Source organism: Nesoenas mayeri (genome assembly GCF_963082525.1).
Source record: "Nesoenas mayeri genome assembly, chromosome: 2".
Taxonomy (NCBI): Eukaryota; Metazoa; Chordata; class Aves; order Columbiformes; family Columbidae; genus Nesoenas; species Nesoenas mayeri.
The window spans coordinates 109,217,368-109,289,456 of NC_137543.1; the positions used below are offsets into that span (position 1 = coordinate 109,217,368).

The 72,089-nt window shown below is 43.3% G+C and overlaps 1 protein-coding gene across 1 annotated transcript; it reads right to left on the bottom strand.

Moving 5' to 3' along the window:
• Nucleotides 1-17,141: 17,141 nt before the first annotated feature.
• Nucleotides 17,142-24,928, bottom strand: TARP (TCR gamma alternate reading frame protein; the record flags this gene model as incomplete). Its single annotated transcript, XM_080364176.1, has 4 exons — nucleotides 17,142-18,308; nucleotides 19,043-19,111; nucleotides 20,808-21,098; nucleotides 24,871-24,928. 4 exons carry the CDS (start codon nucleotides 24,926-24,928, stop codon nucleotides 18,175-18,177), a joined length of 552 nt encoding a protein of 183 aa, XP_080220302.1. The 3' UTR covers nucleotides 17,142-18,174.
• Between the last annotated feature and the right edge of the window lie 47,161 nt (nucleotides 24,929-72,089).

Here is a 72,089-nt window from a genome sequence, read left to right on the forward strand (position 1 = left end):
CTGTGCCGGACTTAACTTGAGGCCAGCAGGAGCCCAACATTTGGCCTGAGAGGAATCATCCCTTTGGACCTGTAGCAGATGCTTTCCTGTTGCGATTGTTCCTGTGTGTACTTTTTCAGAAGATACTATCAGGGTCTTTATTTGTTATTTTTAATGGTCTGTATTCTGAAGATAAAGGGATATTTTGGGGGTTTTGAGTGTTCACACATACAAAACTCTGCTAAAACCTTATTTGGCCTATGGTGGGGAGCACATCATCTTCTAATTAATTTCCTCTAAACCACCCCATTGAACCTGGACATTTTATGGCACAGAGAAAACTGTAATTATGATATTAAACTGTGACAGTCAGATAAGGAGTTACTAACTCAAGTACCAGCCTACTGCAAAATTTCTTCTAGAGCACAGGTACATCCTTTCTAAAGATTAAGATTTTTTTAGTAGTTTTTTCAAAAGTTGTTTGTTGCAGATTTCTGATAGTGTAGCCACTTCAGTTGTAGAGCTTCTCCATTTCTTGCTATGAGAAAATCAAAACAAATTCAACAAAATACCCAGAACATAAGATACCCAACATTTAGACTGTATGATACTGGATTATGGGATCCGTTGTGACTCTTTAAGGCATTTAAAAGAACTAAGGGGGAACAGTCCTAGGAAGGATTAATTTCAAGTCTTTCACTTTCTTCTAAAACAACTCTTACCAGAAGTAAGAATAATGTTTTACCTGATTGTTGTAAACTGCTTTCATATAGGTTGGTCAGAAACAAAAATAAAAAGCAAAATCAGTAAATAAAAGCATCAGTATTATCAAGCCTGTCCTATTTTTAAGTTTTCCTTATAAAACTATTTCAGAATTGTGCAACTCAACAGAATTTTTCTAATGGCTATATTGTATCTGACATTTGTTTGAAAATTACAGTGTGACTGTTTTTCCAGCTGTGATTTTTATGGTGCTGTTAGCCGCGATGCAAGTTAATGTTGCAAACTACTTAGAATGTGTAAAAAGTCAGTCTACTAACAAGGTACACTGAAGTTTTAAAAATGATCCTTCAGTACAACTCATGCTGCTTAGTAGCTGCTTGTTCAAAATTTGGCCCTTGACATTTAACAAACTTTTCTGAAAGCTCACCTAGCAGCACAGCGGGCTTATTGGCCACCTTTTAAACTTTTTATTTATTTTTTCCCTCACCTTAGCAGTCTAAGCAATCATATTTTGTTGGTGGAATAAAAAAAGTCTTGAAGCAAAATGCTTGTTTACTTGCATGTGCCTGATGACTAATTTCCTCCTGGACTAATTTCTTCCACTTGACTGGTCAAGTCAATAATTATTCTCCTAGGGGTGCAGGCAGCAGTCAGCTTCCTTTCTCATGTCATCATTCTCCATTTCACTGTCAATGTGTTCTGTGGTGTCTTTTTGCAGTATGAAAACGAAAACCAAGTACGTTTTGTTGTATCACTTAGGCAAAATACGCACAGCAGATGGGATGGCCCAATTCACATGTTCTGCTTTAACACTGGAAATGCAGAGTGTTTTCCAAAGCTTTCCATTAAGACTGGTTTGGTTTTTTCATTATCATTTTTCTGTAATACTGGGGAAGATGGAGGAAAGTGTTTCAAAAGTCTTTCATCTCTAACAACTCTGTAGAGCTATAAAACATTACATTGTGTTTACCTTTACTAGGGTGATGTCTAGAGTTCATCTTTCTATTCTCCACAAAAGGAGAACCTCCAAATAGATATTTAGACCAGCATGATATCAGAAAAGTCCCCAGTTTCATGGACGTGCCATGAAATAAATAAATAGCATTGCATGACCTCAGGAAAAATGAGACTTGCTGATGAGGCACTGTCTCAGGACACAAGTGTCTAATGCAGCTGCCCTGCAGGCATCGCTGCGTCCTCCTGAACATCAGCCACTTCAACCAGACCACTGTCTTCTTCCATTTCAGCATCATGTGGCCTGACTACACGCTCCAGAGATCCCACATTAACCTTTGTCATCCCTTCAGTGAGACCTGGACTTAGGGCTTGTTCAGTGGCTCAAGAAAAGCACCCAATTTCTGCTCTCACAAGTATGTGTGGACCAGAATTAGACATTTACAGACAAAGAGTTATCTAGATAAATATCTCAAAGTGTTTCCGAGATCACTGGGATGACCTGGGAGGTATCATGAAAAGCTGTAATAAGGAAAGGGGGGGGGGGGAAGGAGAAAATATGTTATTTTGACGCAAGTATTGAAAAAAAGTGTAAGTAACTGGGACTGATAGACTGATAGCAATGGAGAAAGCTCTTCTTTCAAATCAAAGCCCAGTTCATTTATTTGGAACCAGTGTGACAGGCAAGACCTTTCCACCATTGCTGGAGATCACAAATTGCTCGTTGGCCAAATGGAAAAACAAGCATTAGCCATAATTACAGAAAGCTTATAGGGAAGGCTGTTTTCAGTCAGACTAACTAAGGTTTGGTTGAGAAAAAAAAAATAAGTTATATTTAATTATATTAATCGGATAATTATAGAGAAACTTGCAAGGGGACAGAGGTGGCTTTTAGGGCCTCTTGAATGCTGCCCACAAAAAGGTGCAAAGTTTTAGTAGTAAGTGGGCATAAGGATAACTGTGACAGGGCATAATGCCAGTGTTTTTGGTGAGGGTGTGGTTTTTCACACCCAGCACAGTTCATTCTTCCCTCAAACTTGGGGGGGATGTTTATTCCATGGGGGGTTATTGGGGCCTAGTGGAGAGGTTTGGTGTGAGTTTGTTAGGGGACAGAGAGCAGCACCAAAAAGGTAAAGAGAAACTACATCTTCCTGATTTGTCTTTTGTGGGGTGTTGCATATCAAAAAGCAGCCTCTGGGGTGCCTGATGCACTCAACGGCTTTTCACACCAAACTCCACTGAGACCATGAATCTCCACGGCCTCATCTTGTGCGCCAGATCTTCACCCCACGCTTCCTGCTGACAACCAGGAGTCTGTTAACTGTTGATTGACCCCTCTGCCCCCAAAAGCTACACAGGTGAGGCCAGTCTGGTTGAGAAACACCAACGATACACCTATTCCCCCCAACAGTCTCACAGGTGAGGGGGTGACACAAGCCATGGTGGTTGCTGGCTGTTGGAGGGGCGAGGCGGGTTGTGGGCTCTGTGCAGGTAGGAGATGGCCGAGTCCTTGTGAAAGTCATCTAGAAGGAGTCAGGCCAACCTGAAAGAATGGATAAAGGAGAGGAGCAAGAAATGGACAGGGCTGTGGAAAGTTTGAGCCCTCGTCTAAGAGTGCCAATGGGTCAAGTAAGATGCTTTGGTTGCCCGTGTCACAGCTTATCCTGCGCTTGTTCTTCTTAATTTCCCATGTGTGAGGAGAGATGGTTCTCCTGCAGCCAGCAGGCCTGTGTGACTGAAGAGCATCCAAGCCAACAACAGAGCTCTAGCCCTGGTTTTGCAGGAGGAGAAGCTCAAAGTGAGAGAAGCCTGAGCTGCTTTTCTGTGTTTTAATATTTCAAGTTTCAGATCTTTTCTTTACAAACACTGCTTCAACCACAGCAAGTGCTGGCACCTCCTGAGTTATTTTGAACCCTGTCTTTGTCTTCCAGTAATGGAAGCTGTCAGAATTGGCTCCAGATAATCCTGAGGTCTTTCTCTGAACCTCAGTGATGCCTGACAAGTCAATTAGGTACACAGCACAAGTCTTGTTGAGTTTCCCATGGTTCTAGTAATTAATACATTTGTTTGTTTGTTTGTTTTTTAAAGTGCTCTCCTTTTAATGGACAGTCTGTGGGACCTGATTTACATAGAGTTCAGTTTTCTCATAATTGTGAGACATGTAAATGTGTAGCTGAATATAGCTGCAACAGCATGGTTTTCACTGTCCCTCCATTAGACAAGTGTGTCAGCCTTGTACGGGCTCCTATCTTCAGAAGCTGCTTGGAAATTACTGTAGTTAGATGTTGGGTCAGAAAGGTCGAGGGGTTTGTCATGTGGTGGGATCCCACCTTCCCATCTTTGACCTGGACCTTTACTTCTGTCTGCCAGGGAGGCTTCTGGTTTCTGAGGTTTCGCCTCCAAGTACCTCAATTGCTTTCTTCCTGCAGACATCTACACAATTTGCCTGTGGAGGTGAAGAAGAGGGCTGGCTCTAAGCATGGCAGAATTTGGGTTTCTCTACTGTACTGCTAGTCATCTGAAGCCTTGGTCTCCTGGGGACTGTGAGTCTTTTTTCGGCTGCTTAATCACAGTGAAACACTTCTTGTTGGCAGAAATGTGGGAATGTTTCCTTCGGTGTTGTCACTGGACAAGAGTATTGCATGTAAGTAGCTCTGATTAATTTTTCTTGTCACTTTGCACTTCTCTTACAGTACTCTTACAGTGAAGGGGTGGGGGCGCTGAGGAAATGTAATGCAACGGAAATCAGTGCTTGTCCTAGAACTGACGTATTTTTTCCCTCCCTAGGGGAGTTCCACAGCATATTGTGGAACTTGAAGAAATCCCCATGAGTGAAATGAAGGCCACAACAGATGACAGCAAGCCAGCTGGCTTCGTTTCAGAGGACTGCTGTGAATCTGCCAGCACTGATGCTATAGAGGAAGTTGAACCAGAGTGTAGTAAGGAAATCCTTTGGACATTTTTCCCTCCTGAAGCAAGGAGGACTGTGCGCCTATATCTACATCATGAATGCTCCTTTGTAGCAAAGGTGAGATAATACATGAGAATGGAGAAATTCTGTACAGTGGTAGCTGTGGCTGTACAAGCATGGTGAGGAGTAGAATATCAGCAAAGGCTAAAGGTTTCAAGTGAAGATGCCTGGCAGAATGGGGAACAAATTTGAAAGATCTGCTTCTTATGTTACTGCCTCCTAGTGACCTTATCTATATTCAATAGCTGACTAGAGAAGCCTCCTTTTCTGTGACCTCTTAGTGTTTATGATGAGACACTTTTTCAAAACCCAATATTTGAAAAATTTAACTAGAAAGATAGGTATGAGCTGCATCTCAGATTTCCTGGAGTCCTGCTGCCAGGACTCATATTTTTGTTTAAGAAAAATACCTAAATTGTAACCTATTTCAGGATAGGGTGTAATCCCCAGATGTTACCTTGGTGATCACACACTGAGTCTTGCAAATCATTTTAGAAAACCCTGCAGTTGGTCTGGCTGATGGATTTAGAAGATAAGCAAATCTTTTCTGGGTTGCTCATCTGTAGATCAGTAGGACTTCTTGTTCTGAGTTGGAGCTGAAAATTTTTATTCCTTCCCCTCTCCTTGTTAACATAGTGCCAGATCTGGAGACTATTAGTTCAAGAGAAGAGTGTGGGCTGTAGAAGTGTGTCCATCAGGCAGTGCTATTCAGAAATGGGGGTTCATGCATTGTGTGCACTGAGTTTTGCCCTTCCAGAGATACCTCATTCAACACAAGCCTTTTCCAAACAGGAGTAAGTTAGACATAGAGGAAGTCCAGAAGAACATAATGTTGGAAACACAAATCCCAGTATTTTTCAACAAAATGAGAGCATGAGGAAATGAGAGCATGACCTGAGGAAAGTTGTGCATAAAAAGCTGTTGAGTAAGGAGGGAGCAGTATCAGAAGGGAAGGCTGGAAGGTGCTGGAGAAGCTTTCAGAACAGGGCTAGCACAAGTGAAGACTTTGCAAGGAAAGCCAGAGGTCAGTAGTTCCAGTGGGGAGTGGGACTTGATGTTGCTATCCCCTTCTGTAGCATCAGAAGGATGTAAGCAGGGTGAGCTCTTCCCTCCGGCTGCTTTTTGTCACCTTAGCACCCCTGCAGCCTGCAGTGACTGTGTTCTGTACCTAGAAAGCTAGCTTTGTATGAAGCCTGCCTGAAACATAGGAAGGCTTCTGAACCTGAGTGTGCTGCTGCCTCTCACTTCTGTATTGGTGTGCCCAGAGCTGCCAAGAAAGCAAGGCTGGGTTTTCTCTAGAAACTGCCTGATGACCTCTAGCAAATTTCAGTATATTTATCATACATTTCTCTGCCTTAGGTGATGGAGCCCCAGACTAAGTCTTACTCAATAAAAATCAGTTCATCCTTCCATGTTTTTTGGAGTGCCTCTGGGAAAATTTAGCCTTACCCTTCAGAGGGATTTCTTCCAGTGTGCCGAAAGTAACTTTCACAGAATCACAGAATGTTTGGGATTGGAAGGGACCTCGAAAGATCATCCAGCCCAATCCCCCTGCCGGAGCAGGAACACCCAGATGAGGCTACACAGGAAGGTGTCCAGGCAGCTTTTGAATGTCTCCAGAGAAGGAGACTCCACAACCTCCCTGGGCAGCCTGTTCCAGTGCTCTGGCACCCTCGCTGTGAAGAAGTTTCTTCTCATATTTAAGTAGAACCTCCTGTATTTCAGTTTGTATCTATTGCCCCTTGTCCTATCATTGGTTGTCACTGAGAAGAACCTGGCTCCATCCTCGTGACACTCACTCTTTACATATTTATAAACATTAATGAGGTCACCCCTCAGTCTCCTCTTCTCCACGTTAAAGAGCCCCAGCTCCCTCAGCCTTTCCTCATAAGGGAGATGCTCCACTCCCTTAATCATCTTTGTGGCTCTTTGCTGGACTCTCTCCAGCAGTTCCCTGTCCTTCTTGAACTGAGGGGCCCAGAACTGGACACAGTATTATTTCATCCAAGTAGATGATGGTAGGTAAGTTCAAACTCCAAAGGGAGAGGGCATTGCTTTTTTTTTTGTGTGTGTTGTGTACTGTTATGAAGGGGTGTTTTAGCGGGCAAAATGTGACCTAACAAAGAACATTTGGTTTTGGAGGAGAACTCAAGACCTTTGAGCAGACAAATCCAAGTTGTTGGAGGTGTTACAGTTTCTGGAGGTTAGTACAATTTGTGATAAGGTACGAATGTTGTGTGCGGCCTTCCCTGCTCTTCCAGTTTAATTGTTGGTTGAGCCCTTCCTGGGCTCAGTGGACCTATTTATCCCAGGGAGTTTGTAGGCTTTCTGGATAGTTCTTGGGGTCACTGGAAGGGGAAGTAACTGCCTTCTTGCAGATTCTGTGCTCAGTTGTGAAGTCACAGCACAACTATATTCTGAAGGCAGATCTAGGGAACTAGAAGTCCAAAGCAGTTCAGGTTTCGTTATACTAAGTTAAACCTCTTCTGTATCAGTATGATATATTGATTTGATCACTGTGGAATTTGTCAGCTGTTGAAGCATTTGCTAAAGCACATATGTTACTGTGACTTCATTTTATGGTACCTCTAAAACTATTGGTTTTAAAGTTAGGGAAACACTGCATGGCTTCAAAACTGAAAAGGGGGACACTCAGTATGCTTTCTTAAAATAAGCAACTATCACAGGGTCTGAAGCTAAACAGATACATCCAGCCAGTTGCAAGTTGACTGTGGTATGTGAACTGGCTATAAGACAGTTCTGTTTGTAGTTTGGTAATGCATCCAGGAGTCGGTCAGTCTTGTTACAAATTTTGCTCTGACCTAATTCCAATATGGGCATTTTGAATTCCATTTGTGTCACTGAGGCTCCTTCCAGCTAGTCTCTTCCAGCTGGTCCTCCTACAAAACCATGTTCTTTGTCACACCTTGAGCTGTGGAGCATCTGCAAGCATCAGAAACAAAGAATAAAATTATGTTTTAGTGTTCATTAGAGCAGTTTATGAATTTAAACTAGAAAATGCCAAGTGATGAGGGTTTTTGGCCCACATTTGTCTCTGTAGAGTTGCAGCTACCTCTGGGATGTAGTGGAAGCAGGAATATATATGTATGTATATTCAATTTCATGCTGCATGATGTTTTATACAGTACTTGTCTGTCTCCTGGGAGAGTTAAAGCGTGTAGCAGTGAAGAGTAGGATATGAGGCGTATCCAGAAGTACATCAAAACCTCATCCTGTGGAAGCCACTTAAATACAAGTCTTATATACCAAAGCTATTAGGAAAGATATTTTGAGTTCTTATATCCTGCATAAACCAGATCAATGTAGCTTGAAGTATCTAGCTAGACACTTTTCTTCATATACTGGTTTTGAGACTGCAATTATCATATGGAATGTTTTACTTACATTACTTACATTGGGTTAGGACTTGATAGAAGATCCACAACATTGTTTATTTGAAGTTGTTCCTTTTCTCTCACTCGAGTATTTATTCAGAAACTCTGTATTTAAAAATATGAAACCTCAAAGTTTAAACTCATTTCACTATATCATTTTCTAGTGAAATAGAATTGTGAAAGGAAGGAATATTTTTCAGCCTGATACTTCATTAGCTAAACTTCCTGAATATTGTTCATACTTCCAAATGTACAGTTTACCCTGTTCTGAGGGATTTTGCACTGTAGCTAATAAAACTTTAAATGCACACTGTAACCGGTCATGAAAAAAAGCTTCAGACATCAAGTGCAGCATAAGGCATCACTTCAATAAAATAAAATTTCTGTGTCTTCAGTATAATACGCTTGCAAAGCTGATGGAGCTTTTAGAAGTGCCTGTGACTGAAGTTTCCTGGAACACTGACTTGTGAAAAAGAGAACTGCATCCCTAGCTGTAAAACAGGCACCCCAGTTGCAAGAAAGGCAGCCTCACTTGTCAATCACACTTGTTTAGATTATGCATTGAGAAAAATTCTCCACTCCACTGGCGCATTTGCAGTGTAGTTTGTGAAAAGTCATTGAAAGTATGCTATGAATTATTTGAAGCACATAATAGCTACAGTTGCTTAAAAATGACCTAATGCTGCATTGAGGCTGTGTTTCAGGATGTGGTGAGGATAAGGGAAAGGCAGGGGAAATAATGTGAGAGAAGTAGAATAAATAGCAGTTCCGTGTGCCAGGGAATGGTTGCTTTGTTGATGTTTTGTTTTAATTGCTAATTAAACTGTGAGGAGAATCAAATTAAATACTTACATTTTCTTGAATTAAAGAGATACAGCAGGGAGTGAGTTCATGTCCAGCCCAGCTATAGACATTGTCTTTCAAAGAGCCCTGCTTACTTGAATTATCCTCACTGACTAATGAGGTAGTGAGCACTAAAGCTCTCTGAACAAGGGGAGCTTTTGAGCCATCTGGTGGCTGGCTGTGAGATGTTTCCATTAGGGCTTACTCGAGGTCCGGAGTAAACTTCTGAGACATCAAGGAGCAACAGCTCCAAAAGGTGGGCAGAGCTCTCTTCTTTCTTTGAGCTCTAAAGAGCTATGTATTGAAAGGTAGATGTCTTTGTTTCATCTAATGGAGAACCAGGAGTGTTCTTTCAGTGTCTGGTGTGTGAACTGGGGGAATACCTAAATACAGAAAACAAGCTCTCTCTTTTCCAAGAATTTCTGATATTAGTACGGAAGAGTCTAGGGAGCAATCAGTTTCTGTCTCCTGTTACTGTCTACTTCAGTCTCTTACCTGTTGGCAAAGATCTTTCACATTTCCTCTGTTTATACCAGGGGTGTCAAACTCGTTTTCACTGGGGGCCACATCAGCTTCACGGTTGCCTTCAAAGGCCCGAATGTAAGTTTAGGACTGTATAAATGTAACTACTCCTACATTTATACAGTCCTAAAATTGCTTTGTGTTTCTGTTTTCTCTAGGGCTTTTGTCAAGGTTTGGGAAGAGAAGGAAGACCTGGACCTCCAAGGGCTGCTCTGCCTGGAGGTGCAGAGGGAAAATCTGAATGAGGGTGTTGTTTCATAGTGTCTTCCACAAGTGTTTTATTGTCCAGCTTGGGGAAATGTTCTTGACTGTCCTGGGTGTGAGGTACAGGGGATGTCCTGCTAGCTGAGCTTGCTGGCCTCCCAAGGGAAAGCACTAAAATTCACATAAAGCACGGAATTTCCTGAAACATGCCTAGGGGATTTGGGGAAAAGCTTCTCTTAACTCAGGTGTCTGAAGTTAACAGTAGTTAGAGCTGCTTGGTCCTTTCAGGATAGCTCTTGAGAGTTTAGTGAATTTCTTGCACCATGAACTGTTTACAAGATTTTGAAAACAATTTTACTGCTGAGCAGTTCCTTTTAATGGTTGTGATGTTTCTTCAACATCAGGGTTTATATTTAATCAGTGAGGTTGTCTCATCATTTGTGTCGTGGTTGTGGGGGCTTTTGTTTTTTGGTTTTTTTTGGTTTGTTGGGTTTTTTTGTTGTTTGTTTTTGGTTTTTTTGTGAGAATAGTCTGAGGTCTTTAGGGCAGGAGAGTTGTGGATAATGAATATCTTTTTGTTTCCTTGTATGTCAACAAAGGCAGTCACTTGTAGCACATGAGTGACAGGTGCTGCTATAATGAATATGGCCTGACCAACCTTAACTCCACTGCCCTGTGTATGTACACCTTATGAAGGGCTTGCTAATGCCATAGCTGCAGGCTTTTTGCTATGTTAGGAGGATCACTGGTGGTTTGGGAGTGTGTATTGTGAGCCTTGCAGAAGGTGCTATATTTGAGGAGCTAGGGATCCTGAACAGATCATTGTCTGCTCTGTTACGCCTCGTACTTAAGGCTTGAGAAGCCTGTGTGTTCTTAATACAGTCTCTCATATGTCTGAGAAAGTTAAAACGCGTCTGGACCAAGGCGTGGAATGTCATGATCCTGACCAAACACTGCTGTAGGTTGTGGAGTCAGTGTGACCTGTGCAGGTCTGTGCTGTGCTGCACGTACAAAGTGGCCCCAGGCTCTGTGTGCTGCAGAGCTTCCCTGGCTGCAGGATCCGCTCAGCCAGCTCTCTGTTAACAGAAAAGCCTGCAGGCAGCTCCTGCTTGGTAGCTGTGGTTATGCCACCAGTGTGGCTTTGCCTTTATCTAAAAGTACAGCAAGAAGTTCTCCTGTAAATATCCTTTATGAACAGAGTTGTTTTCCTGTAAGAAACTTATAACATATAACATATAAACTCTCCTATTGACAGGGTCTGTCCAGCATTTTGTGTGTGGATCAGAGGCCTGTTCAAATCTACAGCACCCATGGTTACCACCTTCTCAAGGGATGTAAGATTATCCATAATACTATCTCCTTATAGTGTTAGGTCTAATAAACAACATGTTAAATGATACCTTACAGAGCCTGAGTGCCTCTCTTAATGGATTGTAATGGACTAGCACCTCCTGGTGCAAAACAGAGGTTATTTACCCCCTTGATGAATGAACCATATCTAGAGTCTGTTTTCAATGTGGAATTACGAGTCTACAGTTAGACTTCTATGGTTTCAACTTGTGATCATACATGAAGTCTGTTTTCAGTACCGTTCACAATGTATCGAAATAGAGCAGGTTCATGCTGTTTTCATACTAAGAGATTTTATTCTGTGGAATCCAGGGTGTCTCAGTTTCCTTCTGAAACTCGGCAGCCCCTCACTTTCTGACCTGGTATTTCACTATGATGAGCGAGGCTGCAAGACCAATTGCTGAAGAAGGGTTTTTTGTTCCTGACAGACTTTTGTTTCAGAAAGCATCTTCAGAGTGGAAGTGTTGTCTGGCTGGTACTCTGCACTTGAGCTTGTCCAAAAAAGCATGTCAGATCTCAGCCACTGGCCTTTCCCAAAGCTTTCCGAAGGAAAAGGATTCTTTGCACAAGAATTGGAGGGCAGCAGAAGCAGGATAGCCAGACTTGGGGTGGAAGTATTCCTAACTTTTCCTACCTTTTGTAGACCCACATGCACATTCTGTGTGGTTTTGCTTGCATAAAGGAATTTGCAGGCATTTATTTTGCAAGCTTACATGAAGGTGAGCGGGGGTGCTCTGTACCTACTAGGAATTGGAGTATATTCAAAACAGATGTTAAAAGTTCTCTCAAGAAGAGTTAGAACACGATGATACAATTAGAAACCTTGCAGTGTCTTGGCATAAGTGACTTACAGCTCCGTCTAGGGGCGATGAATCATCAGGACAACAAAGAGTAAACACTGTGCTGTACCAGTGCACTGCAAATTAAGGTCTGTACTTAGGAGTGGGAAAATTTGGGTTACAGAAATACAGGTAATGAATGAAATACACTGTTTACCAAGCAGGCTGCTACAGCTCCCAACACAGTCTCTCCTGTCTGGAGATTCTTGAAACTTTATGCAGTGACACGATCCCTGACAGTACTCCGGACTAAAAGTACACTAGCAATGCAAAAGGAAAATGTATTTTAGTTAAACATAACAGAGGCTCAGTGATCTGGGTTTGGTTGCTGGTGGATTGAGGAATGCTAATGCCCTGGTGAGACTGCATCTGGAATATTGTGTCCAGTTCTGGGCCCCTCAGTTCAAGAGGGACAGGGAACTGCTGGAGAGAGTCCAGCGCAGGGCAACAAAGATGATGAAGGGAGTGGAGCATCTCCCTTATGAGGAAAGGCTGAGGGAGCTGGGTCTCTTTAGTTTGGAGAAGAGGAGACTGAGGGGTGACCTCATTAATGTTTATAAATATATAAAGAGTGAGTGTCACAAGGTTGGAGTCAGGCTCTTCTTGGTGACAACCAATGATAGGACAAGGGGCAATGGGTATAAACTGGGACAGAGGAGGTTCCATTTAAATTTGAGAAGAAAGTTGTTCATGGTGAGGGTAACAGCACTGAAATGGGCTGCCCGGAGAGGTTGTGGAGTCTCCTTCTCTGGAGACATTCAAAACCAGCCTGGACACCTTCCTGTGCAACCTCATCTGGGCGTTCCTGCTCCAGCAGGGGGATTGGACTGGATGATCTTCTGAGGTCCCTTCCAATCCCTGGCATTCTGTGATTCTGTGAACAGGATGCTTTCACCAAAAAAGCAGATTGAAACTGCAAAACATAGTCTGTTAATATTTTTAAGAGGAGGTCCAGGCTTTTGCTGTGGGTATAACAAACCTGAAGATTCAGAAAGTTTTGAAAGACTGTATGCTCTCTCTGGAAATGTTCTTCTTTTGTTCCTATATTTACGATCATACTTGAAGACAGAAATGGCTGATGTTTCTGACTCCCCTCCTTCTATTTCTTCTCTTCCTTCCTGCCCACGTGCATGAGCTTAATGAGCTAATGCTTGTCCATCACAGTTTAACCAGCTTAATGCTGCATGTGCATTCAGCTACCATGCCTCATATGGCACATGGTGGTAAGGAGCCTGTGACTGGCATTGCTTTGAGCTCAGTGAGCTGCCACCTGAGCCTCAGCAGCAACTTGTGCACTTTTTCTGCTAGTGTGCCCCAGCTATCAAGCCAGTAGTGTTGGTTTAAGCACCATTTATGGTTATGAGAAATGAGATTACATTAAATCACATGAAAATGCTTAGAGGCTTCGTATTAAAGGTGAAGGGACTAGATATAAAGTCTTGGTTGCTGAATTATCATTCAACTAGTAGCATGTTGGGCTGGGCCCAGAGAGTGCTGGTGAATGGGGCTGCATCCAGCTGACGGCCAGTCACTAGTGGTGTCCCCAGGGGTCAGTGTTGGGTCCAGTCCTGTTTAACATCTTTATTGACGATTTAAATGAGGGGATTGAGACTGTCATCAGCAAATTTGCTGATGACACCAAGTTGGGAGGGAGTGTGGAGCTGCTGGAAGGCAGGAGGGCTCTGCAAAGGGATTTGGATAGACTGGAAAAATGGGCTGATTCCAGTGGGATGAAGTTCAATAAGGCCAAGTGCCGGGTGCTGCACTTTGGCCACAACAACCCCCTGCAGCGCTCCAGGCTGGGCGCAGAGTGGCTGGAGAGCAGTCAGGCAGAAAGGGACCTGGGGGGACTAATGGACAGGAAGCTCAACATGAGCCAACAGTGTGCCCAGGTGGCCAAGAAGGCCAATGGAATCCTGTCCTGTATCAAAAATAGTGTGGTCAGCAGGACAAGGGCAGTGATCCTTCCCCTGTACTCTGCATTGGTGAGGCCACACCTGGAGTATTGTGTTCAGTTCTGGGCCCCTCAGTTCAGGAAAGACATTGAAGTGCTGGAACGGGTCCAGAGAAGAGCAACAAGACTGGTGAAGGGACTTGAACATAATACCTATGGGGAGAGGCTGAGGGAGCTGGGCTTGTTTAGTCTGGAGAAGAGGAGGCTCAGAGGTGACCTCATCACTCTCTATAACTATCTGAAGTGAAGTTATAGCCAGGTGGGGATTGGTCTCTTCTCCCAGGCAGTCAGCAATAGGACAAGGGGGCATGGGCTTCAACTCTGCCAGGGGAAATTTAGACTGGATATTAGAAAGAAATTCTTTACAGAGAGAGTGGTCAGGCATTGGAATGGCTGCCCAGGGAGGTGCTGGACTCGCCGTCCCTGGAGGTTTTTAAAGTGAGGTTGGACATGGCACTTAGTGCCATGATCTAATAAACGGACTAGAGTTGGACCAAGGGTTGGACTCGATGATCTCTGGGGTCTTTTCCAGCCCAGTCGATTCTGTGATTATGTACAAAATCAGCCTGGAGACAGTTTATTCCTACTGTTATTTTACAATTTGAGTCTCAAAATGATTGTCAGTTATGCTATTCCAGGAAAGGAAAGGTACAGTCTCCCTGAAGTGACTGATCCATAAAGCCACCTTCCTGCAAAGCAGTGCCTCCTGTAAGAGCTGTCTCTGGGCATGTAGCCCTGTCACCACCTAAACTTTATTTGAGGAGACTTTGAGCACTTTGTCACAGCAGAGCTCTGTATAATTTTGTAGTGCACTTTCATTGAATGTAAGAACTCTATTTCCTCATTTTGGGAATTACTTCTTTTATTTTCAGGATCACCTTGCCCCATGCATTCACTTTGCCACAAGTGGCAAAGCTCCAGGTAGGGGAAGAATGAAATCTTCTTGAGACGCTGAAGCTTCTGATTTGAAGTCTTCAAGTGCTCTTTGGGAGTGGTGAGTTACCTTTCCTTGTGAGCCTCCCCATTTTTAACATCTGTTGTCTTGGCTCTCATCTTCTTTCATCCTGACTTCTGTAAAACAAAATCTCTATATATTAGGTTGCCTCCTGGGTGGTATGAAAATATTTGTCCAAGATGTATCTAGCAGTTCCTGAGGTTAATCTTCAAAGAACTAAGTAATTACTGGAAGGTATTGTCTTGTGTACCTTATCGAGAGATTAATTAAATATAGCTCCATCATAGGTAAGTGTTACTTCATTGTATTATTATTGTTTGGACTCACTGGGTAGAACTTGTCAATTACTTGTTATTAATTGTTGTTCAGTCTATTTCCCTGTAAATTTTTACAGGTGCAGCGAAATGAATTCTCAAACTATTCCCCTGAGATTTTTTTATTTCCTCACCACTTTCCAAGTATGTGCTGGTGCCCCAGCAGTTTCAAAATCTCAAACTAAATAGCCCACTATTTGAATGTCTCTTAAAATCTACTAGAATTGGTACCTAGTATCAACAGAAGTTAGCTCTTGACAGACTGCTATAATCCTTACGCATGTCTTTTTCATTTACGACTACATGTGAGTGGAATCCATGGGTACGTTTCAGTATCACCTGTTGTAGGTTGTTTTGATAGATGAGAAGTCAATATTCTCAAACATGTAAGTTTTTGTACAATATAGGACACAAAATTATTCTAGCAAGATACAGAATACATTGCAAATCCGTTTCTACAAATAAATCAATATGTGCTGATTACTCCTCTGTGCTTTCATGGCAAAAGTTTATCCTACTCGGTCTTCTTTTCATTAGAAGCACCAGATTGCCTCTAACCATTTTTGTAGTATTTGCATTAATTCTGCAACTCTGTAACAGGAGTAGAGCGGTTGTAATGCTTGTACTTGTAGAAGCCTGAAATCACTGAAAATCAGTTGTAGTAAGACATGAGATCTGTTTTTCAAGTGTTTACAAAGTCCTGACAGCATAATTTTATGCTTAATAGATAACATCTACCTCTGGCGTGCACTCATGATAAAAAAAGACTGCAAGTCCTGCAGCACCCATGTTTTTGTGGTAGCAATAGCCCCTACACGTACATATCACAAGCATGCAGTTAGACCAACATGTACAGCGAACAGCCAGTTTCACTCTGTTATTTACATGTAACTTAGGCATGTGGTTTTTATCACTTTGTATTTCCATTAGAAGGAAATGGTTCAGAAGTATGCTGTGGTAAAAGACAGGACGGCTGTGGTCTAACTGTCCTCAGCTTATCACCCATTCTCATCACAGCCCACCTCCTCCGAACCAGTTGTGACTGGTTCAGTTTAGAGGGTTTTTCCACTAAATTAACCAGACCTTCCTGTAAACAAATGTCCCAGCACCCAGGAGCCTTAAAAATCCACTTGGCCTCTTATTCAGGCTAAATAAATAAAAATTAAAGATTTAGTATGAACAGTATATGTCTATATAACAAACTTCAGGGACGTAGGAGCTGTTGCAGATGAAAAACCTGCAGCCTTGTGCTTGAGAAACCCCAGAAAGTATGGGGTGATGGCTATGCTCAGCATGGTTTAAGGTTGCATGTAGGCAGGGGTTTCTGTGCAAAAAGCCTAAACCACTGTGTTTTTTCTCTGTTTTCCTGCGCCACATGGACAACATCTTCCATTTTTTTTTTTTTGTATGAGGCTTGACAAGTGAATTTGAGGATTATTTTAGTGAAAGAGATTTTGTTTCATTAATGCAATCAAGCATTTCTTTATCAGGGATAAAGGTAGGGAAGACTGGGACAGTAATATCAATGATGCTACTGAAATCCACAGTAACTGTATTCCAAGAAAACCTCTGTTGCTATTTAATTTCACTTTGATTGGAACTGAGCCTGAACAAGTAATACTCGAAGAGAGTTTGAGTAAAGACTAGACATCACATCTTTCTTTGCATTGAGGAGGGACATGACATTGAAGGCAGCAATTAGTTGCATTGGCTTCAATATGCATATTGTGAAGTTGCTTCACAGATGTGCTGTTAGTAAAAGAGCTGTGACTGTTAGAACTGAGTGTGACTTATGTTCTCCTTCACTTGCAAGGGTGTGAGCCCTACAAGGCAATCCTGTTGTGACAGCATGGCATTTCCCCCAGCTTGGCTTAGCTCTTCAACAGAAAAGATCTAATGAGCTAACCTTAATTGTTCTGTGTAAAAGTGTTCCCATTTAATACACTAAAAAGGAGAAAACAGGTGGTTCTAGGGATCTTTGATTTCCAGAGGAATTTATGAGAACAGAGAAAAGAATTGGGTTTTATGGCCATGTTGGTTTATGCCGTGGAAATGCAGGAAAACAAACACGGGCCTCAAAAACACACCTGAAGGAAAGCTTTTATTGCCCTCTACATCATTACAGATACAGTGAGTGTAAATGCTGCAGGCGCTTATCTGCAAACTTGTTGCTGTGCTTTGTCCCAAAGTGAGCACACACTTTACCCTGATATATCTACTTCTGATTTCCCACAGAAACGAAGATGTAGAGTTCAAAGTCCAACACCTGAGAATTTTTCCTCTGTTGTGAAAACACTTCATCTATCAAAGCTTCATATTTAAGCTTTTGCTCAACTTAAAAGCTATCTCTAAACAAGATGATGTTTGTGATCATTACAATAGTTTTCTTCCTTTAAAAATACAACATGCAGGTTTTCAGTATGTGTCACAGGGTTGGTGCAAAGACTGCTAGATTTCTTCCATTTCTGTGCTTGTGCACCTTAGAATTACATTTATGGTTGTCTAACTTCTTCATCCAAAAATATTCTGTTAACTTTTAAAAATTGTGTTTAATTGACTTAAAGCACACTTCAAAATATTTAAGTCCTGATTTGGTGGATACATGAGAGTTGCAATAAATCATCAGAAGTAAAAATTAACAAATACCTGTGAATTTACAGCACAGGGATGTTCCTAATTAATCCTTAAGTGCAATGAGAAAATGCATCTGTTCTTTATATGTCAAAAGCCCTGTTACAACTCTAAATCTCTGTGTGCATATCTACTTTTAACATGAGTACCTTCTTCATTTTGCAGTCACAAAAGCATAGAATACCAGGTTGGAAGGCACCACGAGGATCATCAAGTCCAGCCTTTCTTGGCAAAAACATGGTCTAGACAAGATGGCACAGCACCCTGTCCAGCAATATGGACTTTGGATTAAAAGGCAAGGTGTGTAACCTAACTGCTATTGCCCACCTCAGTTCAATATTCAGAAAAATTAGGAAAACCAGACTGATACAAAAACACTAGCAGTGAAGCAAAACAAGCCCTATGCATTAATGCCAGAAAATTATTTGGGGATTTTTTTGTTGTTGTTACATCTAACACTGAGAGCAAGGGAGTCTATATGGATAAGCACATAGCAAAGCCCATTGAAGATGAATTTGTAAGACTTTCCTAAATCAGCATTTATGCTTTCTTTCCTTGGTGCTTGGTTGAAGCCCACATTCTGTAGATGAAGAAGAGTACGATGAGATAGTACATGGTGCTTTTCAGAAGAAGGATAATGTACACTAAATATGCTGTCCTGTGCATTAAGTGATCTGTAAGAAATGTAAAACAGAAGTCTTGTTTAGTGTCAATATTGTACAACCTCTTAAAAGACAGGTAGGACTGTGTAGTCTGTTTACTGCTGCAATTACATTGATTCTAGTGGACAGTGTATAAACACATACAAAGTACCACTGTCGTTTGAGAGGGTTTGCACTTCCAAAAAGTTCTAGATCAAGTGGGTTTCTTAGCACTAGACTGCCTCTCAATACTGCTGGGCTATTATTCTCTGTAAAGGCAAGAACACAATTCTAGTGCTTCCAGCACTGATTACTGGTAGCACCAGGTTTGCTTAATTCCTTTTGTGTTGGATTTTTTTAATTTAATTGCTCATGCTTTTGCTTAAATCCCCATTCAAGCTAAAAGAAAATGACCAAAGTGCTGGGCAATTGCTAGGCTGATGGAGCATCAGCTGCAGTGTCAAGCCTTTAACTACTTTGGGTATTTTAAAAAGTGGCACTTAATAAGGGCTAATAATATAGTAGCCTGAACGGCATCTATAGCATCCTAATAAAGCTACCTATTAAAGGTAGGAGAGTCACTTATAATCCTCAACAGAAGTTAATTCAGAGTAGCACTGAAGCATTTTTGAGTTGCAGACCCCAGACTTTAAAGATTTTCTGTAAACGATTTAGATCATTTTAATGATATTCTGATGTGTTATAGCAATATCTAACTCATGCATAAACGTGCATTGCATTCCCACATTTCAATACATTTTTGTTACCTCTGTTAAAAACAGTGCTGTTCCCAGGATATGTGCTGCAGTCCTCTTCCTGAGAAGTCTCTGTAGAATCTAATGGAAAGTTTAAGTGCCCCAATTAGGCTTTTTATCTTTTTTTAACTTAACAAACATTAATTGAGAAATAAGTTTTTTAAAAAAAAGGCAATACAGCAACAGAGAAATGGGAAGTTAAACAACAAAGATGTTTGAGATCTGTCTGCAGGGATGATGTTTGCAGGTTGGATTCATGCGCAGAGAGAATTTGAAGGGGAAAAATGCTCGCAGAGAAGTGACTGGGTACTGGTTGCTCTAAGTGGGAGGTTTGCCTTTGCCCTTTCAGGAATGTGTCCATTAGGCTGTTCCTTGGCAGCGTCTTTTACTTGGAGCTGAAGTCAATTTGACCACCTGATCTTGTCACTGAAGTAACTGGAGTCTGTTTGCCTATACAATGTGCTGTTATTGGAAATACAGAATAATTTACATTGGAAGGGACCTTAATTAGTTTGTTACGCTGTTTCCCTGAAAACAAGACCTACCTCGGAAACAAGACCTAGCATGATTTCTCAGGATTTTTGAGGATTCTAGGAATATAAGCCCTACTCCAAAAATAATACCTAATTACAGTTCATTAAAAAAGTCACTTTAAATGGTTTTCAGGCAGCTGTATATGTTAAAAAGCCATAAGTTTTGGAGCAAAAATTAATGTAAGACCCTGTCTTATTTTTGAGGAAACAGGGTACTTCATGGTGGCTCAACACTAAATAATAATCTTGAGGAGAATATGATCTAAGGTTTCCCTATTGGGAACTTGCTGTTTTGATCATGGTTTGTTCTCTAAAATAAACCCTTTTTGAGCTTGAAGCAGCAAATTTGTGTTTGTTCTTCGTTGTGGCGCTTGTATGCATCGATACATGGGCTTAAAGATACCCATATTGCATCCCTACATACATCCTCCATCTAAATAAACTTAAAGCATTTTTGTCAGAATATATTTTGAAGGTTGAAATTTATGGCCATGCTCTCTTACTCATTTGAGTTAGGTTAACTGATAGTAAGTGGGACAGAAGTAGGTACTGAGAAAAGATTAATCTAAACAAATATAGGCGGCTTTTCTTAAAGATATTACCATGATATAAACAATTTACATGGATTATAGTTTTGGTTGTGGGATTTTTTGGTTTTGTTTGTTTGGTTTTTAATTGCATTGTCTTTCAGATTTTTCTTTGCATAATCTGTCTTTCCACAATTAAATGAGATATCTCACTTTTCACGCATGGTGATTACCTCACTGCCGCTGGACTATGAGTAAGTAATATATTTAAACTTCGCTCTACATACCCAGTAATCTTGTTTCTAACTCCATAGTTGTTTATAGCTGTAACTAATGTCAAGAAGTGTCAGAGGCACTTACACCTTAAAGCCATGGCTAACAGGTCATCCTGTTCTCAGAAACTTCTGTAGGCTGGAAAGTACCTGCCACGGCTCAGTGCAGACCTTTTGGAGCTCTGCTAGTTTGCACCTGATGAGGCTGAAGAACTGCTCTTTTTCTCTTACAATGGGATCTTCACTTGGGGAGCATTGGGTTGCTTTTCCTGGGAAAACTTGGGTAGTTTCCCCAGATGTGTATTTTAGCTATTGTTGTGCTAAGGAGCAGATGTTTCCAGGAACCGTAATAGAAAGCATTAATTCTGTCATTTCATTGCTAAGAAAAGCTGATGTCTATAATAATACATAGAATTAAATTTTTTAAATGTAGCATATATTATACCTTCTGTTGGCAGTGAACGTTGTTGGCTTTCATGCTCGTATTTGCAGTAGTAGTTCTTGTTTTTGTTCTCCACTGGTATAGTTAACCAGCTGCCAATTGAGTATTCCTCCTCTTTTGCAGGCTTCCAGGCATCTCCTTTTCCCACATTGTCTGTTATCTCTTTTTCTCCATCGGTCCATGTCACCCGAATAACTTCCGGGTAGAATTTCTCAATAAGGCAAACATACGTTATCAGATTTTCATGTTTCTTCTTCAAGATTTCAGACTTTACTGGAGCAGAGCTTCCTTTGTCTGGATTGGTTATTGGAGGAAAAAAAATAACAAAATAGAGAGTTGGAAGATCAGTAGTGTACAGCTAATAAATGCCCAGCCAAAAAATACAAGTTCGGAAGAGCAACAACCTAAACGTCTAATTAACAAATGTAATGAAATACTTATGATGGGAATAGAAATGTCTGATGTATGAAAGGAATTTTAGGTAATGGGATGGATGAATTACAGGTATTTCCATCCTTGAAGTAAAAAGAAGTTTTAGGCTGAGCTAAATGAATCTGGCATTCAAACACACTTTATATTAAATCTTATTTCAATGCATCCAAATGGCAAGTTTTAATTTTCAGTCAAACCAGTAACAGCACTATTTAGAATAACCATGAATGAAAAATATTACTTTTAACCTTATTTTTAAATGTTATCTTATAGAGTACTAAAATGAATAGAGACTTTAATGAGTATGGTACATAAAGTCAAACTAAAAAGCAGAAGACAAGATTAAATTCAAATATTCTAAACTCATTCTTGTTTAGGCAATATAGAGTCTTCCAGAGTCTGGATAATGTTTGATCTACGTTTTGATATTGTGCTATGTACATGAAGAAACATTGTTTAAGTCTTAAATTGTTTCATGAGCACTAACATCTAGATTGCTTTGTTCATGCTTCATGTCAAGCAGCACATCTAATAGAGGAAGACTAGAGCGGACTAGATCTCGTCTTTACTTTTTAATCTGCTCAATATTATAGTGGTATCTCATAGAAGATTTATTGATAATTTTATCTGAAAAATGAATTTAAGTCTCTTTATTTAAAACTCTAGAAAGCTACTCAGAAGTGTTTGAAAAGTTAGTTTTGAGAAATCTTAAGAAAGCGAAATATTGATGAAGATTATTACTAATCTCCCTTGAAATTGAGTTAGAAAACTTCAGATAATTATGTGAGAAGCTGTATCCCATAGCCTTTTAAGCAGTACTGCTGTCAGAAAGTGTATTTGTCTGCACAAATATTTGACAATTATTTAATAATAGTAATAGTTTCTGAAAGAGCTTTGTTCATTTATTTGATAAGAGGAATTTAATGTTGCTTTATGTTTATGCAAAAACAGCTCCGTGACAATTTTGTTTATAGAACTTTAAAGGTAGGTCATCTACCTTTCAGATGTTTGCAGTTTTATGTCCCCACTATAAATCCCCACTGCTAATTAATGAATATCTGCTAGATTTAATTGATTTTATAAACTGACATACATTTTGTGATTTTTTTTTTTTAAAGGCAGCAAAAATGATTGTTGCCATTTTTTAAGACATTCTATGTATTTGCCAGGTTAAAATCTTGATAAAGACAGGAAAACAGAATCACAAAATGCTCTGGATCATAAAGGTTGGCAATGCTGTTCCTTTAACAGTAGATTTGTTTAAATGTTTGAATGAACACACCTGAAAAGGAAAAACCTAAACGAAACTCAAGCAGAAGAACATGCTCTATCTAGATAACATTGCTATTTCCAAATAACATGACTGTCTATAACAGGGTTGTCGTGAGTCATGTGCTTTGTAAAGCATACTCAGTATTAACATATGTTAATATATTTTAAATGAAAAGTGAGTAATTTACTACAGGCTAGCTGTAGGTAATCTCTGTTTCATTTGGCTGTCTGGAATAAACCATATATTATTAGGAAGAGTCAAAATCATCCAGATTTTGTCCATATAGAGAAGACTTTTTGACATTATAAAAGTGGATAGTAGCATTAAGAATCTGCTTTAGTTGTCATGGGCAATTGTTTTTGTCTATGCTTAACTACAATTGAAGACGAGGTACAGTTTTCAAAATTGACTTTTGTTGTGTAGAAGGTGCTGCTTCAGATTTTTTTTTTTAATTACTTTTTTTTTTTTAATTGAGGCCGCAAAGAGATTTTTGGTGTTCATCTCCTTACACTACTCTTTCTCCTTAGATTCCTGTGTGAATCTCTGCCACTGAATTTGAGCACCTAGATGCAGAGGGTTTAAAATGCATTCTGGCTGAGTGGCGCAGGTTTCATGCGTTGTGAGGGAGCACATTAATGTAAATACGTGTTTTTGTCAAAAAGCTTCCACCTTTCTTTAAATGATCTGGCTATTCTAGAGCAATCTTGTACATTGCATACCACTTAAAACAACTTAGTGATTTATGTTTAAAAACAAAGATGACTGAAGCATAAGACTGTCTACTTCAAAACAATAACTCTTATATTATGAATTTCCTCATTTTGGAGATTTGGAATTGAAATGAAGGTACGGACTGAGTTCTGTTGTACCAGTAATAAAACTGCTAACAATTTTATGGTTCTCTAACATTAGTTTAGGGGTTATTTTTATCTTCTTTATGCACCAGTCCTCCCAGGGATGCAAGATTAAACTAATTTATAAATTGATTTATTTGTTCCAGAGTTGTATATGTTCAGGAGACCATGATGTGGCTCCTGTCCCAGTGACAAGGCACTCAGTAAAGCCTCATGACTATTTCTGATGTTTGTTTTAGATTTTCAAAGCTTAGTAAGTTACTCTGACTAATTTCAGTAGGCTAAAATTTAATTGCCTAGTTTGATGTTAGTCTTCTGGATTATCAAATCTAACTAGAGAGGCAAAGAAAGATACTTCCAGCTGCTATTTCATCCAACCCATTTTAGAGACTTCTACGAAGACGGAATAATTTCCACCTCCAGAATTTCCAATATTTTTCCATTTACTATAAAAAGACTGTAGGTGCTTAGACTAAATGAAACGCCTAAATCAGATTACAATACTGAGGAAACATTGAATAACTACAACTGTGTGCATACATGGCAGAGTGTAAATGTATGACAGCAGAGAGCTAAGCAAATTAAGTTTTACATATACACATGTGTATATATTTTTGTGTGTGAATATATATATATATATCTCTGTAAACTGAGTGGAAGAAAGGATGAAAACTTGCAGAATTGGCTGTAGATTTTGATGTATTTTCAGAATGATCTGTAAAGTCATTGAAGTCAACAAGATGATTTACACTGGCTTTTCTGAGTAAATGACCTTATCCTTTCTGAAAATCTGGCTTTTCTGAGTAAATGACCTTATCCTTTCCGAAAATTTTAGAGTCATGAACTTCCACTCCACTGTCTTTTTTGTTTTAATTACACTTTCACAAATTTTGCTGTTTGTTGTTTTTTTTTTTTTTTTTTTAACAATTTTCTAAGGCAGGTTTTAAGAGGCATGTGGGTCTTTTTAAAATAGTATATAAACAGGTACAAATATTTCTAAAGCTAAAATCTGTCTTTTCTCTCTTGTAATGATGCAGTGAGCCTGCAATATATTGTGCAAACAACATTCTGGAGTTAGGCTCATAATCAATGAGCTATTTGGGTTCAAAATACATGTTTTTATAGATGAACTGTCAAAAGTTTTTTTTTAATGAAATTCCTCTACAGTTTCTTCATAAGTGTCTATAAATAAGATTTATAAATAAGGTCAATGTGTTCTTAAGCTGAAATTTTAATTCTTATTATTTGGATGATCACACAAAATGGACTAATTTTGTGTGATATTCAAAGCTTCTCAGTTTCCCTTCAAGCCAGGGGGAGCTGATCCAACTCAGCACTCTGGGCTCGTAAACAGCATTCTTGTCCAGGTATTAATACTGATAATAGCCCAGTATAGTCCTGACCTACTGAGCCACCCCAGATACCTTAAACAGCTGCCAACATTCGCTCTAAAGCTTTCCCATTACAAAACTTAAAAACATTAAAAAAAGGCTTTGAAAACACTTACCGGAGACTATGAGTTTTGTGCCAGAACCAAATATCTTTTCGTATGCCCATTGACACATTCCATTACAAAAACTGTTTGGGACATTTTGGCCAGACAAGGACCAGATGTAACAGCCATCATGTGAACAAAAAGAGTCTATTATTTTGGCTACGTGGATGTAGAAAATTTGAATTCAATCTCAGCTAAGGCTGCTATTCCCAAAGATCCCTCAGTGGTATGTACTTTAATTTCAGTTTCAAGCTAATCTTTGCCATCACTTGTTTAAAAAAATGTCAAAACAAACCAGAAGTGTTGTTGTCTGGGGAATTCATTTAGCTCCCATATTTTGTCTAGATTTTTTTTCTAGAAAAATTCCTTTTTTTTTTTTCTAGAATGATGAGTGTTTTTGCTCACATGATTTAAAAATACACGCATACTAGACCACTGTTTAAGTGAACTAATGAAAGGCAGTCCTAAACAGCCACGGATCCTCTCAAGCCTAGCGGAGGGGCATTTACTCATTTTGAGCCTAATCCTCTGCGTGTTAAGGTTACTGTAATCTTCTTAAATGGATGTGGGATTGGGACTGTTCACCCTCAAATCCTGCCGTAGTTACCTACACATCGATCTCACGGGTAGTCAGTACCAAAAGGCAACATCATACATGCATCTGTATGCGGTAGAGAAGCACCAACTTCCATCATTTCTCTGCACATCTTTCCCCAGGGAAAGCCATATGCACTTCACGTGAAATCCTGCTGACACTGAAACCAATGGCAACATTTGTGAAGGCCCAGGATTTCCCCCCACATTTTAATCTTCTAATTGTTTGTTGTTTGCCTGCAGCTAACCAGTTCTGTGGTGCATCCGAGAGAGTTCAATTCCTCTTGCCTGGAATAAATCAGCTTTGTTAGGACAAATCCATGGGGAAATACATTCCCCTTGACCAAAAAGAGAGGTGCTGAGCTTCAGCCATGGTTTAGGGAATCTGTTTGCCCTCACAACGTTTTCTTATGTAGCACCTCTATTCCCCCTGCTCTGAGGCCGAGGGGCAATCTACAGCTGCGTGTCTGAGTTACCCTGCCCCAGCTGCTCTGGCAGTAAGCTTTGCACAAGGGAATGACCTGATGTAGCCTTGAGTATCCAAAAGAAGTAATATTTCAGCAGTTTATGGTTTATGTGAATCCTGTAGTTTACCCTGACCTCTCTTACACAAGTATTTGCATGCTAAAGAAATGAATTCTGCTACTGCAAATTCCACATCGCTTTTCTACATTACACTTCAAGATCAGTATTTTAATCTGTGTTATAATTTTAAAATAGCATATCACATTCTCTTTGGTCTAGATTTTGGATTGTCAGAATAAGGCATATTTTCTTAAATACTAAAAAACTTACCAGAAACAATAAGCTTTGTGCCAGTTCCGAAGATTTTGTAAACGCCACTGTACGTGAGTGCTTTGCAAAAACCCTGTTAGCAGATGTTGTTCCTTTTAATATTAGTAATGGTAAGAAGCTTTCGCTCCACAGATTTCTTTTGGATGGCCACATATTCTCTCATTTATGTCTTACAGCTTCATCCTTCTGCCCTAACACTCACTTGAACTTTCACACCTACTGGGTTTTGATTCAGGGCTTCATGCTTTTCCCCATTGAAAAAAAAACTAACACAAACTAATGCATACGTTAATCTTCATAATTTTGATTTAAAAGGGCAGAAAGTCAGTTTAATCCAACTTCAGGTAAATTATAAATACATTTAAATATAATCTATCCTTAGGCAACATATATCTTATGATATGTAATTACAAAAATAATAGTAGTTTTTGTACTCTGAACTTTAGTGTGTTTGATGACAACAGGGTAGTTACTTCAGTAATATCTAAAATATCAGAAATCAAATAGTGCTGCCATCATTTCTGCTTTGAAATTATTTCCTAGAAATGTTAGTAGATTGTTCTTTTTATCACTTCAAAATAATTTAGCAATATGCTTGTGAGTTGCCAGGGAGACTCAGCTGCAGCTGTAGCAGAAGAGATGGCAGAGGGACACCAGCCCCATGCTGGCTGAACAAGCCACACTCCTCCTGTGCTGAAGGAAAAAAACTTGCATTTGGAGAGGCTGGTTCTGTCCTTGGTTCAGTCTTGGCTTCCCTGTTACAACCTTGTGAGTGACTAAATTGCCTGGAAAGATACTTACAGAAGAATCCTGCATTGCCAGTTTATGTTGGACTAATATTTCTGTTCTGCGATGAGCTTCTAAAAACTCACCTATTCCACTAAATGCAAATGCCAAACCAGTCTCTCAAGTCCCAGCCCTACTGTTACCTGCGTTATTGTAAGTCTCGAGCAACTTTCTTTTGTTCAGAAGTAATTAAAAGAGAACAACAAGAGCAAAACCAAGTTAATTACAAGTTCATGAGAGTTTGGCTCTTTATATATCTGACTCCTTCAGTATAGATCTGGAAAAAGATTCTGCTCACATTCAAACCTGTATGATTAAGTTGAATTAATGTCACTTAACCCAAGTCCTGGTTTTCTCCATTTCTTTTCATTAGGAGTAACTTACTGAGCTAATGTTGGATAGTCACATCTGAAAAGATGAGCTCTGATGAAATGCCTTATCTTAAGAAAGAAGTAAGTACAGTCCTTTTATTCTATTAATTGGTCAGAAGCCTTGGCCCACATAAAATCCTATAGAAGCAGAACGATGATTGAAAATCATTGATTTTAATCTGTAGATACTAAAAGCATGGCAACTGCTTGATTAACAAGGGTAAGGATTTTCACTAAAAACAACACACTTATCCTGACACATGTATTTCTGTAGAATTCTAGTTATGATACACTTAATCTTTCTGACACAAATAATTTAAAAAAAATTCTTTGCTTGACAGAGGTTTATATATTTAACCAGGCTTAAAGCATTTGGTAGCTATAGCTCCTCTGCCTTTTGTTGGTGTAGCTGTTTACTCCAGGAGTATGGCATTTAAAGCACATTTAATGGGGAAAAAAGATTTTTATCATCCACTTTCCATTAAAACAAATGACTCTGCAGGAAAGGCAAAAAAGCGGATTGCTTCTTTATAAGTGTGTTGTTAAGCAATAAGAGGAGCATTTGGAGGTACTATTAATAGTTTATTTCTACTGCCGAAGTGCTGTGTACATGACAAAAATAATTAGGGACAAGTTATTTCACATTTGCTAGCTTAATTAAAAAAGCATTTTGGAAATGGCTGTTGCATATTGCTCTATATCTGTACTGAGAAGAAGTTTTCTTTGTGCCTAATTCACAGCTGCTTGATTCCGTGCTTATTCCATCGGTACACATGGAGGAAAGAGCAAGGGCTCTGGAAAACATTACAGGCTGTTTTCCACCACATTTTCCAGGTGGAGTATGATCAAAAGTAACTCATTTCAGGGAGAAATAAAAAAAGTAAGCTCTTTTTCAGAATTTTTTCTGATCCCAAACCACTGCATTACAAGTACAAGGCTCACTGTAGGAATGTCAATCTGGGGAGGGGAATTCTGCACAAGGATGGTGCCCATTGAGGCTCTGAGCGGGCTGAGTGCCCTCTGGGACAGTGTAACACTCATCTATAGGACAGCCCCAAGTTTATACAGCTTTTTGCATGGAAAAGAGCATGTAACTTACCTGACACAATGAGTTTTGTACCGGAGCCAAATAGCTTGTTGTAATAGCCACTCACAGTGAATAAAGTCTTTGCAATAATAGTGCAGCTCTGTTATCTTTATATAGGTAAACAGTATTCTTTAAACAAAATCAGATTTTCTGTATAATCAAAAAAGTGCAGTTTTTTGAGGACACATGTTGTTAAATGGGCAGGATTCACCTAAACTAATTTTAGTCTTCTGGAAGCTTAGATGGTGCAGACTGAGCACCTTGGCTCTGACTCTGCTTTCTGGAAAGAGGCAGCACCAGCAGAAAAATCTGTTTAATCAGATATTGGTCAAGTAATTTGTTCCTTATACACCCCATAAACTCAGACCTATAATTGGTGAACGTTATGTGGAGATCTGAGCAGCACAAAACCTCCAACCAATATTTTTATTGTCAGGAACATGAAGCAAACCCCTCATGGATTGGAACTGAACCTCCCACTAATCACATACGTTATTTTCAGATGGTCAAAATTAGGTAACCTGCTTTTATCTCAAGATTTTAATTGAGCCAAATCACAGGCAAGTATCAAAGCACTTGAAGTTTACTCGAAGCAAAATAATTCTGACAAGTATGTCAAAGCATTGTAAGTTTGGCATTCTTCCTTAATAATAGTAACTACTGGTAATAAGCAGTTTCTACATAGGCTAGGAAGAGGGAGTACCCTTTCAACTATGCATATCTTCAGAAGTTCTGGGCATATCTCAGAAAACCCCTTTGATTTGGTATAGTCAGACATAGTCTTGAAGGAAAATATTTTGCTTTTCAAAGCATTTGAAGTAACCCAAAGGTTTGACACTTTTCTTTCAGAATGAGTTAGAAATATCACAAAGGTTGAACATGCACATTTAAAGACAAAACCATCTTTCAGTTCTCTGAATGTTATCTTTGCCATATTTAAATTAATCTTTAAAAATAAAATAATAAAGAGGTTAGTTATACATCAGTGCTGCAATAACATATGGAAATGCTGTTTAGGAGGAAAATTCTTTGAAGCATTCAGTAGGTTTAAAACTAATGGGAGATAAAACAGCGGAGCACTTCATGTAGTCAGTATCTAACTGTATTGAAGATAGTTCAGAGTATTTAAGTTTTACATTTCGTACTTACTTGAAACAATAAGCTTAGTTCCACTTCCAAATATCTTGGTATCAGCATTCCACAGTATTACAATGCTTAGCAATATCACCTTCACTGCACTTTTCTTGCATAAGCTACAGAAAAAATCTCTCTGATTTAGAGGCTGGTGATAGTCTGGTCCATTGTAATAGCTGAATTTTAAATGTTGACCAAGGTACCGTTTTTAGAAATACTTTGAGCAGTGAGTAAAAAGTTCAGGATTTTGAACAGAACTTTCTGAGAAGAAAACAGTGCTGTGCTTATTTTAGAACTACATTCTAATATTTTTTAGTTCTAGGATTTTTTTAACAGAGATCTGCTGCCTCTAATCTGCTAAGTTTTCTCTGAAATAACCTCTTTTTGCTGTTTTAAGAAGAAATGTGGTTACATTATGATTCACAAAGGAAATTAAGAAAGTTTACTAGTTATTTGTTGACTTAAATACAGAGGTAAACAATATTTTCTTCTTAAGTGTCCTATCTTGTGAATTACTTATTGTGTGAAAGTACCTTAACTGAAGTTAAGGTACTCATATTTTGAATCCCATATTTTAAATGCAAAGTCTGTATTCTAAACAAAAATTACTGAGGCCCATAACTAAGTTCATGCCTTTGGTAAGTGGCTGTGTCATAATCTTTTTGGCAAAAGCAGTTGAGTCTACACAGACACAGTTTCATTGCAAATTGCAGCAGAGAACATTTTTGGTCTGAGGCATGGACAACATTTTAAATTTTTCTGGAACTCTCCTCTGCTTTTTATGATTTGACTTATAGCCAGCTTGGTAAGTTTGTGTGTTTTCTGAGCAACTTACTGTAGGTATTGCTATCTGCTTTATACTAAAACCAGCATTAATCCCAGTGACTGCATAGCTCCACCACAATTAAGAATAATACCAATGAAAAAGCAAACTATTTGCTTTCAGTAGGGCCAGGAACTAGAAATTTATTACATTCAAGGCAATATTCCTTCTCACTCAACTAAGACTGAATCATCTCTATCAATAAGAAACTTTTTGCGTTTCTTACCTTTCTGAGACTCAGCTTTCAAGAAGTTCACTTTTCTTTCACAGAACAGGAATGAATGCATCCCAATATTTAAATTTTTACCTCTCCTCATTTTTCCATTCCCACATCCTAGTAATTGATCTAGAGGCGATCTCTGTATTCACAAGGTCGATATATTTATTGCACATCAATCCACCCAACTGGGGCAGCACACACAGTTCAAAAATTAAAGAACATTTATCTGGCAGAAATTAATTTTCCTATAGTCTTTCATACTTAATTATCTGAGAAACCTGAATGACTTTGTGAAAATTAGATCAATAATAGTAGTACTTACTAGAGACAATTAGCTTAGTTCCTCCGCCGAAGTATTTGATCCAGGCTCTCCACACCGTGTTTTGACTTTGCAATAAGCTAGTGTGCTCTCTTGCTATGCCATTGCTGAAGAAAATCCAATTTTATTGCCAGTTAGCACTGGGAGACTGAGTGAAAGCCTGGCCCTTGGCTCCTTGGAGGATGTCAGGAATTTCAGACTCACACCTGGTTGTTCAGCTGATATCTAATGTCCTTCAGAGCAAATCTCTTCCCTAAATTGTTGCGGATTCGCTAGTTAATGCCTCCACTTAACGGCTAAGAATTAGGAGAAGGATTCTATTCAGTTTTAGACACACAAACAAATGCACAGGGTTGTGCATGTTAAAAATCACATACCTTCAGGCGATGATCTTGCTTTTTCCCAAAGAGGTGCACCTGTCTCACCTGCGATTAAGTGACATCAAGTACTACTGACATGGAGTTCATTTTCAGTTGTCTTAACACAATTCAGGAGACGGGAAGAAGGAACCATAAGCCAGCACCATAAGCATTGCAAATGTGTCTGCGTGCCACAGGTTGCATTTTCTGCCCCCAGTATGCGGTTTTTGTCAGCCCACCTCCTGGAATCACTCCAACAGCAGCTCACTGGCAGCTTTTTGTACACTAGCTGGTGGGAGAAGGAGGATTTTCCTTTGCGCACAGATTTCTTATAAAACAGCCCAAGATAACATCAGAGGAGTTACCACTGCTGCCAATCAAACAGCCTACATGCTTAGTTTGCCTTTTAAAAGAAACTGAATTTGAGTGCTTCTGGGATCTCATGTGACATATCAACTGAAGAAAAAAAGTTAAGAAATTACATTTGTGGCCAGAGGGAGGAACCAGGCTGAGGGTGAGGGTCTTTCAGCTGAGGTAGGTGTAACAAAAGCAATCATCTACTCTGAAGGCTCCTGTAATCGCAAAACAGAGCAATGGCAGGAGTGGTGTAGACAGAGGATGATGCTGACTGCTGCTTTCCCTGCCATGTCCTTGGACACACAGCAAAGGAGACCACCACCATCTCACCTGCCACTGCTGGGACTGTTGGATTAAGGTCACGACAGTGCGTATCTGAGAATTCCCCTTTAGAATGTAGTTATAAAATAAGCAACAGAGTGAAACACTGCATATTGCAGACAGCTTGTCTCCTCTGTGATCTGGGCTTGCTAGTATGAGGAAACCAAAACTGATGTATATCCATTTGGAGACCAAATACACCCTTCATCAAGAAAGAAAAGCTGCTAAGCAAGCACATACTTGGCTAAAGGCAGAAGCAAAAATTATTCCTTTAAGGTTCTTCTGTGAAATTCTTGCTGTGCCCTGGGCCATATACTAACTCAGGACAAACTTGAAATAAGACCATCAAACTTGATAGTTTCAGCAAATCTCCTTCCTTCAAAAAAAAAACCTCTTTATATATATTTTTTTTTTTTTTTACCTTTACATGAAGTGAAAGAAAAGGATGGTTATAAGCAGCACATCATCAGCTGTGGTAGATAAGAGAATGTAAATCTCTGCTTTAAATTGGGGCATGTGGGATTTTCTGGTATCCAGATTAGGTAAACAATATTTCCAGGGACTAACTGTTGCTTACACATAGAGCTACAGTGGGGAACATGGAGAGCTTTTTCTTAGATATGCTAGGTGGTGGGAAGCATATTGTTCCCACCACCAAGGTGGTTTCTTCAGCATTTAATCTTTCTTTCACTGCCTTCTTTTGCCTAGGAGAGAACAGTGGCTGGACTAGGAGGTCAGTGTAATGTTTGCTGACCTGAAGGGCCACCAGAATTCTGCCATGGCTGTGCAAACAGAATGGAAGGAGCAAATGAGTTTCCAGTATTTATGTGCTAATTCTTATGGCAGTGAAGACTTCCTTTCTCCTTAAAATAGCAGACGTATATTTGAACACCAGAGTCCTATTGACAACCCAGAGTTTGAAAAGGACAGATGTGCAGGGTTAGCTGCTCTTTTTGGGTAGCAGAAAAAGATTTGGCCTTTCTGCAGCTGAAACGAGGTGGAGTGAGCAGATCAGGGGAATGGCACAGTTACAGCCCTGTGGTTCAGATGTTGAGGGAGGGTTTTCTTTTTGCCTTGATGGTCTTTGAATATGTATCGCAGTGAGTATCCCAGTAGGCACAGTAATAAGTTGCAGCATCATTTGGAATGACATCTTTTATTGTAAGAACATACTGGTTCTGGTCAGAAACCTTTCGAACCAAGTACTTGTTTGCTTGAAAGCCAGTATCAACCGTAGCTTTCCCTGCTGAAAAGAACAGTAGCCTCTCTGGGGCTTTGCCTTCTTTCTGTTGATACCAGTGTATGATGCCATCAAAATTCCCCCCTAACGCTTGAATTTCACATATCATCCGTGCACTTTTTTGGAACTTAGTAACAGATATAGGGGTCTGTATGGGAACTTCTTGTGCAAATCCACCTAGGAAAGGGAAAAGGAGCAAGGATGTCATTAGCTGGAATTCAGGGATTTGGGAAGAGGCCTGTCAGCACAGGCATGGGTGCCTGTGAAGAAAGGTAAGAAAAGACAGAAGGACTTACAAGACCAAGCAGCTGTGGCCAGAAGCGCTGCCAGCAGCAGCATGTTTGCGTGAAACGCTCTGCTGCTGTTGAGAGTCAGAGGATGATGGAAGGGACGTCTGATGAGGACAATGTTGTGTGAGAGGAGGATGAGACTCTTTAGAGCGGTCCTCAGCGATGGGTCTTCAGTGCACACACAGATGGGGTGAAAACTCTCTCCAGAATGGGAAAGGCTAAAATTGGTGAGAGGTTGTTGTCCAGTCTACTTTTCAGATAAATATGAGAAATTGTGGTAAATCCTAGGGTGGTCCTTGAAAACTCCAGCCAGAGGCACTGAGGAAGGTTTGCAAGTGACAGCAGCTCCAGCTGCGTATTGTGCGGTGCAGGTTTCAGCCTGGAGATCACCCGAGGTGTTCTGTGTCTACGTGCTGTCACCCAGAAGGGGGGTGAGGAGAGGCACACAGTGCCCATGCAGGGAGGAGGCGTTCCCCAGTCCCATTGGAGACCTCGTTTTGCTGCTTCAGCTCAGTCACTCAGCTGTGGCATGCCAAAGTGCCCGCGGTACCCCTGTGCTGGCGCTGCCCTCCACCAGAGCACTGGAGGCACCAGCCTGCAGCAACCAGGGCAGCTGCACTGTGGGGATTTGACTCTGCTTTGGTTTCAAGCGTGGGAGGAAATGTACAACCACAGGATTTCATTTTCGAGGCTCAGATGAGATGCAAACACTTCTTGGAAAGGAAGACTGGAAAACAAGAGCGAGCTTGGGGAGAGCTGCTGTCTGCAGCCATCGCAGAGGGACATCTCCGTGAGTGGGGCTGGTGCTGTGAAGTGCTGCCCCGTGCCTGGGCTGCAGCTCACTGGGCAGGAGGGAGAGGAGCTGCTTCAGCCTCCCTTCTGCTGGCAGTTGGCCACATGCAGCAAGCATGTGTTGCTGACCAGCCTGGAGAGATGTCCGATGGCACAGGCTCCAGGCAGATGCAGACAAGAAGAGACACCTGCTTCAGTGTGGAGAAAGTGAAAATAATCGTTCCTCTCCCAGTAAATAACCATGGGAAGCTCCGTTATTTTTCTCTCATGCCACCTTGAGGATGATGAGAAAGAAAACGTCTTAAGGACCAGAAGACACATCAAAGTGACTAGGTGGTGAGTGACAACAAAGTGACGAGGAAGAGAGAAATATGAGACAGACTTTGAGGTGAAGGGAGAGAGGTGCAAGGAAAAGGTCACTCATCCCAGCAGCATCCCATGACAGTCTCCTGCATGAGCACCTAGGGTTAATCAGAGTGAAAACTGTGTTGGCAGCTGTATCTTCAGGAGCTGAAATCAAGTCCCTGTTGTCAAAAACTACCAGGGCATGTATGAAATGGTAGCAGCACATTGCTGTTCTTCTGATCACACAGCAGATATGTGTCAGGCACCTGGTCCCAGATGAAGCATAGAGCAATACAGTAGTCTCACACAATTAAATGTCTGAATTACAGACACTGTCTGGGTTTTGTATGGTAGCTTTCTAATGCAGTCTCCCAGTAGGAATAATTACAGATCAAACTTGATGGTGTCTATGCCTAGGGGACACGTGCAGTGGCCAAGGACTTCTTCAGTAGTATCCCTTTCCAGCTTCACATAATCACCAAATAGACTTGATAGTGAAGAAATGGCCAACATGCACTTTCCAGAGAGCTTCATTATCTATAGTTATCTAAAGAGATTCCCCTTTGCAAATCCATGCTTACTAATCCTCATCAGTTTCTTCAGTAGGAGATTAAGTACTGAAGCTCAGATGGAGGATGGAATGCACTGAGGAGAGGAAATTATACTCTTGGGTTGCTTGAAAAATACCAATGGAGATGGGGTTGTGATACCATTGCCAGAAAAGTGCCAATACAAAGTGTGGGAAAAGTACCTTCTAGAAGTGCAACCTTAACTTCAAAACAACTGTTTATAATGTCACTGTGTATCACAGGGAATGCAGAGCTGCTGGCCCTTCAAACAGCATTTGGTTGGTTTCCTGTCTAAATGGCAAAATAATCAGAAGCGAAGGCTTCTTGTGACTGGAAAATGTTTGCATGTTTCTGAGTGGGGTAAAAAAAAAAATATAATGTGAGTTTATTTTAAAAAACTACAAAAAGCAGCCAGAACAACAGCAGGGCTACACTGGCTCATGACTTAATCATCAGTGATCTTGGAGGTATCCACATTAGAAGTATGCAAACAGCACAAAAGGAACCGGTGACTTGCCAGTATTTATGTGCTAATTCTTAAGGTAGCGAAGATTTCATTTGTCCTTAAAGTAGGGTTAGTTGCTCTTTTTGGGTAGCAGAAAAAGGTTTGGCCTTTCTGCAGCTGAAACCAGATGGAGTGAGAAGATCAGGGCAGTGTCAGAGTTACAGCCCTGTGGTTCAGATGTTGAGGGAAGGTGTGTTTGGTTTGTTGGGTTTTCTTTTTGCCTTGACAACCTTTGAATGTATATCACAGTGAGTATCCCAGTAGGCACAGTAGTAAGTAGCAGCATCATCTGGAACAACATCTTTTATTGTAAGAACACACCGGTTGTGGCCAGAAACCTTTTCAACCATGTACCTGTTTGCTTGAAAGCCAGTATCAACCGTAGCTTTCCCTGCTGAAAAGAACAGTAGCCTCTCTGGGGCTTTGCCTTCTTTCTGTTGATACCAGTGTATGACGCTGCCATCAAAATTCCCCCCTAACGCTTGAATTTCACATGTCATCCGTGCACTTTTTTTGAACTTAGTAATGGATATAGGGGTCTGTATGGGAATTTCTTGTGCAAGTCCACCTGTGAAAGGGAAAAGGAGCAATGATGTCATTAGCTGGAATTCAGGGATTTGGGAAGAGGCCTGTCAGCACAGGCATGGGTGCCTGTGAAGAAAGGTAAGAAAAGACAGAAGGACTTACAAGACCAAGCAGCTGTGGCCAGAAGCGCTGCCAGCAGCAGCATGTTTGCGTGAAACGCTCTGCTGCTGTTGAGAGTCAGAGGATGATGGAAGAGACGTCTGATGAGGACAATGTTGTGTGGGAGGAGGATGAGACTCTTTAGAGCGGTCCTCAGCGATGGGTCCTCACTGCACACACAGATGGGTTGATCTGCAGAAAACTCTCTCCAGAATGGGAAAGGCTAAAATTGGTGAGAGGTTGTAGTCCAGTCTGCTTTTCAGATAAATATGAGTCACCCTGGTAAATGCCAGGGTTGTCCTTGAAAACTCCAGCCAGAGGCACTGAGAAAGGTTTGCATGCGACAGCAGCTCCAGGTGTGTATTGTGCGGTGAAGGTTTCAGTCTGGAGATCACCCGAAGTGTTCTGTGTCTACGTGCTGTCACCCAGAAGGGGGGTGAGGAGAGGCACACAGTGCCCATGTGGGGAGGAGGCGTTCCCCAGTCCCATTGGAGACCTCGTTTTGCTGCTTCAGCTCAGTCACTCAGCTGTGGCATGCCAAAGTGCCCGCGGTACTCCTGTGCTGGCACTGCCCTCCACCACAGCACTGGAGGCACCAGCCTGCAGCAACCAGGGCAGCTGCACTGCAGGAATGTGACTCCACTTTGGTTTCAAGTGTCTGGGGAAATGTACGACCACAGGATTTCGGTTTCGAACTGCAGATGAGATGCAAACACTTCTTGGAAAGGAAGACTGGAAAACAAAAGCAAGCTTGGGGAGAGCTGCTGTCTGTAGCCACCACAGAGGGACATCGTTGTTGGCTGCTCCGTCTTCTGTGTTAGGCAGCTGCTGTCACCTCACTCCAGAAACCTCCTAGACTGCTTGTGTGGAGTCTTCACATCCCAGGACATGAGGAAAGAAGGCAAGCTGACTGCAGGCAGCGTCTGAGGTCACATGTACTACAACCGGTCTTTCAAATAGTTAAAGGGGTTAGAAACAGCTAGAGCAAGCCGTTAGGTATTCAAAGCTTTCCAAAATGCCACAAAAACAATGTTTGGAGGCAGTGAAACTGAAAAGCTACCACTATGGAGGTATTGGTGCTATTCTTTGAAGGTGCAGACATATTAGAGGGAATCTCACAGGGTATTGAGCATGTGCGCTCTGTCCTACCTCAGGAACTTGGAGACATAAAACTCTCTGAGGTTTCTGAGTTAGCTGTCAGGCAAATGTCAGCTTTCCTAAATGGTAAAACCAGGCTTTGTTGGTAGAATTTGATCTGTAGAACTCAGCACTCTTATCCTGAAGGCCCTGAGAGTCTCTGCTTGCCAGGGGCATAGCCCATGACTGAGGATTTCAGGTCTGGCCTGGCCACTTCAGGCAAGAACCTATGACAATAACATTAGGTTTTCTGGGCAGTTTTAAGGACTTGTGGTTCCTGAAATGCAAAGGAAATACAAGAAAAATATGAAGGAGGATGTGCAAGATCAGCTGGTCTTCTCTCCTTCTTTAATATTAATGTCTTTTTTTTATTCCAAGAGAAAACACTGAGGGGATGGAGATACACTTGTCTGCTTGCTCCAAGGATTCCCATGGAGAAGTTTACAGCTAACATTCATTCACATACCCAGACAGGCTGTGTTCACTGTCAGGTGAGTGATTTCAGTACAATCCAGTCTTCTCCACAAGAGCAAACTTCCATCTATTTACCCTGAAGTGACTGGAACTCTCCATGTTCTGGATGATACAGACATGTGTGAGTCCTGAAAAGATTAATGATACCAGATATTTGGCAGATGTCAAGATAAATTGCTGTTTTTCTTAACCTGTGGCAGGAAATCATGAGAGAGGGCTGGAACAGGGAAGTATCTGCATTTTGGCAGTGATCAAAGTGCAAAGAGCCTTTTAGTACAGCTTATCTTTCTCCATCTAACACTGTGATGCCCTGATAAAAGCAGTACGCACAGTAGTAAGTGCCAGAGTCTCTCGGGGTTAAAGAATGGATTGTAAGACTATAGAGAGGCTCAGTAGAATTCTTCCTAACTTGAAATCTTCTTGAATCACCACTGTCTGCAATAGCACGTTGCTGTCCTGACATGTACAGTATCCTCTTTGGTGGCTCTCCAGGAAGCTGCACGTACCAGTGCACGGTTACTTCATCTCTCATTCGGCACACCATGCTGGTGGAGCTGCCGGGCACCTGCCTCTGGATCTCTGGGGTTTGCACCGGTACTGCCTGGGCATCTCCACCTGGAAGGAGAAGCAGAGAAATTGTGAGAAGGGGAGGAAACCACTGTTGTTTGGAGCCAGGACTGTGTTCTCGGCACACAGGAGGGAGAGAGGCGAGAGGAGATGAAAAAGGGCTTACAGGACCAGAAAGAAGTAGCAAGAAGAATGGTGAACAGCAACATGTTGCCCGTGTCGGTTAAACCTGGCAATGAAAGAAACAGAGACAGAAGCATGATAGAGCCCTTCAGGTGGAGAAAGCTTAAAGCAGCTCAGAGGAGGAAGTGACTCATTTGGCACATCCAATGGCCGTTCTTCAACTTGCTGCTGTGGAGAGTGTTGACTTTACTGAGAAGCTCAACCACAGCAGTAACAGGGTGAAAAGATCCAAAAAGACACAGTTTGTAACAGTTTTTCTTCATCTGCTATCTTCCTCTCAGATTTAACTACCAAGCTCACACTTAAAAAACTCAAGGTGTTCAGTATGGCCCTACCCAAGGATGTTCTCCTCTCAAAGACACCCAAAGGTGTCCCAAAAGCGCATTCCATCAGCCTTTCCTAGAACATACTGCCTCCTTTGGTAACATGAATGGGCTAAGTCCTAGTGAACCATTGTCTCTTCCTCTTACTTAAAAGAGCTCCAATCTGCCTGGTGAGCCTTATCCATTTACCTGAGAAAATGGTGAAGTGAAGCCAGGGTTCCCCAGCCAGCTTCTTGCTGCCCTCTGCTTTTTCTTGTACTTTCCGTCATTTTGGAGCCCTGCAGAGGTTTCCTGCAAAGCCTTCATGGCAAATGGTCACTTGGGCAGCAGCCGCCACAGGGCGTTCTCTTCCCTGAGAAAGATTTATCATTGTCTAAACAAAGAGAGAGCACCTACTCTGGATGATTTTTGGGTCTTTGTCAATAGTGTAACAAGATGTAACAGAGCCTTCCTGTAGGAAGAGTTCCTAAGGAGTATTGGTGTTATAAGGAGTCATCCCTATCATAAACATTGAAACAGGAGAGAGCAGTGATGAGTCTCACCAGCATCTCCAGTGTGACCTAGGTCTGAAGTCTCCCAGGCCAGATGTCCATGTCAATATCCTCCTGCTACGCTCTGTCCCTGCTATTGCCTCATTTTTGCTGCTTAGGCTGTATTTGGGATAGTATCTATATTTTTCAAAGATGCTCTGTGTCACTCCCTAAATCCAGCTGTGCTTACCACCATCCCCAGGAGTGCTCCTTTTCCCCAGCACAGCACATGGTGCCAGATGAGGTGTAGCACGCTGCAGTTTCCTGCTTTTTTCCCTGTGCATTGTTTCTATTTACATGCTCAGCACAAAAGTGTCGGGAGGTTTCAGAGGCAGGAAGGTGCAACAGTGGTTCTGTGCGTTTGACGTGAAGCTGCCGCTCTGGGCACAGGCAGCTTTCTGTACAGGCTGTCTGTGGTCTGCTGGTTCTGTGTGCCTGCCAGTAGGCACAGTAGTAGGTACCTTCATCGTTGGAGTTTATGTCATTGATGGAGAAAGAGCAGAGGTTGGTGCCTTTCTTCACAGAATTATACTTTCTTGTATTGGAATTATCATCATAAACAGGTTTTCCTGATCCGATATACAGAATCCGTTCGGGAGCTTTGGAGGGTATGTGTCGGTACCAATGTATAAGTGCAGACTGGAAGTCAGATATGCCCTGGGTTGTACAGTCAATCCAGGCAGTTCTAGTTCCCTTTCTGGTGATGGAGGCTTGACTCTGTTTCAGAAGCACTTGTGCTTGTCCATCTAGAAAGAGGGAGAGAAAACACAACAAACAGCCTCAGCCTGCTGTTCATGCTCACGTGTAAATAGGGGGTGCCTCCTGCCGCTGCCCCGCACCGGGGTGACAAGGGGAACCTACGCGACCAGGCTGCAGCCAGGGCCAGGAGCGGGAGCAGCAGCATCTCGAGGGCTCTGGCTGGCGTCTGCCTCTGGGAGGAAGGCAGGGCTGGAGGGCTGGGGCTGAGCAAAGGAAACCACTCACTTGGGCATCATCTGGAGAGGTTTCCCAGCAGCAGGTGGGTGGTGTTGAGATAAAGCAACCTGACTGAACCCTGCTAAATGTTAAGTTGCTTTTATCTTTATTACGCATGGCACAGACTCGCTTTTTGTCCCTCTCATACACACCAACAAATTTAGTTTAACTCACTTAAAGTAATTTTGTAGTCTGAAGCCAATGTTATGCCTACTTTTGGATGGGTTGAAGGCTGCTAAAGAATACTTGAGTCAGACACTTTTCCTCATCTCTACTGACAATAAAAGGGACAAAAAGTAAGAACACGGAACTTAATGAATTTGAAGTCTCTCAAGTTACTCTCTGTGACACAGGCTGAATGCCAAAGGCTTGGAAGACACACAGCAGAGATTTGGGAGCTCAGAAGTAGTATTGTGGTGCTTGCAACTGCTTCTTGTAACAGGTAAGGTAAGATGCATGTCTAAATGCTGGGTGTGACTCAAGGAAGCACAAATGCTTTATACCCCCATTGATTTAGCCTAAAAGAAAGATGATTAGGGCAAGCAAAATATAGAAATCACCTGTTTTCCTGTTCTTTTGAAAGTCCTTCTTCAGAGGCTAGGTCATTGGTGGCTCTCATTCAAAGTTGTCTACACCAATTCTCCTTTCTGTGCTGTTGTAATGTTATTTTAGTGAGGTTTCAGCCTGTTTGTTTTGTGTTTGTTCTGGTTTTGTCTGTTTTGGTTTTGTTTGTTTCGGTATATTTCAAGTGATTTTCACATAGATGCTGTAAGTGCTCTCCTGCGATTGTACCAGGAATTTGATCTTTCACTCTTCTGTGAAATGTGACCGATACCCCAGTGCTTAATGTGCTCTGGAGACCTTGTACTGGAGACCAGGAATACTGGGTGTTCTGGGATCAGAACATTATCACAGTATCACAGTATGTTTGGGATTGGAAGGGACCTCAAAAGATCATCTAGTTTAATCTCCCTGCTGGAGCAGGAACGCCTAGGTGAGGTCGCATAGGAAGTTGTCCAGGTAGGTCCTGAATGTCTCCAGCAAAGGAGACTCCACAACCCCCCAGGGCAGCCTGTTCCAGTGCTCTGGCACCCTCACTGAGAAGAAGTTTTTCTCAAATTTAAGTGGAACGTCTTGTGTTCCAGCTTGATCCCATTACCCCTTGTCCTATCATTGTTTGCCACCGAGAAGAGCCTGACTCCATCCTCGTGGCACTCACCCTTTCTATATTCATAACCATTAATAAGGTCACCCCTCAGTCTCCTCTTCTCCAAACTAAAGACACCCAGCTCTCTCAGCCTTTCTTCATAAGGGAGGTGCTCCACTCCCTTAATCATCTTTGTTGCCCTACGCTGGACTCTCTCCAGCAGTTCCCTGTCCTTCTTGAACTGAGGGGCCCAGAACTGGACACAATATTCCAGATGTGGTCTCACCAGGGCAGAGTAGAGGGGAAGGAGGACCTCTCTTGATCTACTAACCACCCCCCTTCTAATCCACCCCAGGATGCCATTGGCCTTCCTGGCCACAAGGGCACAGTGCTGGCTCATGGTCATCCTGTTGTCCACCAGGACCCCCAGGACCCTTTCCCCTACACTGCTCTCTAATATGTAATTTCCCAACCTATGCTGGAACCTGGAGTTGTTCCTGCCCAGATGCAGGACTCTACACTTTCCCTTGTTAAATTTCATCAGGTTATTCCTCGCCCAGCTCTGCAGCCTGTCCAGGTCCCGCTGCATGGCAGTACAGCCTTCTGGCATGTCAGCCACTCCTCCCAGCTTAGTGTCATCAGCAGACTTGCTGATCGTACACTCAATTCCCTCGTCCAAATTGTTAGTGAATATATTGAATAATGTTGGCCCCAGTACTGACCCCTGAGGCACTCCACTAGATACTGGCCTCCAACTAGATTCCGCACCATTGACTGCCACTCTCTGACTTCTCTCCTTAAGCCAGTTTGCAACCCACCTCACTACTCTATTGTCTAGACCACACCTCCTCAACTTAGCTGTGAGGATGCTGTGGCAGACTGTGTCAAAGGCTTTACTGAAGTCAAGGTAGACCACATCCACCGCTCTGCCATCATCCATCCACCTTGTTACATTCTCATAAAAGGCTATGAGGTTGGTCAAGCATGACCTACCCTTGGTAAAGCCATGCTGACTGCCCTTAATAACCCTCTTATCCTTGATATGCCTTGAGATGGCACCAAGGATAAGCTGTTCTATTACTTTCCCAGGGAAAGAGGTGAGGCTGCCCCGTCCATAACTACCTGGGTCCTTCCTCCTGCCCTTTTTGAAGACTGGAGTGACATTTGCTTTCCTCCAATCCTCAGGCACCTCACCCATTTCCCAAGACTTGACAAAGATGATGGAGAGCGGTCCAGCAATGACTTCAGCCAGCTCCCTCAGCACCCGCGGATGCATCCCATCTGGACCCATGGATTTATGGATGTCCAGACTATTTAATTGCTCCCTAACCCAGTCCTCATCGACTAAAGCAAACTCCTCCATTGACCCGGCTTCATCCGGGGTCTCAGGGATACAGGGCTCCCCAGGACAGCTTCCAGCAGAGTAGAATCGTGGTTCTATGATTTTATCACTCAGTGTTTGTCCATAAACAGAAAAGGGCTGAAATAGTTTAAATTACTGTCTTTCTGTGTGTAAAAAGGAAGTGTAAATAGCTGTTGTTGAGTTAGTGTTTGCTTTGCGGGTTTGCTGACTTGTTAGATGAGGAGATCCACTGAAGCCTATCAAGAGTCCTGTGATTTAACCTAAATGAAGATCTGGTCAACTCCAAATGGATTAAAAAAAGAGAAAACAAAACAAGACACTCCACCAGTAGGGAAGTGCTAAATGGGTATATTGCCTCTGCAACCCTGAGCGATGCTTCAAGTACATTTTCACTTACATCCTGCTATTCCGTGGTTTTGATGAGCCAGTTCAAACCATTTTTGAAACATGAGTGGTTAGGGCTCTTCAACAGGTCAAACTGATTTCAGCGTTGGTTGTTGTTCTGATTTCATCTAGGAAATCTTAAGTCAACAAATTAAGAGCTCTTTCTGGATTGATACATCTGATACATGTATCACAGCAACTATGAAGTGTATGTAAAGCCATTCAAATGGTCAGTCATCAATTACAGTGATGAATATGAATTTAGGTAACTCAAGGGTTGACTTGTAACAATCTTTTTGTAGATGCATCTATCTTAACAACATATTCATGTTCCGGACTGGCATCTTCCTTTGCTCAAAACTTGCAGCTTGTTTAGAAGACATGAAAAATCAGGTCAGCTATTGCAGCAAGGCAGACCAGATGAGGAGGTGTGCATTGCAAGGAAGGAAGTGTAAACTAATGCACGAGAGGCTTCTTCAAATTTTAGGGGAATTTAGGTCTATCTGGAACAGCACATCCATCTTGAATGAGCAAAGAGTCTGCTCTGCACCTCTGTCACCCCAGCCCATTGCTCCCCACCATGCTGGAGACAGTTGAATGCAGACGCTCCTTTCCCTGGTGCTTCAACTCTGCCTTTGCTTCCTTTCTCTCCAGCCTTTCCTTACCTGTGTCTGCTACCATTCAGGTCAATACTCAAGACAGTACTGACTTCATCAGGCACAACCCAGCCCTTTCTTGGGAGCATAAATCACAGGGAAAGCTGCACATTTCCACTCCAGCAGGAGCTGACCTGAGTGTGGGAGAGAACTCTGTCTGTCTCCTGTTTTACTGCAAATCCTGCATAGTGAAGAGGCCTTTCCTCTCCTTTCTGCTGGGCTTTGGCTGAACAATCCACCGTGCAAAGTGCTGAGCCCTCACAAGGACTGCGAGTCAGGAGGGCGTCACAAGAAGAGGCTCAATCTCCCACCAACAGTGAAAATCCAATTACCAGTACAAAGTCTGGGAAAAGTACCTTCTAGAAGTGCAACCTTAACTTCCAAACAACTGTTTATAATGACATTGTGTATCACAGGGAATGCAGAGCTGCTGGCTCTTCAAACAGCAGTTGGTTGGTTTCCTGTCTAAATGGCAAAATAGTCAGAAGCGAAGGCTTCTTGTGATTGGAAACGTTTGCATCTTTCTGAGTGGGGTAAAAAATAAAAGATTATGTGAGTTTATTTTAAAAAACTACAAAAGGCTGCCAGAACAACAGCAGGGCTACACTGGCTCATGACTTAAGCATCGATGATCTTGGAGGTATCCATATTAGAAGTGTGCAAACAGCACAAAAGAAAAAGGTGACTTGCCAGTATTTATGTGCTAATTCTTAAGGTAGCGAAGATTTCATTTGTCCTTTAAGTAAGGTTAGCTGCTCTTTTTGGGTAGCAGAAAAAGGTTTTGCCTGTCTGCAGCTGAAACCAGATGGAGTGAGAAGATCAGGGCAGTGTCAGAGTTACAGCCCTGTGGTTCAGATGTTGAGGGAAGGTGTGTTTGGTTTGTTGGGTTTTCTTTTTGCCTTGACAACCTTTGAATGTATATCACAGTGAGTATCCCAGTAGGCACAGTAGTAAGTAGCAGCATCATCTGGAACAACATCTTTTATTGTAAGAACACACCGGTTGTGGCCAGAAACCTTTTCAACCAAGTACCTGTTTGCTTGAAAGCCAGTATCAACCGTAGCTTTCCCTGCTGAAAAGAACAGTAGCCTCTCTGGGGCTTTGCCTTCTTTCTGTTGATACCAGTGTATGATGCTGCCATCAAAATTCCCCCCTAACGCTTGAATTTCACATATCATCCGTGCACTTTTTTGGAACTTAGTAATGGATATAGGGCTCTGTATGGGAATTTCTTGTGCAAGTCCACCTGTGAAAGGGAAAAGGAGCAATGATGTCATTAGCTGGAATTCAGGGATTTGGGAAGAGGCCTGTCAGCACAGGCATGGGTGCCTGTGAAGAAAGGTAAGAAAAGACAGAAGGACTTACAAGACCAAGCAGCTGTGGCCAGAAGCGCTGCCAGCAGCAGCATGTTTGCGTGAAACGCTCTGCTGCTGTTGAGAGTCAGAGGATGATGGAAGAGACGTCTGATGAGGACAATGTTGTGTGGGAGGAGGATGAGACTCTTTAGAGCGGTCCTCAGCGATGGGTCCTCAGTGCACAAACAGATGGGTTGCTCTGCAGAAAACTCTCTCCAGAATGGGAAAGGCTAAAATTGGTGAGAGATTGTAGTCCAGTCTGCTTTTCAGATAAATATGAGTCACCCTGGTAAATGCCAGGGTTGTCCTTGAAAACTCCAGCCAGAGGCACTGAGAAAGGTTTGCAAGCGACAGCAGCTCCAGGTGTGTATTGTGCGGTGAAGGTTTCAGCCTGGAGATCACCCGAGGTGTTCTGTGTCTAAGTACTGTCACACAGAAGGGGGGTGAGGAGAGGCGCACAGTGCCCATGTGGGGAGGAGGCGTTCCCCAGTCCCATTGGAGACCTCGTTTTGCTGCTTCAGCTCAGTCACTCAGCTGTGGCATGCCAAAGTGCCCGCGGTACCCCTGTGCTGGCGCTGCCATCCACCAGAGCACTGGAGGCACCAGCCTGCAGCAACCAGGGCAGCTGCCCTGCAGGAATGTGACTCCGCTTTGGTTTCAAGCATCGTGGGAAATGTACGACCACAGGATTTCGGTTTCGAACTGCAGATGAGATGCAAACACTTCTTGGAAAGGAAGACTGGAAAACAAGAGCGAGCTTGGGGAGAGCTGCTGTCTGCAGCCACCACAGAGGGACATCGTTGTTGGCTGCTCCGTCTTCTGTGTTAGGAAGCTGCTGTCACCTCACTCCAGAAACCTCCTAGACTGGTTGCGTGGAGTCTTCACATCCCAGGACATGAGGAAAGAAGGCAAGCTGACTGCAGGCAGCGTCTGAGGTCCCATGTACTACAACCTGTCTTTCAAAAGGTTAAAGGGGTTAGAAACATCTAGAGCAAGCCGTTAGGTATTCAAAGCTTTCCAAAATGCCACAAAAACAATGTTTGGAGGCAGTGAAACTGAAAAGCTACCACTATGGAGGTATTGGTGCTATTCTTTGAAGGTGCAGACATATTAGAGGGAATCTCACAGGGTATTGAGCATGTGCGCTCTGTCCTACCTCAGGAACTTGGAGGCATAAAACTCTCTGAGTTTTCTGACTTAGCTGTCAGGCAAATGTCAGCTTCCCAAAATGGTAAACCCAGGCTTTGTTGGTAGAATCTGATCTGTAGAACTCAGCACTCTTATCCTGAAGGCCCTGAGAGTCTCTGCTTGCCAGGGGCATAGCCCATGACTGAGGATTTCAGGTCTGGCCTGGCCAGTGATTTCAGTACAATCCAGTCTTCACCACAAGAGCAAACTTCCATCTATTTACCCTAAAGTGACTGGAACTCTCCATTTTCTCGATGTTACAGACATGTGTGAGTCCTGAAAAGATTATTGACATCAGGTATTTGGCAGATGTCAAGATAAATTGCTGTTTTTCTTAACCTGTGGCAGGAAATAATGAAAGAGGGTTGGAACAGGGAAGTATCTGCATTTTGGCAGTGATCAAAGTGCAAAGAGCCTTTTAGTACAGCTTATCTTTCTCCATCTAACACTGTGATGCCCTGATAAAACCAGTACGCACAGTAGTAAGTGCCAGAATCTCTCGGGGTTAAAGAATGGATTGTAAGACTATAGAGAGGCTCAGAAGGATTCTTCCTAACTTGAAATCTCCTTGCATCTCCACTGTCTGCAATAGCACGTTGCTGTCCTGTCACGTAGAGTATCCTCTTTGGTGGCTCTCCAGGAAGCTGCACGTACCAGTGCACAGTTACAGGTGCATATCTCATTCGGCACACCATGCTGGTGGAGCTGCCGGGCACCTGCCTCTGGATCTCTGGGGTTTGCACCAGTACTGCCTGGACATCTCCACCTGGAAGGAGAAGCAGAGAAATTGTGAGAAGGGGAGGAAACCACTGTTGTTTGGAGCCAGGACTGTGTTCTTGGCACACAGGAGGGAGAGAGGAGAGAGGCGAGAGGAGATGAAAAAGGGCTTACAGGACCAGAAAGAAGTAGCAAGAAGAATGGTGAACAGCAACATGTTGCTCGTGTGGGTTAAACCTGGCAATAAAAGAAACAGAGACAGAAGCATGATAGAGCCCTTCAGGTGGAGAAAGCTTAAAGCAGCTCAGAGGAGGAAGTGACTCATTTGGCACATCCAATGGCCGTTCTTCAACTTGCTGCTGTGGAGAGTGTTGACTTTACTGAGAAGCTCAACCACAGCAGTAACAGGGTGAAAAGATCCAAAAAGACACAGTTTGTAACAGTTTTTCTTCATCTGCTACATTCCTCTCAGATTTAACTACCAAGCTCACACTTAAAAAACTCAAGGTGTTCAGTATGGCCCTACCCAAGGATGTTCTCCTCTCAGAGGTGTCCCAAAGGCGCATTTCACCAGCCTTTCCTAGAACATACTGCCTCCTTTGTTAACATGAATGGGATAAGTCCTAGTGAACCATCGTCTCTTCCTCTTACTTAAAACAGCTCCAATCTGCCTGGTGAGCCTTATCCATTTACCTCAGAAAATGGTGAAGGGAAGCCAGGGTTCCCCAGCCAGCTTCTTGCTGCCCTCTGCTTTTTCTTGTACTTTCCCTCATTTTGTAGCCGTGCAGAGGTTTCCTGCAAAGCCTTCAAGGCAAATGGTCACTTGGGCAGCAGCCACCACAGGGCGTTCTCTTCCCTGAGAAAGATTTATCATTGTCTAATCAAGGAGAGAGAACCTATTCTGGATGTTTTTTTGAGTCTTTGTCAATAGCATCGTAATACACAACCAAGTCTCATCTCACGAGTAGTACCAGACTTTCGTATCGTCCTTTTGCCCTTCTGACAGACAGACAGATGAATTTGTGTCAGGTCCTGTAGTACAGACATCTACAATGGAAGAAGGAGAACAACAACAGAAGAATAATAATCATAGAGTTTACTGACTAGAAGGCTTTGTCTTTATTAATAAGCCAATTAAGTGTGAAAGCCATAGAGGAAGGTATCTTTCAAGGCCAAGCAGAAGCTGCAAGGAGAACCTGCAGCAATGAGATTTTCAGAGAAGACATCTGGGCCTGTAGGAAGATAAGCAGTGAAGCTCCAATGGGGGATGGACTGCCATTGAGGAGAAATAACAATGTGCTTGAGTTATGTGACATTATCACATGGACACGGGGTTGTGATCGCATTGCCACCTAAGTGAAATGTCATTGTGTGTCTGGCTCAGCAGTGCTGTGTCACCTGTTCCATATATTCCATAGTTTAGTCTGCAGCTTTCTCTTGTAAATGGTCTTCTGAATCCTTTCTTGGGGACATCTTTTCAGGAGATGCCCAGTGTAACAGAGCCTTCCTGTAGCAAGAGGTGCTAAGGAGTATTGGTGTTATAAGGAGTGATCACTATCACAAACATTGAAACAGGAGAGAGCAGTGATGAGTCTCACCAGCATCTCCAGTGTGACCTGGGTCTGAAGTCTCCCAGGCCAAATCTCCATGTCAATATCCTCCTGCTATGCTCTGTCCCTGCTAGTGTCTCATTTTTGCTGCTTAGGCTGTATTTGGGAAAGTATCTATATTTATCAAAGATGTTCTGTGTCACTCCCTAAATCCACCATCCCCAGGAGTGCTCCTATTCCCCAGCACAGCACATGGTGCCAGGTGAGGTGTAGCACGCTGCAGTTTCCTGCTTTTTTCCCTGTGCATTGTTTCTATTAATATACTCAGCACAAAAGTGTCGGGAGGTTTCAGAGGCAGGAAGGTGCAACAGTGGTTCTGTGCGTTTGACGTAAAGCTGCCGCTCTGGGCACGGGCAGCTTTCTGTACAGGCTGTCTGTGGTCTGCTGGTTCTGTGTGCCTGCCAGTAGGCACAGTAGTAGGTACCTTCATCGTTGGAGTTTATGTCATTGTTGGAGAAAGAGCAGAGGTTGGTACCTTTCTTCACAGAATTATACTTTCTTGTATTGGAATTATCATCATAAACAGGTTTTCGTGATCCGATATACAGAATCCGTTCGGGAGCTTTGGAGGGTATGTGTCGGTACCAATGTATAAGCGCAGACTGGAAGTCAGATATGCCCTGGGTTGTACAGTCAATCCAGGCAGTTCTAGTTCCCTTTCTGGTGATGGAGGCTTGACTCTGTTTCAGAAGCACTTGTGCTTGTCCATCTAGAAAGAGGGAGAGAAAACACAACAAACAGCCTCAGCCTGCTGTTCATGCTCACGTGTAAATAGGGGGTGCCTCCTGCCGCTGCCCCGCACCGGGGTGACAAGGGGAACCTACGCGACCAGGCTGCAGCCAGGGCCAGGAGCGGGAGCAGCAGCATCTCGAGGGCTCTGGCTGGCGTCTGCCTCTGGGAGGAAGGCAGGGCTGGAGGGCTGGGGCTGAGCAAAGGAAACCACTCACTTGGGCATCATCTGGAGAGGTTTCCCAGCAGCAGGTGGGTGGTGTTGAGATAAAGCAACCTGACTGAACCCTGCTAAATGTTAAGTTGCTTTTATCTTTATTACGCATGGCACAGACTCGCTTTTTGTCCCTCTCATACACACCAACAAATTTAGTTTAACTCACTTAAAGTAATTTTGTAGGCTGAAGCCAATGTTATGCCTACTTTTGGATGGGTTGAAGGCTACTAAAGAATACTTGAGTCAGACACTTTTCCTCATCTCTACTGACAATAAAAGGGAGAAAAAGTAAGAACATGGAACTTAATGAATTTGAAGTCTCTCAAGTTACTCTCTGTGACACAGGCTGAATGCCAAAGGCTTGGAAGACACACAGCAGAGATTTGGGAGCTCAGAAGTAGTATTGTTGTGCTTGCAACTGCTTCTTGTAACAGGTAAGGTAAGATGCATGTCTAAATGCTGGGTGTGACTCAAGGAAGCACAAATGCTTTATACCCCCATTGATTTAGCCTAAAAGAAAGATGATTAGGGCAAGCAAAATATAGAAATCACCTGTTTTCCTGTTCTTTTGAAAGTCCTTCTTCAGAGGCTAGGTCATTGGTGGCTCTCATTCAAAGTTGTCTACACCAATTCTCCTTTCTGTGCTGTTGTAATGTTATTTTAGTGAGGTTTCAGCCTGTTTGTTTTGTGTTTGTTCTGGTTTTGTCTGTTTTGGTTTTGTTTGTTTCGGTATATTTCAAGTGATTTTCACATAGATGCTGTAAGTGCTCTCCTGCGATTGTACCAGGAATTTGATCTTTCACTCTTCTGTGAAATGTGACCGATACCCCAGTGCTCAATGTGCTCTGGAGACCTTGTACTGGAGACCAGGAATACTGGGTGTTCTGGGATCAGAACATTATCACAGTATCACAGTATGTTTGGGATTGGAAGGGGCCTCAAAAGATCATCTAGTTTAATCTCCCTGCTGGAGCAGGAACGCCTAGGTGAGGTCGCATAGGAAGTTGTCCAGGTGGGTCCTGAATGTCTCCAGCGAAGGAGACTCCACAACCTCCCTGGGCAGCCTGTTCCAGTGCTCTGGCACCCTCACTGAGAAGAAGTTTTTTCTCAAATTTAAGTGGAACGTCTTGTGTTCCAGCTTGATCCCATTACCCCTTGTCCTATCATTGTTTGCCACCGAGAAGAGCCTGGCTCCATCCTCGTGGCACTCACCCTTTCTATATTCATAACCATTAATAAGGTCACCCCTCAGTCTCCTCTTCTCCAAACTAAAGACACCCAGCTCTCTCAGCCTTTCTTCATAAGGGAGGTGCTCCACTCCCTTAATCATCTTTGTTGCCCTACGCTGGACTCTCTCCAGCAGTTCCCTGTCCTTCTTGAACTGAGGGGCCCACAACTGGACACAATATTCCAGATGTGGTCTCACCAGGGTGGAGTAGAGGGGAAGGAGAACCTCTCTCGATCTACTAACCACCCCCCTTCTAATCCACCCCAGGATGCCATTGGCCTTCCTGGCCACAAGGGCACAGTGCTGGCTCATGGTCATCCTGTTGTCCACCAGGACCTCCTGGTCCCTTTCCCCTACACTGCTCTCTAATATGTAATTTCCCAACCTATACTGGAACCTGGGGTTGTTCCTGCCCAGATGCAGGACTCTACACTTTTCCTTGTTAAATTTCATTAGGTTATTCCCCGCCCAACTCTCCAGCCTGTCCAGGTCCCGCTGGATGGCAGCACAGCCTTCTGGTGTGTCAGCCACTCCTCCCAGCTTGGTGTCATCAGCAAACTTGCTGATCGTACACTCAATTCCCTCGTCCAAATTGTTAGGGAATATATTGAATAATGTTTCCCAAGACTTGACAAAGATGATGGAGAGCGGTCCAGCAATGACTTCAGCCAGCTCCCTCAGCACCTGCGGATGCATCCCATCTGGACCCATGGATTTATGGAAGTCCAGACTATTTAATTGCTCCCTAACCCAGTCCTCATCGACTAAAGCAAACTCCTCCATTGACCCGGCTTCATCCGGGGTCTCAGGGATACAGGGCTCCCCAGGACAGCTTCCAGCAGAGTAGAACCGTGGTCCTATGATTTTATCACTCAGTGTTTGTCCATAAACAGAAAAGGGCTGAAACAGTTTAAATTACTGTCTTTCTGTGTGTAAAAAGGAAGTGTAAATAGCTGTTGTTGAGTTAGTGTTTGCTTTGCGGGTTTGCTGACTTGTTAGATGAGGAGATCCACTGAAGCCTATCAAGAGTCCTGTGATTTAACCTAAATGAAGATCTGGTCAACTCTAAATGGAATTAAAAAAAAAAGAGAAAACAAAACTAGACACTCCACCAGTAGGGAAGTGCTAAATGGGTATATTGCCTCTGCAACCCTGAGCGGTGCTTCAAGCTCATTTTCACTTACATCCTGCTATTCCGTGGTTTTGATGAGCCAGTTCAAACCATTTTTGAAACATGAGTGGTTAGGGCTCTTCAACAGGTCAAACTGAATTCAGCGTTGGTTGTTGTTCTGATTTCAGCTAGGAAATCTTAAGTCAACAAATTAAGAGCTCTTTCTGGATTGATACATCTGATACATGTATCACAGCAACTATGAAGTGTATGTAAAGCCATTCAAATGGTTAGTAATCAATTACAGCGATGAATATGAATTTAGGTAACTCAAGAGTTGACTTGTAACAATCTTTTTGTAGATGCATCTATCTTAACAACATATTCATGCTCCAGACTGGCTTCTTCCTTTGCTCAAAACTTGCAGCTTGTTTAGAAGACATGAAAAATCAGGTCAGCTATTGCAGCAAGGCAGACCAGATGAGGAGGTGTGCATTGCAAGGAAGGAACTGTGAACTAATGCACGAGAGGCTTCTTCAAATTTTAGGGGAACTTAGGCCTATCTGGAAAAGCACATCCGTCTTGAATGAGCAAAGAGTCTGCTCTGCATCTCTGTCACACCATTTCATTGCTCCCCACCATGCTGGAGACACTTGAATGCAGACGCTGCTTTCCCTGGTGCTTCAACTCTGCCTTTGCTTCCTTTCTCTCCGGCCTTTCCTTACCTGTGTCTGCTACCATTCAGGTCAATACTCAAGACAGTACTGACTTCATCAGGCACAACCCAGCCCTTTCTTGGGAGCATAAAACACAGGGAAAGCTGCACATTTCCACTCCAGCAGGAGCTGCCCTGAGTGTGGGAGAGAACTCTGTCTGTCTCCTGTTTTACTGCAAATCCTGCATAGTGAAGAGGCCTTTCCTCTCCTTTCTGCTGGGCTTTGGCTGAACAATCCACCGTGCAAAGTGCTGAGCCCTCACAAGGACTGCGAGTCAGGAGGGCGTCACAAGAAGAGGCTCAATCTCCCACCAACAGTGAAAATCCAATTACCAGTACAAAGTCTGGGAAAAGTACCTTCTAGAAGTGCAACCTTAACTTCCAAACAACTGTTTATAATGACATTGTGTATCACAGGGAATGCAGAGCTGCTGGCTCTTCAAACAGCAGTTGGTTGGTTTCCTGTCTAAATGGCAAAATAGTCAGAAGCGAAGGCTTCTTGTGATTGGAAACGTTTGCATCTTTCTGAGTGGGGTAAAAAAAAAAGATTATGTGAGTTTATTTTAAAAAACTACAAAAGGCTGCCAGAACAACAGCAGGGCTACACTGGCTCATGACTTAAGCATCGATGATCTTGGAGGTATCCACATTAGAAGTGTGCAAACAGCACAAAAGGAAAAGGTGACTTGCCAGTATTTATGTGCTAATTCTTAAGGTAGCGAAGATTTCATTTGTCCTTAAAGTAGGGTTAGCTGCTCTTTTTGGGTAGCAGAAACAGGTTTGACCTTTCTGCAGCTGAAACCAGATGGAGTGAGAAGATCAGGGCAGTGTCAGAGTTACAGCCCTGTGGTTCAGATGTTGAGGGAAGGTGTGTTTGGTTTGCTGGGTTTTCTTTTTGCCTTGACAACCTTTGAATGTATATCACAGTGAGTATCCCAGTAGGCACAGTAGTAAGTAGCAGCATCATCTGGAACAACTTCTTTTATTGTAAGAACACACCGGTTGTGGCCAGAAACCTTTTCAACCAAGTACCTGTTTGCTTGAAAGCCAGTATCAACCGTAGCTTTCCCTCCTATAAAGAACAGTAGCCTCTCTGGGGCTTTGCCTTCTTTCTGTTGATACCAGTGTATGACGCTGCCATCAAAATTCCCCCCTAACGCTTGAATTTCACATATCATCCGTGCACTTTTTTGAAACTTAGTAACAGATATAGGGCTCTGTATGGGAATTTCTTGTGCAAATCCACCTGTGAAAGAGAAAAGGAGCAAGGATGTCATTAGCTGGAATTCAGGGATTTGGGAAGAGGCCTGTCAGCACAGGCATGGGTGCCTGTGAAGAAAGGTAAGAAAAGACAGAAGGACTTACAAGACCAAGCAACTGTGGCCAGAAGCGCTGCCAGCAGCAGCATGTTTGCGTGAAACGCTCTGCTGCTGTTGAGAGTCAGAGGATGATGGAAGGGACGTCTGATGAGGACAATGTTGTGTGGGAGGAGGATGAGACTCTTTAGAGCGGTCCTCAGCGATGGATCTTCAGTGCACACACAGATGGGGTGATCTGCAGAAAACTCTCTCCAGAATGGGAAAGGCTAAAATTGGTGAGAGGTTGTAGTCCAGTCTGCTTTTCAGATAAATATGAGTCACCCATTTACCAGGGTAAATGCCAGGGTTGTCCTTGAAAACTCCAGCCAGAGGCACTGAGAAAGGTTTGCAAGCGACAGCACCTCCAGATGTGTATTGTGCGGTGAAGGTTTCAGTCTGGAGATCACCCGAGGTGTTCTGTGTCTACGTGCTGTCACCCAGAAGGGGGGTGAGGAGAGGCGCACAGTGCCCATGTGAGGAGGAGGCGTTCCCCAGTCCCATTGGAGACCTCGTTTTGCTGCTTCAGCTCAGTCACTCAGCTGTGGCATGCCAAAGTGCCCGCGGTACTCCTGTGCTGGCACTGCCCTCCACCACAGCACTGGAGGCACCAGCCTGCAGCAACCAGGGCAGCTGCACTGCAGGAATGTGACTCCGCTTTGGTTTCAAGTGTCTGGGGAAATGTACGACCACAGGATTTCGGTTTCGAACTGCAAATGAGATGCAAACACTTCTTGGAAAGGAAGACTGGAAAACAAGAGCGAGCTTGGGGAGAGCTGCTGTCTGCAGCCACCACAGAGGGACATCGTTGTTGGCTGCTCCGTCTTCTGTGTTAGGCAGCTGCTGTCACCTCACTCCAGAAACCTCCTAGACTGGTTGTGTGGAGTCTTCACATCCCAGGACATGAGGAAAGAAGGCAAGCTGACTGCAGGCAGCGTCTGAGGTCACATGTACTACAACCGGTCTTTCAAATAGTTAAAGGGATTAGAAATATCTAGAGCAAGCCGTTACGTATTCAAAGCTTTCCAAAATCCCACAAAAACAATGTTTGGGGGCAGTGAAACTGAAAAGCTACCACTATGGAGGTATTGGTGCTATTCTTTGAAGGTGCAGACATATTAGAGGAAATCTCACAGGGTATTGAGCATGTGCGCTCTGTCCTACCTCAGGAACTTGGAGGCATAAAACTCTCTGAGGTTTCTGAGTTAGCTGTCAGGCAAATGTCAGCTTTCCTAAATGGTAAAACCAGGCTTTGTTGGTAGAATTTGATCTGTAGAACTCAGCACTCTTATCCTGAAGGCCCTGAGAGTCTCTGCTTGCCAGGGGCATAGCCCATGACTGAGGATTTCAGGTCTGGCCTGGCCACTTCAGGCAAGAACCTATGACAATAACATTAGGTTTTCTGGGCAGTTTTAAGGACATGTGGTTCCTGAAATGCAAAGGAAATACAAGAAAAATATGAAGGAGGATGTGCAAGATCAGCTGGTCTTCTCTCCTTCTTTAATATTAATGTCTTTTTTTTATTCCAAGAGAAAACACTGAGGGGATGGAGATACACTTGTCTGCTTGCTCCAAGGATTCCCATGGAGAAGTTTACAGCTAACATTCATTCACACACCCAGACAGGCTGTGTTCACTGTCAGGTGAGTGATTTCAGTACAATCCAGTCTTCACCACAAGAGCAAACTTCCATCTATTTACCCTAAAGGGACTGGAACTCTCCATTTTCTGGATGATACAGACATGTGTGAGTCCTGAAAAGATTATTGACATCAGATATTTGGCAGATGTCAAGATAAATTGCTGTTTTTCTTAACCTGTGGCAGGAAATCATGAGAGAGGGCTGGAACAGGGAAGTATCTGCATTTTGGCAGTGATCAAAGTGCAAAGAGCCTTTTAGTACAGCTTATCTTTCTCCATCTAACACTGTGATGCCCTGATAAAACCAGTACGCACAGTAGCAAGTGCCAGAATCTCTCGGGGTTAAAGAATGGATTGTAAGACTATAGAGAGGCTCAGAAGGATTCTTCCTAACTTGAAATCTTCTTGAATCACCACTGTCTGCAATAGCACGTTGCTGTCCTGACACGTAGAGTATCCTCTTTGGTGGCTCTCCAGGAAGCTGCACGTACTAGTGCACGGTTACTTCATCTCTCATTCGGCACACCATGCTGGTGGAGCTGCCGGGCACCTGCCTCTGGATCTCTGGGGTTTGCACCGGTACTGCCTGGGCATCTCCACCTGGAAGGAGAAGCAGAGAAATTGTGAGAAGGGGAGGAAACCACTGTTGTTTGGAGCCAGGACTGTGTTCTCGGCACACAGGAGGGAGAGAGGCGAGAGGAGATGAAAAAGGGCTTACAGGACCAGAAAGAAGTAGCAAGAAGAATGGTGAACAGCAACATGTTGCCCGTGTGGGTTAAACCTGGCAATGAAAGAAACAGAGACAGAAGCATGATAGAGCCCTTCCAGTGGAGAAAGTTTAAAGCAGCTCAGAGGAGGAAGTGACTCATTTGGCACATCCAATGGCCGTTCTTCAACTTGCTGCTGTGGAGAGTGTTGACTTTACTGAGAAGCTCAACCACAGCAGTAACAGGGTGAAAAGATCCAAAAAGACACAGTTTGTAACAGTTTTTCTTCATCTGCTATGTTCCTCTCAGATTTAACTACCAAGCTCACACTTAAAAAACTCAAGGTGTTCAGTATGGCCCTACCCAAGGATGTTCTCCTCTCAAAGACACCCAAAGGTGTCCCAAAAGCGCATTCCATCAGCCTTTCCTAGAACATACTGCCTCCTTTGGTAACATGAATGGGCTAAGTCCTAGTGAACCATTGTCTCTTCCTCTTACTTAAAAGAGCTCCAATCTGCCTGGTGAGCCTTATCCATTTGCCTCAGAAAATGGTGAAGTGAAGCCAGGGTTCCCCAGCCAGCTTCTTGCTGCCCTCTGCTTTTTCTTGTACTTTCCGTCATTTTGGAGCCCTGCAGAGGTTTCCTGCAAAGCCTTCATGGCAAATGGTCACTTGGGCAGCAGCCGCCACAGGGCGTTCTCTTCCCTGAGAAAGATTTATCATTGTCTAAACAAAGAGAGAGCACCTACTCTGGATGATTTTTGGGTCTTTGTCAATAGTGTAACAAGATGTAACAGAGCCTTCCTGTAGGAAGAGTTCCTAAGGAGTATTGGTGTTATAAGGAGTCATCCCTATCATAAACATTGAAACAGGAGAGAGCAGTGATGAGTCTCACCAGCATCTCCAGTGTGACCTAGGTCTGAAGTCTCCCAGGCCAGATGTCCATGTCAATATCCTCCTGCTACGCTCTGTCCCTGCTATTGCCTCATTTTTGCTGCTTAGGCTGTATTTGGGATAGTATCTATATTTTTCAAAGATGCTCTGTGTCACTCCCTAAATCCAGCTGTGCTTACCACCATCCCCAGGAGTGCTCCTTTTCCCCAGCACAGCACATGGTGCCAGATGAGGTGTAGCACGCTGCAGTTTCCTGCTTTTTTCCCTGTGCATTGTTTCTATTTACATGCTCAGCACAAAAGTGTCGGGAGGTTTCAGAGGCAGGAAGGTGCAACAGTAGTTCTGCGTGTTTGACGTAAAGCTGCCGCTCTGGGCACAGGCAGCTTTCTGTACAGGCTGTCTGTGGTCTGCTGGTTCTGTGTGCCTGCCAGTAGGCACAGTAGTAGGTACCTTCATCGTTGGAGTTTATGTCATTGATGGAGAAAGAGCAGAGATTGGTACCTTTCTTCACAGAATTATACTTTCTTGTATTGGAATTATCATCATAAACAGGTTTTCCTGATCCGATATACAGAATCCGTTCGGGAGCTTTGGAGGGTATGTGTCGGTACCAATGTATAAACGCAGACTGGAAGTCAGATATGCCCTGGGTTGTACAGTCAATCCAGGCAGTTCTAGTTCCCTTTCTGGTGATGGAGGCTTGACTCTGTTTCAGAAGCACTTGTGCTTGTCCATCTAGAAAGAGGGAGAGAAAACACAACAAACAGCCTCAGCCTGCTGTTCATGCTCACGTGTAAATAGGGGGTGCCTCCTGCCGCTGCCCCGCACCGGGGTGACAAGGGGAACCTACGCGACCAGGCTGCAGCCAGGGCCAGGAGCGGGAGCAGCAGCATCTCGAGGGCTCTGGCTGGCGTCTGCCTCTGGGAGGAAGGCAGGGCTGGAGGGCTGGGGCTGAGCAAAGGAAACCACTCACTTGGGCATCATCTGGAGAGGTTTCCTGGCAGCAGGTGGGTGGTGTTGAGATAAAGCAACCTGACTGAACCCTGCTAAATGTTAAGTTGCGTATATCTTTAATACACATGGCACAGACTCGCTTTCTCTCCCCCTCTCTCTCTCTCATACACACCAACAAATTTAGTTTAACTCACTTAAAGTAATTTTGTAGTCTGAAGCAAACTTTATGACTGATTTTAAACTGTTTGAAGGCTGCTAAAGAATGCCTGGGTCAGACACTTTTCCTCAAGTCCACTGCCACCTAGAGAAGTGGACACTCCACCAGTAGAGAAATGCTCAATGGGTCTATTGGCTCTGCAGCTCTGAGCAGTGCTTCAAGTATATTTTCACTTATATCCTGCTATTCCACCACACAAATGATGTAACTAGGAATAATATTCCAAAGACATAGCTTGAAGGGTAGTGGGAATAATAAGATTTTTCCCTTCTTTTATCTAGCCTACCCTGCCATCCTATAAATCCATGGAGCAAACCGAGCCAGACCTATGAAAATACTCTTTTTGTTGGTAGAGTAAAACAACAGCTCTGCTGGTGCTGGCTGTAGCACATGTCTGCAAAGCTCTCACCAGCATCTTTGGTATCTGGCTGCCTGTAGAGTGGTGGGGAAAGCATGTTCCTGCATGTTGTCAAACACTGCAGGATCTGGTTCAGAAAGCAGAGCACATCTTTGTGTGGGTCCCCCACCACTTGCTACTGCTGTGCATCCCACTTAGCACAATAGCAGGTACCGGAGTCTTGCTGAGTTACTTTGTTCACTGTCAGGGTGCAGACAGATTTGGTGTGGTCCTTCTTGATACCAAGTTTCCTTTTGTTGGACTTGATTTCGAGGAATAGCTTGGAGGACACCAATACGCTTGGGATCTGTGCTGGGACTCTTTTGGCACCAGTGAATGAAAACATCACTGAAATCAGGATCAGAGATGTGGCAGCGGATTAGCACGGTGTCCTGGTTTTGTTAAAAACAAGTTTCTCTTTCAGTGAATTTTGCCTGTCAGCTAAAGCTTCATATTAACTGCATTTTCCTGGAGAACCAGACACATGTTTTGGTAAACCTAGCAATGGAATGCAAACTTATTGATAAGCACAGATGGACATCTCGTGAGAGGGCCTACGAGAAACAAGTGCCCAAGAAACTGACCAACTGTGTATAACATTCCATTCACGTGAATACTTCATATAAAATGGGAGATCACGAGGATCTCGTCCCTTTTTCCTTATGGCCGACACTAGGAGAGGACCTTGCTAGTCGTCCCTGCAAACTGAGACCTAGTGACAGACTGAATCCAGCTCCGGTTGGCTGCAGAGTCTAATCCAGGACTTTGGGTGCCGGGTCTGCAGTTGCTGAGACTTTCAAGATTGGTTTTATATATTTTGTATTATTTTCTCTATTCTTATTACTAGCATTAGTAAAACATTGTTAATTCTTCCAACTCTCTTCTCTCTGTCCTTCTTTCCCTCCCAATCGCCTGTCCTGAGTGGAAGTGGGGAGAGGGAGGGGCAAAAGGAGGAAGTGGGGGGAAGAGGAGGTTAACAATACATCTGCCAGGGTTTTATTGTCACCCCACAATCAAAACTCTTGACAGAAGCGAAGGCTTCTTGTGATTGGAAAACGTTTACATCTTTCTGAGGGGGATAAAAATAAAAAAAACGATTATGTGAGTTTATTTTAAAAACTACAAAAAGCTGCCAGATCAACGGCAGGGCTACACTGGCTCATGACTTAAACATCTTGGATACCTTGGAAATATCCACATTAGAAGTATGCAAACAGCATGAAAGGAACCCGTGACTTCCCAGTATTTATGTGCTGATTCTATGAGGTAGTGAAGATTGCATTTGTCCTTTAAGTAGTAGATGTGTGTTTAAACACCAGAGTCCTATTGACAACCCAGAGTTTGAAAAGGACGGATGTGCAGGGTTAGCTGCTCTTTTTGAGCAGCAGAAAGAGATTTGGCCTTTCTGCAGCTGAAACCAGATGGAGTGAGAAGACCAGGGCAGCGTCAGAGTTACAGCCCTGTGGTTCAGATGTTGAGGGAAGGTATGTCTGGTTTCCCTCGACAGATAATTTGGCGCCCTCTGTGGGGCCAGAGAAAGGGGTAAATTTGGAGATTTTTGGCTTTTCTACTGCTCTGACGACCTTTCAATTTTCTTGGCACGGTGTCAACTCATAGAGTAGTGGTACTTGCGTGTCTGTTTGCTTTGGATATTATTTAGTAGTATTAAGGCAAAGTGAATTACACTGATTTAAAAGTGTTATGGCATAAGTTGTATAAGTTATTTTCTACATTGTGCTCACTGATTCCATATCTGTGCTGGGCCTTCTTTTTAAATCGAAGTATTCATTATATAACAACAAGGAACTGGACAATGCTCGTGATGGTACTGTGTGGTTTGTCACTGGTTTATTTCATTATACTGCAGCCGCTAATGAATTTCTACTCGCTTCTGCTTTACCTTGAAAAGCCTCCAGGAGAGATTAAAGAGCAGTACGGCTCTGTGTTTGCTAACTGGTCAAGTGAATCTTTAGAAAGGCTGACTAACAATACTTTCATTTTTTTGCTTGGACAGTTCGCAAATGTTTTAGAGAATTTTGAATATCCTTGGAGTTTTGATAGAACGGTGATGGTGTTATCTGGTTTGCTGAATGTGTGTCAGTTTGTGCTTCTGTTAAGAGAAATGGCGTTCAACAGGAGGTTTGCGTCTCTTTGTTGTCCTGAGATTTGCGGTGCGTCTTCGGAAGCTTTAGCAAAAAGCACTCCTGGCCGCTCAAGAAAGAGCAAAACAGCAAAAGCTGCCGCTGCAGCCACTGCCCCCGCAATGGCGGCTTTGCAGGCTGAAGCTACAGCTCCTCCGCAGAGTTCCTCTGCCAAGGTCGCTTCTGATAACATTACTTCTGCAGCCTTAAAGGCAGCCTCCCCTTCTTCACACACTGGGCACTGTTGCTGCTGTAACCATAGTGATCACTGTGACAGTCATTCAGACTCTGGAAATGAATCAAATGATGGTAAACCCACATCAGCATCAGTTGCTGGTTGTAAGAAAGTCACTAGAAAGACTACCCGTGCAGTAGATGATGGCACAGGGCCAACATCAACCCAAGGGGCACCATTAGGACAGGGAGGAGATGAAGTGACCACCACTCGGTCCTTTTCTCCAGGTGAGCTGAGAGATCTGCGAAAAGACTTTAGTCGTCGTGAAGGTGAGAATATTTTAACCTGGTTACTCCGATGCTGGGACAATGGGGCAGAAACAATTGAATTGGAAGGTGGTGAAGCCGGGCAGCTGGGGTCTCTGTCAAAAGATTCCACCATTGATAGGGCAATTTCAAGAGAGTCTAACGCCACTACTCTCTGGACCCGACTCCTGGCAGCTATGAAAGTAAGATTTCCCTACAAGGAAGATTGTATATCCAAGTTAGGGAAATGGAATACTATGGAGAAAGGTATTCAGTTCCTGAGAGAATTAGCTGTGCGAGAGATCATCTATTTTGGACCAAACAGCTGAGAGGGGACAGAGCCAGACAGAATCAATTGTACATGACCTCTGTGGCGCAGATTTGTACAAAGCGCACCACCTGCATGTGCTAAGTCATTGGCAGGAATGCTCTGGTCATCTAGAGGTATACAAGATATTACTGAAGTGATTGAGCAGCTCCAGAACTTTGAGGACAGCCTTGCTGGTTCTCTACGGGCTTGTGTCTCTGCTTTAGAGAAACTATGTGAAAAATCTGATGACCGGTTTGAAAAGCTATTGCAAGAAATCAAGGAACTCAGAGAAGACACGTACCATTCACGACCTGCACAAACCTGTGTTTCAGCTGTTAGGAAAAGGTGTTTCCAATCTCGAGAGAGAGGACAGAGGCAGCCCACAAAAAGAGGTTCACTGTGGTTCTTCCTACATGAGCAGGGAGAAAACATGAATAAGTGGCATGGAAGACCTACCTCAGAACTTCAAGAACAAGTACGTGAGATCAAAGGAAAAATTCCTAGGAAGGTGGCTCCTCCAGTTTACAAAAGGAGCAGAAGAGATTCTGATGCTCTTGAAGGAACCTCTAATTCACACCCAGAGACTGTGCAAAACAGAAATTAGAGGTGCCCTGCCTCCAACCAGGTGGAGGAAAGGGATAACAGAGTTTATTGGACTGTACAAATACGATGGCCTGGTACAACACACCCCCAGGAGTACAAAGCTTTAGTGGACACTGGTGCTCAGTGCACAATAATTCCTTCTAATTATAAAGGAACGCAATCCATCAATATTGTTGGAGTGACTGGGGGATCCCAGGAACTGACTGTTGTAGAGGCTGAAATGAGCCTAACTGGAAAAAACTGGCAAAAACATCCCATTGTGACTGGTCCAGATGCTCCGTGCATCCTTGGCATAGACTACCTCAAGAGAGGGTATTTTAAGGACCCAAAAGGGTATAGGTGGGCATTTGGTATAGCAGCTGTGGACACTGAGAAAATAGAACAGCTGTCTGATTTGCCTGGTCTTTCAGATGATCCTTCTGTTGTAGGACTGCTGATGGTTGATGATCAGCAGGTGCCAATTGCTACCACGACGGTGCATCGCCGGCAATATCGCACCAACCGAGACTCTTTGATTCCTATCCAGAAGTTGATCCGTCAATTGGAAAGCCAGGGTGTGATCAGTAAGACTCGCTCACCTTTTAACAGCCCAATCTGGCCAGTGCGTAAGTCTAGTGACGAGTGGAGACTAACTGTGGACTATCGTGGCCTGAATGAAGTTACGCCACCACTGAGTGGTGCTGTGCCTGACATGCTAGAACTGCAATTTGAACTGGAGTCAAAGGCAGCTCAGTGGTATGCTACAATTGACATTGCTAATGCATTTTTCTCTATTCCTGTAGCAGCAGAGTGCAGGCCGCAGTTTGCTTTCACCTGGAGAGGCATCCAGTACACGTGGAATCGCTTGCCCCAGGGGTGGAAACACAGTCCTACCATCTGCCATGGACTGATCCAGACCACATTGGAGCAAGTTAAAGCTCCGGAACACTTACAATATATTGATGACATCATCGTATGGGGCGACACAGCGAAAGAAGTCTTCGAGAAGGGTGAGAGAATAATTCTGATTCTTCTGGATGCTGGTTTTGCCATAAAACGAAGCAAGGTCAAGGGACTTGCACAAGAGATCCAGTTTTTAGGAATAAAATGGCAAGATGGCCGTCGTCAGATCCCAATGGATGTGATCAACAAGATTGTTGCAATGTCTCCACCTACTGATAAAAAGGAGACACAGACTTTCTTGGGCGTTGTAGGTTTTTGGAGGATGCATATTCCTGACTACAGCCAGATTGTGAGCCCTCTCTATCGAGTGATTCGTAAAAAGAACCAATTTGAGTGGGGCCCTGAACAACGACAAGCCTTTGAACAAATTAAGCGTGAGATAACCCATGCGGTGGCCCTTGGACCAGTTTGGACTGGACTAGATGTTAAAAATGTGCTCTACACCACAGCCAGAGATAATGGACTTACCTGGAGCCTCTGGCAGAAAGCACCAGGAGAAACCCGAGGTCGACCCTTAGGTTTTTGCAGTCGAGGGTACAAAGAATCCGGGGTCAACTATACTCCAACTGAAAAAGAGATACCAACAGCATATGAAGGAGTTCGAGCTGCTTCAGAAGTGATCGGTACTGAAGCATAGCTCCTCCTGGCACCTCCACTGCCGGTGCTGAGCTGGATGTTCAAAGGGACGGTTCCCTCTCCACATCATGCAACCGAAGTTACGTGGAGTAAATGGATTGCATTGATCACGCAACGAGCTCGAATTGGAAGTCCCAACCGTCCAGGGATCTTAGAAGTGATTACAGACTGGCCAGAAAGTAAAGACTTTGGGATGTCTCCAGATGAGGAGGAAGTAAAACGTGCTGAAGAAGCACTACCGTATAATACACTTTCAGAGACTGATAAGCAGTATGCACTGTTCATAGATGGATCCTGTCGTCTTGTAGGAAAACATCGAAGGTGGAAAGCTGCTGTGTGGAGTCCCACACGACAAGTTACAGAAGCCACTGAAGGACAAGGTGAATCTAGTCAATTTGCAGAAGTGAAAGCCATCCAGCTGGCTTTGGACATTGCTGAACGAGAGAAGTGGCCAATACTTTATCTCTATACTGACTCATGGATGGTAGCAAATGCCTTGTGGGGGTGGCTACAGCAATGGAAGAAAAGCAACTGGCAGCGCAGAGGTAAACCCATTTGGGCTGCCACACTGTGGCAAGACATTGCTGCTCGGCTAGAGAGCCTGCCTGTGAAAGTTCATCATGTAGATGCTCATGTGCCTAAAAGTCGAGCCACCGAGGAACATCTAAACAACCAACAAGCGGATCAAGCTGCTAAGATTAAAGTAGCTGAGGTGGACTTGGACTGGCAACATAAAGGTGAACTTTTCCTAGCCCGGTGGGCCCATGATGCTTCAGGGCATCAGGGTAGAGATGCAACATATAAATGGGCTCGCGATCGAGGGGTGGATTTAACTATGGACACTATTTCACAGGTTATTCATGAATGTAAAACTTGCGCCGAAATCAAACAAGCGAAACGGTTAAAGCCTGTATGGTGTGGGGGGCGATGGTTAAAGTATAAGTATGGAGAAGCTTGGCAGATTGATTATATTTCACTTCCACAAACACGTCAAGGTAAGCGTTATGTACTTACAATGGTGGAAGCAACCACTGGATGGTTGGAAACATATGCTGTACCTCATGCTACAGCCCAAAATACTATCTTGGGCCTTGGAAAACAAGTCCTTTGGCGACACGGTACACCAGAAAGAATTGAATCAGACAATGGTACTCATTTCAAAAACAGTATTATAGACAAATGGGCCAAAGAACATGGTATTGAGTGGGTATATCATATTCCATATCATGCACCAGCCTCTGGGAAAATTGAAAGGTACAATGGTTTGCTGAAAACTACACTAAAGGCACTTGGTGGTGGCACCTTTAAAAACTGGGATTCGCATTTAGCAAAAGCCACTTGGTTGGTCAACACCAGGGGATCAACCAATCGAGCCGGGCCTGCCCAGTCAGAAATTCTACGGACTGTAGAAGGAGATAAAGTCCCTGTAGTACACGTGAAAAACATGTTAGGAAAGGCAGTCTGGGTTACTCCTGCCTCAGGCAAAGGCAAGATTAATTACTCCTGTGTATATATGGACATATGTATATATATATATATATAGAGTAGTGATTAATTAGATTGTATTGATAGATTGTGTTGATAAGATTTCAGTATTCAGTGAATGGCATATTATAAGGGGTGGAATGTCCTGGTTTTGTTAAAAACAAGTTTCTCTTTCAGTGAATTTTGCCTGTCAGCTAAAGCTTCATATTAACTGCATTTTCCTGGAGAACTAGACACATGATTTGGTAAACCTAGCAATGGAATGCAAACTTATTGATAAGCATGGATGGACATCTCGCGAAAGGGGCGACGAGAAACAAGTGCCCAAGAAACTGACCAACTGTGTATAATATTCCATTCACGTGAATACTTCATATAAAAGTGGGAGATCATAAGGATCTCGTCCCTTTCCCTTTTTTCACTATGGCCGACATTAGGAGAGGACCTTGCTAGTCGTTCCTGGGAACTGAGGCCTAGTGAGAGACTGAATCCAGCTCCGCTTGGCTGCAGAGTCCAATCCAGGACTTTGGGTGCCGGGTCTGCAGTTGCTGAGACTTTCAAGATTGGTTTTATATATTTTGTATTATTTTCTCTATTCTTATTACTAGCATTAGTAAAACATTGTTAATTCTTCCAACTCTCTTCTCTCTGTCCTTCTTTCCCTCACGATCGCCTGTCCTGAGTGGAAGTGGGGAGAGGGAGAGGCAAGAGGGGGAAGTGGGGGGGAGAGGAGGTTACCAATACATCTGCAGGGTTTTATTGTCACCCCGCAATCAAAACCCTTGACAGAAGCGAAGGCTTCTTGTGATTGGAAAACGTTTACATCTTTATGAGGGGGATAAAAAAAAAGACGATTATGTGAGTTTATTTTAAAAACTACAAAAAGCTGCCAGATCAACGGCAGGGCTACACTCATGACTTAAACATCTTGGATACCTTGGAAATATCCACGTTAGAAGTAGACAAACATCATGAAAGGAACCGGTGGCTTCCCAGTATATATGTGCTAATTCTATGAGGTAGTGAAGATTGCATTTGTCCTTAAAGCAGTAGATGTGTGTTTAAACACCAGAGTCCTATTGACAACCCAGAGTTTGAAAAGGACGGATGTGCAGGGTTAGCTGCTCTTTTTGAGCAGCAGAAAAAGGTTTGGCCTTTCTGCAGCTGAAACCAGATGGAGTGAGAAGATCAGGGCAGTGTCAGAGTTACAGCCCTGTGGTTCAGATGTTGAGGGAAGGTGTGTTTGGTTTGCTGGGTTTTCTTTTTGCCTTGACAACCTTTGAATGTATATCACAGTGAGTATCCCAGTAGGCACAGTAGTAAGTTGCAGCATCATCTGCAACAACATCTTTTATTGTAAGAATACACCAGTTCTGGCCAGAAACCTTTTCAACCAAGTACCTGTTTGCTTGAAAGCCAGTATCAACCGTAGCTTTCCCTCCTATGAAGAACAGTAGCCTCTCTGGGGCTTTGCCTTCTTTCTGTTGATACCAGTGTATGATGCTGCCATCAAAATTTCCCCCTAGCGCTTGAATTTCACATGTCATCCGAGTACTTTTTTGGAACTTAGTAACAGATATAGGGCTCTGTATGGGAATTTCTTGTGCAAATCCACCTGTGAAAGGGAAAAGGAGCAATGATGTCATTAGCTGGAATTCAGGGATTTGGGAAGAGGGCTGTCAGCACAGGCATGGGTGCCTGTGAAGAAAGGTAAGAAAAGACAGAAGGACTTACAAGACCAAGCAGCTGTGGCCAGAAGCGCTGCCAGCAGCAGCATGTTTGCGTGAAACGCTCTGCTGCTGTTGAGAGTCAGAGGATGATGGAAGGGACGTCTGATGAGGACAATGTTGTGTGGGAGGAGGATGAGACTCTTTAGAGCGGTCCTCAGCGATGGGTCTTCAGTGCACAAACAGATGGGTTGATCTGCAGAAAACTCTCTCCAGAATGGGAAAGGCTAAAATTGGTGAGAGGTTGTAGTCCAGTCTGCTTTTCAGATAAATATGAGTCACCCTGGTAAATGCCAGGGTTGTCCTTGAAACTCCAGCCAGAGGCACTGAGAAAGGTTTGCAAGCGACAGCAACTCCAGATGTGTATTGTGCGGTGAAGGTTTCAGCCTGGAGATCACCCGAGGTGTTCTGTGTCTACGTGCTGTCACCCAGAAGGGGGGTGAGGAGAGGTGCACAGTGCCCATGTGGGGAGGAGGCGTTCCCCAGTCCCATTGGAGACCTCGTTTTGCTGCTTCAGCTCAGTCACTCAGCTGTGGCATGCCAAAGTGCCCGCGGTACCCCTGTGCTGGCGCTGCCCTCCATCAGAGCACTGGAGGCACCAGCCTGCAGCAACCAGGGCAGCTGCACTGCAGGAATGTGACTCCGCTTTGGTTTCAAGTGTCTGGGGAAATGTACGACCACAGGATTTCGGTTTCGAACTGCAGATGAGATGCAAACACTTCTTGGAAAGGAAGACTGGAAAACAAGAGCGAACTTGGGGAGAGCTGCTGTCTGCAGCCACCACAGAGGGACATCGTTGTTGGCTGCTCCGTCTTCTGTGTTAGGAAGCTGCTGTCACCTCACTCCAGAAACCTCCTAGACTGATTGTGTGGAGTCTTCACATCCCAGGACATGAGGAAAGAAGGCAAGCTGACTGCAGGCAGCGTCTGAGGTCCCATGTACTACAACCGGTCTTTCAAATAGTTAAAGGGGTTAGAAACAGCTAGAGCAAGCCGTTACGTATTCAAAGCTTTCCAAAATCACAGAAAAACAATGTTTGGAGGCAGTGAAACTGAAAAGCTACCACTATGGAGGTATTGGTGCTATTCTTTGAAGATGCAGACATCTTAGAGGAAATCTCACAGGGCTTTGAGCATGTGCGCTCTGTCCTACCTCAGGAACTTGGAGGCATAAAACTCTCTGAGGTTTCTGACTTAGCTGTCAGGCAAATGTCAGCTTTCCAAAATGGTAAACCCAGGCTTTGTTGGTAGAATCTGATCTGTAGAACTCAGCACTCTTATCCTGAAGGCCCTGAGAGTCTCTGCTTGCCAGGGGCATAGCCCATGACTGAGGATTTCAGGTCTGGCCTGGCCACTTCAGTCAAGAACCTATGACAATAACATTAGGTTTTCTGGGCAGTTTTAAGGACTTGTGGTTCCTGAAATGCAAAGGAAATACAAGAAAAATATGAAGGAGGATGTGCAAGATCAGCTGGTCTTCTCTCCTTCTTTAATATTAATGTCTTTTTTTTATTCCAAGAGAAAACACTGAGGGGATGGAGATACACTTGTCTGCTTGCTCCAAGGATTCCCATGGAGAAGTTTACAGCTAACATTCATTCACACACCCAGACAGGCTGTGTTCACTGTTAGGTGAGTGATTTCAGTACAATCCAGTCTTCTCCACAAGAGCAAACTTCCATCTATTTACCCTAAAGGGACTGGAACTCTCCATTTTCTGGATGTTACAGACATGTGTGAGTCCTGAAAAGATCATTGACATCAGATATTTGGCAGATGTCAAGATAAATTGCTGTTTTTCTTAACCTGTGGCAGGAAATCATGAGAGAGGGCTGGAACAGGGAAGTATCTGCATTTTGGCAGTGATCAAAGTGCAAAGAGCCTTTTAGTACAGCTTATCTTTCTCCATCTAACACTGTGATGCCCTGATAAAACCAGTACGCACAGTAGTAAGTGCCAGAATCTCTCGGGGTTAAAGAATGGATTGTAAGACTATAGAGAGGCTCAGAAGGATTCTTCCTAACTTGAAATCTTCTTGAATCACCACTGTCTGCAATAGCACGTTGCTGTCCTGACATGTACAGTATCCTCTTTGGTGACTCTCCAGGAAGCTGCACGTACCAGTGCACGGTTACTTCATCTCTCATTCGGCACACCATGCTGGTGGAGCTGCCGGGCACCTGCCTCTGGATCTCTGGGGTTTGCACCGGTACTGCCTGGGCATCTCCACCTGGAAGGAGAAGCAGAGAAATTGTGAGAAGGGGAGGAAACCACTGTTGTTTGGAGCCAGGACTGTGTTCTCGGCACACAGGAGGGAGAGAGGCGAGAGGAGATGAAAAAGGGCTTACAGGACCAGAAAGAAGTAGCAAGAAGAATGGTGAACAGCAACATGTTGCCCGTGTCGGTTAAACCTGGCAATGAAAGAAACAGAGACAGAAGCATGATAGAACCCTTCAGGTGGAGAAAGCTTAAAGCAGCTCAGAGAAGGAAGTGACTCATTTGGCACATCCAATGGCCGTTCTTCAACTTGCTGCTGTGGAGAGTGTTGACTTTACTGAGAAGCTCAACCACAGCAGTAACAGGGTGAAAAGATCCTAAAAGACACAGTTTGAAATAGTTTTTCTTCATCTGCTACATTCCTCTCAGATTTAACTACCAAGCTCACACTTAAAAAACTCAAGGTGTTCAGTATGGCCCTACCCAAGGATGTTCTCCTCTCAAAGACACCCAAAGGTGTCCCAAAAGCGCATTTCACCAGCCTTTCCTAGAACATACTGCCTCCTTTGGTAACATGAATGGACTAAGTCCTAGTGAACCATCGTCTCTTCCTCTTACTTAAACAGCTCCAATCTGCCTGGTAACCCTTATCCATTTACCTGAGAAAATGGTGAAGTGAAGCCAGGGTTCCCCAGCCAGCTTCTTGCTGCCCTCTGCTTTTTCTTGTACTTTCCCTCATTTTGGAGCCCTGCAGAGGTTTCCTGCAAAGCCTTCATGGCAAATGGTCACTTGGGCAGCAGCCACCACAGGGCGTTCTCTTCCCTGAGAAAGATTTATCATTGTCTAAACAAAGAGAGAGAACCTACTCTGGATGTTTGTTTGAGTCTTTGTCAATAGCATCATAATACACAACCAAGTCTCATCTCACGAGTAGTACAGAAAGTTCGTATTGTCCTTTTGCCCTTCTGACAGACAGATAGATGAATTTGTGTCAGGTCCTGTAGTACTGACACGTACAATAAAAGAAGAAGAACAACAGAAGAATAATAATCATAGAGTTTACTGACTAGAAGGCTTTGTCTTTATTAATAAGCCAATTAAGTGTGAAAGCCATAGAGGAAGGTATCTTTCAAGGCCAAGCAGAAGCTGCAAGGAAAACCTGCAGCAATGAGATTTTCAGAGAAGATATCTGGGCCTGTAGGAAGATAAGTAGTGAAGCTCCGATGGGGGATGGACTGCCATTGAGGAGAAATAACAATGTGCTTGAGTTATGTGACATTATCACATGGACACGGGGTTGTGATCGCATTGCCACCTAAGTGAAATGCCATTGTGTGTCTGGGTCAGCAGTGCTGTGTCACCTGTTCCATATATTCCATAGTTTAGTCTGCAGCTTTCTCTTGTAAATAGTCTTCTGAATCCTTTCTTGGGGACATCTTTTCAGGAGATGCCCAGTGTAACAGAGCCTTCCTGTAGCAAGAGGTGCTAAGGAGTATTGGTGTTATAAGGAGTGATCACTATCACAAACATTGAAACAGGAGAGAGCAGTGATGAGTCTCACGAGCATCTCCAATGTGACCTGGGTTTGAAGTCTCCCAAGCCAAATCTCCATGTCAATATCCTCATGCTCTGTGTCACTCCCTAAATCCATCATCCCCAGGAGTGCTCCTTTTCCCCAGCACAGCACATGGTGCCAGATGAGGTGTAGCACGCTGCAATTTCCTGCTTTTTTCCCTGTGCATTGTTTCTATTAATATGCTCAGCATAAAAGTGTCGGGAGGTTTCAGAGGCAGGAAGGTGCAACAGTGGTTCTGTGCGTTTGACGTAAAGCTGCCTCTCTGGGTACAGGCAGCTTTCTGTACAGGCTGCCTGTGGTCTGCTGGTTCTGTGTGCCTGCCAGTAGGCACAGTAGTAGGTACCTTCATCGTTGGAGTTTATGTCATTGATGGAGAAAGAGCAGAGATTGGTACCTTTCTTCACAGAATTATACTTTCTTGTATTGGAATTATCATCATAAACAGGTTTTCCTGATCCGATATACAGAATCCGTTCGGGAGCTTTGGAGGGTATGTGTCGGTACCAATGTATAAACGCAGACTGGAAGTCAGATATGCCCTGGGTTGTACAGTCAATCCAGGCAGTTCTAGTTCCCTTTCTGGTGATGGAGGCTTGACTCTGTTTCAGAAGCACTTGTGCTTGTCCATCTAGAAAGAGGGAGAGAAAACACAACAAACAGCCTCAGCCTGCTGTTCATGCTCACGTGTAAATAGGGGGTGCCTCCTGCCGCTGCCCCGCACCGGGGCGACAAGGGGAACCTACGCGACCAGG